Below are 72,089 nucleotides of genomic sequence, written 5' to 3' on the forward strand. Positions count from 1 at the left end.
TCCACTTTTCTGGCGGGACGGGGCCAGAGCTGGCCTGTGTCATATGAAGTACCATAATTCATGGGGTGCCCATCTGAGTTGCAAGTAAGACCTGTTATCACCAGAGCAAATCCCATAGTGTCAGGCAAGTCTCCAGAACAGCTAACTGAAATTCATACACCATGAATCTTCACTCTTAAACTGCCCTTCACTTTCAGGACAGGTTTTGCTCCTTCCTGTCTGAGTTATAGGGTAGGGAAGGATGGAATCTGTAGGACACTGGCCTATCTGCTAGAGGAAAGCAAGACAAATGGACAGGTGTGCAGGTCTTTATAAACTTCAGAAAGATCCTGGAGAGGGCATTAACCAATCTGCAGTCAGAGAGAGGGTTCCTGGTAAGGGAGGAGAGATAACAGGATAGATTTTATCTAAATTAGGCAGGATTAGAAACTAATTGCAGGGGCAGCTAGGTAGTGCAGTGGATAAAGCACTGGCCCTGGATTCAGGAGTACCTGAGTTCAAATCCGGCCTCAGACACTTGATACTTCCTAGCTGTGTGACCCTGGGCAAGTCACTTAACCCCCATAGCCCCGCCAAAAAAAAAGAAAGAAAGAAAGAAAAAAGAAAAGAAACTAATAGTAAGGGCAGACATTGTAAAATGCTTTGAGGATTGATACATTATTTCATTTGATCCTGACAACAACTGTGGGAAGTAGGTGATAGTTTTATTCCCATTCCATCGATGATGATGCCGAGAGACGGAAAATGACATCCATGGTCATACAGCAAGTAAATATCTGTGGTGGGATTTTCATACCATGTGACCAAGGACTAGCTGAGCAACTTCTTAACTAGTTCTTGGTCACGTGGTACAGATAGAGTGTATTCAAACAGCATCTAGACAGGACCTTTATATATAGGGTGGGGCTTTGAGATCTAAATAGAAATCAAAGTAAGGATAGTCTGACCCCCTAAAAGGTAGAAGAGCTTTAACCCAGTTAGGTAAGGTACCAGTAGGTGGTACAGTGAATAGAGTGACAGGTTTGGAGTCAGGAATACTCATCATCCTGAGTTCAAATGTGACCTCATACACTTACTAGCTGTGTGACTCTGGGCAAGTCACTTAACCCTGTCTGCCTCAGTTTCCTTATCTATAAAATGAGCGGAGAAGAAAATAACAAACTACTCCAGTATCTTTGCCAGGAAAACCCAAATGGAGTCATGAAGAGTCAGACACAGATGAACAGCAGCAGTAACAGATTGTATGGTGTGCTGGACTTGGAGCTAGAAAGACTTGAATTTGAATCTTACTTGTCAAGTCAACAAGTATTTATTAAGTGCTTAGGCACTGTGCTAAGTGCTTGGGATACAAATTTAATTTTTTAAAAAGTTTCTGCCCACCAAGGATCTTACATTCCAATGGGGAAGATGATACATAAAAGGTAACCCATAATCTCAAGTGTAAGAGAAGGTACCCAGTAGGAAGAAGGGAAGACAGGGGGGGTGATGGAAAAGTCCACAGGAGTACAGTCTGGTGGGAAAAGAAGGAGGACATTTGTGACTCTTTGACATATTAGTTGTGTGACTTTGAGCAAGTCATTTAACGTCTTAACCTCAGGTTCCTCATTTGTAAAATGGCATCAATAACAATATTTGTCTTATGGGGTGATGAGGCTCAAATAAGATAATATACATAAAGCATTTTTCAAACCTTTAGCACTATATACATTTTAGCTATCATCATCATCATTTGTTGACTTGACAGGTATGATTCAAACTCAAGTCTTCCTGGCTCCAAGTCCAGCACACCATATGCTATATAATCTGTTACTGCTGTTGTTCAGCTGTGTCTGACTCCATCTGGGTTTTCTTGTCCTTTTTCTTTTCTATTCCAACCCCCTCATTTTTCAAATGACAAACTTGGGACCCAGAGAGATTAAGACACTTGCTCAAAGTCACATGGGTAGTGAGTAGTTGGTCCAGCTGGGATTTAGATCTGGGTCTTCTGATTCCAAAATTAATGCTCTTTCTACTGTCCTCAGATAAGGTTCTTGAAGACAACACACACTGTCATAGAATGAATGGTCAAAGAAACGGTGCCCAAAATATAGTTGGTACTCAGTAAATGTTGAATTGAATATATAGTGAGTTGAGTTCTAATTTATTTTGAGGGTTTGCTGGGGATGTCTTAACAACTCTTTGAAACATTGGAACCTTTCTTGGGGAGCTACAAATCCAAGGTTTGGAATTAATGATGAAGGGGATGTCAGTTTCCAAAGTAATATAAACGGGAATAAGCATAGGGGTTCTGGGATGGATGGAAAAAGAGTGAGAAGATGGGTGGCAGGGCAGAACTGGAATAAATAGGCAGACACGTCCCTTCAGAAGAGACTGCAGTTTTGACACAGTACAAATCGTGACTGGACAAGAGCCCAGAGGCAGCAGCCCATGGTTGGGATAGGGGGGACAGGGTTCAGAGCTTACACCTAGGCTACTCATTTAACTGTGGTTTACAGAAATTAACACTCACTTCAGGCCAAAGATTCTAAGACTTAACAGATATCTCAGTTTAGTGAACTGGAAAGAAGTGGAGATATGGGATCTGAGGACCTACCTGTGAAACCCAACTCTATTCTGCTAGGCAAATAAAATAACCTCTCCAGGCCTGTATCTTCATTTGTAAAATGGGGGAAGGGGGAGGAGGTTAGATTAGACCAGGGCTTCTTAAATTTTTTCCACAAGCAACTGCTTTTCTTTTTTTGTTTTTTTGTTTTTGTTTTTGTTTAGCATTAAGCGATTCCTTTTCAACCGAGAAATTTTTATGAATATGAAATAGGTATACAACATACTGTTGTCAAATTTTTCAGGACCCCCACATTCAGTTTACACAACCCCACTTTGGATTGGATGACTTCTCAGGTCTCTTTCAGAGCTCAGTCTAGAACATTATGATTACCTTATTTGATCTTCACAACAACCTTGTGAGGTATCATTATCTCCATTTTACAAATGGGGAAACTGAGGTAAGTAAAGTGATTTTCATGGGATCCTTCAATCAGTACCTCCAATTTACCCTGTATGCATCTTGCATGTATATAGTTGGGCAGGGGATTAGTGGCTTACTACAACTTGACTCTAACATAGCATTTTGGTCTTCCAGAACGAAGGACAACAACCAAGTAGGCACTTAATAAATACTTGATGATTGGTTAGTGGACACCGGAGACAAGATTTTTAATCTATAACTTCCTGATGCCAGCATTCTCTCCACGACACCACATTTAATGGCCTCTCAGGGCCATTAAAGGTATTTTTGTTTGTTTTTTGTGAGGCAATTGGGGTTAAGTGACTTGCCTAGGGTCACACAGCTAGTAATTGTTAAGTGTCTGAGGCCAAATTTGAACTCAGGTCTTCCTGAATCCAGGGCCGGTGCTCTATCCACTTCGCCACCTAGCTGCCCCCATTAAAGGTATTTTTATTTATTTATTTATTTATTTATTTGTGCGGGGCAAGGAGGGTTAAGTGACTTGTCCAGGGTCACACAGCTAGTGTCAAAATGTCTGAGGTCGAATTTGAACGCAGGTCCTCTTGAATCCAGGGACAGTGCTTTATCCACTGCGCCACCTAGCTGCCCCCTAGAAATGTATTATTCTTTAAAATCCTCTTCTAATCCTCACTCCTGAAGGAGATCAGTTGGGGAAACGCAGAGGAGTCCTAGAAACTACGACTCCCATCATGCATCCCGCCATGGGCCAGCCGGCTGATTTCGTAGGTTCTGAATCACCGAAGGAAACTACAAGCCCCACAATTCATCCTTCCCACCCTCCCTCTTCCCTCCACCAGTCCAGAGTCAATGAGGCGGTCGCGAGAGGACGGAAAGGGCGGGGCCTCGCCCGCCGCGGGACCGTTGAATTTGAAACTCGAAGACTGCCTGGACTGGATGTTGGAGGCCGGGTAGTGACTGCCGCTGGTGGGTCCCTCGCGGTCGGGGAAGTGGAGGGACCAGACTCCGATTAGGAAGAGGGTCGTTGGCCTGGGGTCAAGGGAGAGGCCCTTTGAGCCGGTAACAGAATGGGAGCTGGGCTGTTTGGGGCCTGGGGGAAAGGCCCTCAAGTTTGTGGGGGTTAGGGAGTCGGGGGAGGGGTCCGTGACCGGAGGCAATGGTGGAGTCGTTGGGTTGTGTGACAGGAGGCCGAGGGAGTGGGGAAAGCAGTGTGTGTGTGTGTGTGTGTGTGTGTGTGTGTGTGTGTGTGTGTGTGTGTGTGTATGTGCGTATGTATATGTACATGTATAAACTAAGAAGGCCCTCAAAGGACTCCCTACTCTCCCCTCTCCCTCAGCTCCCTTCCTTTCTCCCACCTCCATTTCCCCACTCCTTCCTTACTACACACACACACACACACACACACACACACACACACACACACACACACACACACATATATTTCCCTCCTTTCCTCACCACAAACACACATACATTTCTCCTTCTCCCTTTCCACTCCTCCCGCAAACTTGGGCCCACCTGGTATTTTCTTAGGATTTCCTTTAAGAAAGGAGCTATAAATTCATTGTAACCAGGCCCTGGGGGTGGGGAGGGAAAAGGGAGTGGAAGCCATGCTTCTGTGTTGAAGATGCTCAGGAACCCTTGATTGAATTGTGAGAGAAGAAATAGGAAAGTTTAGAGTCATAACCTGTAGATACTGGGCAGACAGGCCACAGATAGGGAAGACTGATGTGGGATAAGAAAGTAAACATGGAAAAAAAAAAAGAAAGTAAACATGGTTAAGCCTGCATTTTGTCACAGGTAGAAGACGTATAACTGACTGAGAAATTAAGAATTAACAATTATCCAAAAGGTTTGGATTTGAGTCAAATTAACCTTGCACAATTTGGTGGCAGTCCTTTGAGATGAGTGATTTTAGATTTTTTTAAAAAGCTTAAACGTTTTAATACTTGGGTGTGTATATATAATAATAATTGACATTTATATAGTGATTTAACGTTGCAAAGCACTTTATATGCTTCATTCATTTGAATCCACAAGAACCCTGTGAAAGACTGTATGGTTGATGTAATGCAGTAGTTCTCAAACCTTTTGATCTAAGGCCCCTTTGTTTACACTCTTAAAAATTATTGAGAACCTCCCAAAGAACTTTTAAGTGGATTATATCTATTAGTTTTTACAGTATTAGCAGTTGAAATGGCTTAGTGTTATTATGAAAATAGTTTTGATCTCCAAGGTTTCCTGAAAGGGTCTCTGAGACACCAGTCCTTCAGTTTTGAAGAACGTTCTTTTTATTCTAGTTGTTTTTTAATAGTCTGTGCATAAATGGGCGCTTATTTAGTCTACAGGCCTCTTCACTGGTTTTTAAGAGCTTTGAGAGTCTGTCAGTGTAATGAATTATGGCAACAGTGCTGAAACATTTTGCACTCTGAAAAATTATTGAGGATTCCCCCATAGCTTTTGTTTATGTGGGTTATGGCTTGATATTTGCTTTATTAGAACTTAAATATCTTAGCATTATAACGAAAAGAGTTTTGACCTAGTGGATGTCCAGAAAGGGTCATTAAAGGCAACCTCTTCTGCACCAAGGGTTCCCACACCACACTTTGAGAACCACTGAATTGTGGTAATTACCTAGTCAAAAGACAAAATAACATGGGCTTCCTTAAGTGGGCTGAATGAAAATAACTTTGGTGGCCAACTCTGACTTAGCTCTGTTGTTCTGTTCGTGTGCTATGGTTAGTTTTACTTATACCTTTTTAGTGAGCAATCAAAATAATCATACCCACAGCAGTGTATTGGCATATGACAAGCAGTTAATATGTGTTAAGGGCAAATTTAGCAGAATTAACATCTCTAAGTCATCAGTGAAAAGTCAGCTATTGATTGAATACTGTTTCCTTTTACTTTTAATTTACTTATTTTTAGCATTCATTTTTTTAAAATTTTGAGTTGAAGAAAGCAATGTTATATCAATTATACATTGAAGTCATACAATATATTTCCATATTAGCAATTTTGCAGAAAAAAAAACAAAGACAAAAAAGCAAGAAAGTGAAGAGAGTGTGCTTTAATCTGCACTCAAGTTCATCAGTTTTTTGTCTCGAGTTGGATAGCATTGGGTCCTTTGGAATTGTCTTGGATCATTGCCTTGATCAGAATAGCAAAATCTTTCACATTTGATCCTTGTTACAATATTGTTGTTACTGTGTATAATGTTCTGGTTCTGCTCACTTCACTTTACTTCAGCTCACATAAGTCTTCCCAGGTTTTTCTGAAACCATCCCTCTTGTTATTTCTTATAGCACGGTAGTTAGTATTCCATCACAATCATATACCACATCTTGTTCACCATTCTCCAAATGATGGGCATCCCCTCAATTTCCAATTCTTTGACACCACAAAAGGAAATATTTTTGTACATATAGATCCATTTCCCTTTTCTTGATCTCTTTGGGGGTATAGTTCTAGTTGTGATATTGGGTCAAAGGGTATGCACAGTTTTATCACAGTTTATATTTAACTAAATGTGATACTTTTGTGATAGACATAGAAGTACCATTTTTTTTGTCTATTTATCAAAATATTAAGTCACTTGGCTTCCCTCTTCTCAACTGTGGTCTGATAGTACTAGCCAATAATAATGCCTTTTGCCCAGTCACTCCATTAGGCAACATAATAGAGGTTAACTAAAAGAGAGACTGCACCCCAGTAGAATAATGGCATCACAGTAATGCCAATCGACCTATACTTTTGTTCATCCATGCAGCAAGAATAACTGCCTGTTGTTGGATTTTTAAAAGAATCTGTAAATTCATAACAAATTCTACTGCTGTGATAAATGAAGTTCTTTTAAGGAATCAAAAACAGTTGTTAAAGAGGAATCTGATTTTGATTTTTGTTCTGTAGAGTAAAACCATGGAGGAGGGGGATGAGTGGGAGCTGAGTAAAGAAAATGTGCAGCCCTTGAGGCAAGGCCGGATCATGTCCACACTGCAGGAAGCATTGTCACAGCAGGATACTTCCAGTCACACTGCTCTCCATCAGCAAAAAAGGTGAGTGGGATTGTCAAAAATCCATCCTCCAGCTTCTTTGTAGCTTCCATTTATCCTCAGTAGTAACAGACCAACCACTTGGGTAGGAATATGCCAGAGGAGGCACAAGGAGTACTGATAAATGATTATAAAATGCTGTTTTTTGAGAACTGGTAGTGTGCTGGTATGTTCATCTCTTTATCATCTAAGGCAATGAAGATTTCTTTCTTCTGAGATTAGATTAAATGTGATATCTTGGGGGGGGGCAATGAGGGTTAAGTGACTTGCCCAGGGTCACACAGCTAGTAGGTGTCAAGTGTCTGAGGCTGGATTTGAACTCAGGTCTTCCTGAATCCAGGGAGCCAGCTTTACCCAGCTGCCCCCAAATGTGATATCTTTTAATGGGTCCTGAAGCTTAACTAACTAGTTAATTGTCCATAATGATATTTGAAGGCATCCCAGAAATGGGTCCTCCTTTCCTCTCTCAATAAAGGAAATTTTAGCATGTTCCTGTAGAAAGTATATTGTATTCAAAGTCTTGGTTCTGTCTATTAAACATCTTGAACTGGTTCCACAGATATCTTAAACTCAACATGTCCAGAACCAAACTTAGTCTAATCCCCACTGAAGCCTTTCCCTCTTTCTAATTTTCCTCTTACTGTTGAGGGTACCACCACCCTCCCAGTCAGCACAGGCTCTATACTAAGCTGTCATCCTGAAATCCTCACTTTCACCCTCCATTTCCAATTTGTTGACAAGGCCTGTCGATTTTACCTTTGTAAGATATCTTTCTTGTACTTCCCTTTTCTTTGACATTGCCACCACCCTGGTACTGGCTCTCATATCTCCTTGCACCTGGATGATTGCCGTAACCTACTGGTTGGTCTCCTTCCTCCACTCACCTGTCAAAGTGATCTTCCTAAAGATAGGACTGACCCTATACCCTTCCCCACCTCCCTACCCCACAACCTTCTCCTCAATAGTAATTCCAGTGGTTCCCTATGACCTCCAGGATGAAATATAAAATCCTCTTTTTGGCATTCATAGGCCTTTTTAAACTTCTTTTACCATCCTACCCCACAATACACACAAGATACTTTTTCTTTTTTTTTTTTTTTTGCTGGTCAGTGAGGGTTAAGTGACTTGCCCAGGGTCACACAGCTAGTAAGTGTCAAGTGTCTGAGGTCAAATTTGAACTCAGGTCCTCCTGAATCCAGGGCCCATGCTTTATGTACTGTGCCACCTAGCGGCCCCACAAGATACTTTTTTTTTTTTTTTTTTTTAGGCAATGGGGGTTAAGTGACTTGCCCATGGTCACACAGCTAGTAAGTGTCAAGTGTCTGAGGCCGGATTTGAACTCAGGTACTCCTGAATCCAGGGCCGGCGCTTTAACCACTGCGCCATCTAGCTGCCCCCAGCCAACTTTTTTTTTTTTTTTTTTTTTTGTGGGGCAATGGGGGTTAAGTGACTTGCCCAGGGTCACACAGCCAGTAAAGTGTCAAGTGTCTGAGGCCGGATTTGAACTCAGGAACTCCTGAATCCAGGGCCGGTGCTTTATTCACTGCGCCATCTAGCCGCCCCCACAAGATACTTTTTGATCCAGTGACACAGGCCTCCCTTCTCTTCCTCAAACAAGAAACTCCATCTCTAGAATCAGAAATTTTCACTGGTGGCCCCCTATGCTTGAAGCGCCCTTTCTCATCTCCACCTCCTGGCTTTAAGAGGCTTTTCCAGTTCCCCCTTAATACTAGTAACTTACCTCTATTGATTACTTCCACTCCTCATATATAGCTTTTGTCTACTTAACTGTTTGCATGCTGTCTCTTGCATTACTCTAAGAGCTCCTTGAGGGCAGGGACTGCATTTGTCTTTCATTGTATCCCCGGTACTTAGCACAGTGCCTAACATATAGTAGACACTTAATATATGTTTATTGACTGATTGCCACTTATTGCCTACCTCTATGCTATTGGACAAAGCCACTTAATCTTTCTGAGTCACAGTTGATCATATATATAAAATAAGGAAGTTGTGGTATGTAATCTGTAAGATCCTTTCTATCTCTTAATCTTCTCTACTTCTCTAACCTTCCTTCCAGAACCAAAATTAGTACTAAAAAGTTTAACAGTGAATTATACAAGACTATCTAGTTATAGAAAAGTCAGGAAATAAACCTTGAGACATTTCAAATTCCATCTATATGGGCTTTGGATCCTTATCTATCCTACCTCTTGAGCTTCCACTCCCTTTAGGTTCCTGGTAACCTCTTCCTAGCCAGGTCACTGGTTTTTCTCAGGCCTCAGTGTTTATACTGTGCAGACTTCTATTGAATTCTCTCCATGGTAATCTGTTAACCTGTGACAAGTTTTCTTTGTACTTGTTGTCTAGCATAGATCATGCACGTTTTGAAATTTAAAATCTTATGTCTAGTACTATGCACAATGAGTAATCAGTATATCCTTAATAAATGAAAATGGAGTTATGATGTTTGTTCATTTTACTGTTTTTCTGTAACGTACTAGAAGTGCTTTAATAAATTATTTCCTGTTTCTGTTGCAGAGCATTTGAATCTGAAATTCGCTTTTATACTGGAGATGATCCACTAGATGTTTGGGTGAGGTAGGTATTCTTGTCACTTTCACTTGATCCAGTAATCATCCAATGAAATGGCTTGACAGATGGAGGCTGGGAACTGACCTTGAGAAAGTATTTCTGTTCAAAATTGGGATAGCATCACTGTTCAGAATAGATCAGATAGAACAAAAATGTGTTCTTGGCTGAGGATTGTTCAATTTTTTATCTCCTAGATACATTAACTGGACTGAGCAGAACTTCCCTCAGGGTGGAAAGGAAAGTAATATGTCAACATTATTAGAAAGAGCTGTAGAAGCCCTTCAGGAGGAGAAACGATATTACAATGATCCTCGATTCCTCAGTCTTTGGCTTAAATTGGTGAGTAATTGTCAAGAACCACTACTTTTAAATACTATTTTACTCTTTAGAGATATCTAATACATTATGAAAATGGCAAAAATGTGATTCAGGATTCTATTTACCATGGCAATAGTTAACTTGACATGTCATAGTAGATGCTCAATAAATACTTGATGAATGACACTGTTAGAGTAATTTTTGAAGTCTTTGAAGATTGATAGGATGACTTGTAATATTACAAGGAACTTAAAAATCTATCAAAGACTTTGACTATAGGGGTCTTATCTCCCCATGGGCTCATGATTTCAGTTCTGTTCAACAAGTATTTGAGCCCCTATCATGTTCTAGGAACTGGGCTGGAGGTGCAAAGACAAAAATGACAGTCCTTTGCCTCAAGGAGCTTGGAGGTTTGGGGGGATGCGGGGATAATGTTGGGAGGGACATTATCCAAGGCACACATGACTATGGACAAAGTAAATACTGTCATTTTTCAGGAGTGTGCCAGAGAACATTAACAACTAAGTGGACTGTGTAAAGCCTCTTCTAGGAAGTGGTGTTAAGGAAGACAGGAATTCCCATAAGGTGGAGGTGAGGAGGGTAAAACATTCCAGGCACAGGGGATTGACAGTCAGTGGAAAGGCAGGAGGGCAGGCACTAGAATGATGGTTGTTTATGGGGAACAGCAAGGAGGCCAGTTAGTTTGGAGTGAGAGTACATGAGTAGTAATAATGTGTGATCTCATCGAAGCTATGGTAATAGGAGACAGTGGGGTTGCTTAAAATACATAGATAATTAATACTAGAAGGACTGAATTTAAGAATACTTCTAAGGACCAAGCTACATCTATTGACACAGTGCATTTTTTTTATCCCTAAGGCAAAGAAAATAGAGATAGTAGGATGAAATTTTTTATTTCAAAGTAAAATTATTTTTGTGTCATTTGATGTACCTGATCCTTCTAGTATTAATTATAGCTACCTTCTCTTCCCCCCAATTTTTAACTTGAAATCTTTTCTCCATTTCTCTTCCCAGTCTATTGGAGTTATTTATGTATAGAGAAATGGTAAAAAGCCAATAAAAATAAAAATAAGAAGAAATATAGGTCCTGGATGTACAAAACTGAATTATCAGCCTAGGAATAAACTGTATTTTTATTGAGATCTACTTCTTGTTTATTTTTTATCTGAAAGGGGATATGGTAGGGAATGGGCATGACATAGTGGGTAGCATTCTCATCCCCTCACACCTGTGGCCCCATCACTTTGCCAAAAAGGTTCCTAATAAGGACTTAACTAATGTTATAGCAACCGGAGTTTTGTATTTGTTTTTCACATTAAAGTTTCCATTCATTTTGAGGAAGAGAAATTTGTTGCCAAAATCAAACAGTGCCTTCAGTCAAGGAAAGCTATAAGCTTTCCTTTTACATCCTTTACACAGGGGATACTTCTACTATTCCTAGAGTCCTAAAAGACCAATATTTATAAATTTTTGTGTTTGCTTAACTTTGAAAACTGTCACTGTTTCACTTTCCATTCCCTTTAGGCATTCTGGGCACAGTTAATGATTAGTGCAAACGATCTATTCCCAGAGTAGTTACATTAGAAGTTATAATTACATGTGGTCATTGATTTCAGCCCAATGAAAATATGTAATGAAATTTTATAAGTCAGGATTTAACTGTTTACTAAAGTAATTGTAACAGCAAAGGCTAAGAAAAATGTATTTCAGATCAAATTTATTACAAAGTAATAAAGCAAAATTTTAAAGATTAAAAAATTACTGAATATTGTATCTAAAGATAAGCCTATACTGACTATATGACAATGTTATTTTCTTTTAAAATATTTTAGACAGAAATGTCTTCTCTTTAAATCTTCCTACAAACTCTCATAGGTACAGATTTCAGTGTAGCCACATCTCAGTGGATGTGCATACTCACATTCTCACACAATGTATCCAGTGTAGTTGGATGACTTGTGGCATTATCTAAAATCAGTAATGCTTCAAATATTTTTGTCCTTGCAATATTTTTCAATAGCTGGGAATTAAAAAAAAACCTTGAAAATCCAATCTTCAAAATCAGTTTTAGCCACTGAAGCTTTCCTATTTGACTGCTAAAGAATTGGAAGGAATTAATCGTTGTAGCCTTTCAGACCCTAAGAATTTTGAGACCAAGTATTGATCTTAGTTTAAAATCCCAGGTTGAGTTTTTTCCTTTCTAAGTTCTGGAAGGCATCTCATCAATATAAAAAATGTGTTGATCAGTAGATAAACCATTAATTAATTTCTTCAGATCATTGGGATATTTAGCTGCATCCTCATTTGCTCCAACCACCTTTGGGATATCTTATAACTTTAGAGTAAATTGAATTTTGTATAATTCAGACTCACATTAATTGTGACCTAGCTGTATTTCTCTTAAAGTGATCTAGGTAAGAACTCTGGAATGCCATATTCTTGTTGGGTAACCTATGCTGTAGGAACTCTCAGAAGCCTGTGGGTATAGTGAATTCAAAGAGGAGGTTTTATTTTTTGTTTTCAAAATTCATTTGATGGTGTCCATGACTAGAGCTAATGCTGACAGTCCATAGAGGGCAGCACCTTTTCCCAAAAAAATAGGAGTATGCACCAAATTTCACTAATTTGGATAAATGATGCAGAAGACCCAGCCTGAGTAATAGATCATGGTGGGTTTTTGTTTTTGTTTTTGCAGTTGTTGGAAATATTTTCCATTGCATTGCTTTCTAGCTCATAGAATAACTAGTTCTGCCTGTTTTCTTGTGGTACTTAAGAAACTTGCTTTAATTGATTTGTCATTAGGATGTTGGTTGTATGTAAATGCAGGCTTGCTTTTAAAGGTATATTGAGGGGGCAGCTAGGGTGGAGCAGTGGATAAAGCACCGGTCCTGGATTCAGGAGGACCTGAGTTCAAATCTGGCCTCAGACACTTGACACTTACTAGCTGTGTGACCCTGGGCAAGTCACTTAACCCTCATTGCTCCGACCCCCCAAAAAATAAAAAAGCTATATTGAAAATCTTTTGGGTTAAGTTGTATATTGGTGTGAACAAAATTGCCAGGGGAGTTTTTAATTTGGAAAAATAAACTTCAAATAATCCCTTTCAGAATTATAATAGACTGTGGATGATCTCATTTTGGAGACCATCAGCCTATGCCAACATAGACAAGCCTTGTAGACAAGGCTGCTATTTTCCCAGTTTATATTCTACTGGGCATTCTGCTGGTTGTATCCTTTGTTGCCAGGAGACATTTTCTGTGTCAACTCTGAGCCCCGTTCTGTTGCTCTCACTCTATTCTCCTATCTCTGTATGTATTGTCGTCTTCAATCACTATGCTACTCTTTTGATATTTTCTGCTCTTCTCATTCAAATGAGTTATAATCAGTCAGCAAGTATATGCCCAGCATCTGCTATGAGCCAGAATCTGCCTTCTGATAAATATTCTTGGTAAGCAAAATAGAAACTTCAAGTTTTAGCCCAGGCAAGGCTAGGTTTTTATGATTTCTATGACAAATGGCATCTTTGTGTAGTTCCTGTTAATATCTAGATCTAATGCTATAAAGAATGGAACTGAAATTGATTTTATTTTTTTTAAGTTTCCTAAAAATCATTATTGGTATAAAAGCATGCTTTCCTGGAGATAGCAATGTTTGTAGATTGAACAGTTATCTCTTCAGGAAATAGTTTTAGAGAAGGGAAAACTTATCTACTTGTGTTCTGGAAAAACTTTCCAATTTAGAATCAATGGATCAGTGGCATTCAACTATTAATAAAGGAAGCTTTAGACCTATCTCTCCCATGAGCTTTAAGGGTAAAATATAAAGCCAAGTATAAGAATGATTATGGCTGATGAATTTAAAAATTTCATTAGGGAGAGCACTATTTTCAGTAATGGGCCATAACGCAGAAACCTCTCCACATAGAAATACACTGCTGGTTATTTGTTCAAAGTATTTTGGTTTTGTTTGTTTGTTGTTTTTTTTCCACTGAGGAAAAGAGGGGGAGAGAAAAATCTTGATAATAAAAAAAAATACATGGCTGAAATTAGACAAAATGGAGAATGGATTTTTACAGAGGAACATAGTGGAGAATGATAGCATACTATCAAGATGACAGTAGCATAGGCTTTATACGTGATTAAGGTGTGAAGCATAAGAATATCCATGAGCCTCAGGTTCTGTGGCTAAGTGGGCCAAGTGTGTAATGGTTGGTTGAAGAGGAGGAGTTTTGTTTCGAGCCAACTAATGAGATAGGGTTGCCATAGTGCGATAGTGGAAAGAACACTACTCAGATATCAAAAGACTTCAGTTTGGGGGCAGCTGGGTGGCACAGTGAATAAAGCACCAGCCCTGGATTCAGGAGGACCTGAGTTCAAATCTGGCGTCAGACACTTGACACTTACTAGCTGTGTGACCCTGGGCAAGTCACTTAACCCTCATTGACCTGCAAAAAAAAAAAAAGACTTCAGTTTGAGTCTCACTTCTGCCATTTAGTAGTGTTCAAGTTGCCTCACTTTGTGCAATTATCCTAAGAAAGAATAATACTTTTACTACCTGCCTACTGAGGAAAGTACTTAAATCTTCCTTCCCTCCCTCTTAGACCATTTAAAACAAATAAAAATTACCTTAGGTTACTTCTCCCCTCCCCTGTGCCTTTTAAAGGTTACTTACTTAAGCCAGATAAACCACCCGTTACCCTGTCCAGTCCAGCTGGTCGTTTTGTTATGAGGGGAAAAGCTGGTAATGGCAGGATACTAAATTAAAGGCTTTCTACTTTACTGTTCCCCCTTTTTTTGTGGTGGGGCGGAGGCTGGGCAATGGGGGTTAAGTGACTTGCCCAGGGTCACACAGGTAGTAAGTGTCAAGTCTCTTTGAGGCCGGACTTGAACTCAGGTCCTCCTGAATCCAGGGCTAGTACTTTATCCACTGAGCCATTTCACTGCCCTTACTGTTAATCCAAGATTTGTATGGGCCTAACTCAGATTCTCAGGTTAGCCTAATTAATTGCCTACTGTCTGATGTCTTACTAAGTATTTTTTCTGGGTAAATTTTTAGCTTGTGTATCTTTGACTTCATGCATTATTAAAACTTACTTTTTAAAAACCAACTTAAAATGTTGCAATTATTGCAGGGACGTTTATGCAATGAACCTTTGGATATGTACAGTTACTTGCATAGCCAAGGGATTGGCATTTCTCTAGCCCAGTTCTACATTTCATGGGCTGAAGAATATGAAACCAGAGAAAACTATAAGAAAGCAGATTTAATATTCCAAGAAGGATTTCAATGCAAAGCTGAGCCACTGGACAAACTGCAGTCGCATCATCGGTAAGCTACCTTCTTTGATAAAATGGAGATGACAAGTGTAAACTGCATAAAATACTGGTGGGGAACCCGTGTTTTTTGCTTCGGAATACAAGTCAATTCCTGATAGAGAGCATCTTTGACAAATGTCCAATGCTCATACTTTGGGGGACCATTCTTGTGATTTCTGCTGTGGTTGTAACAACATAATCCAATGAGACAAGTATTTAGCACCTGCTATATGCAAAGCACTGTGTTGGAGGCCAGGGATCCAAAAACAAAATGAAAAATAGCCTTGCTCTCAAGGAGCTTACTTTCTACTGGGAGGTAGAACATGTGAAGAGAAGCATGTATACATATACATGAGAATTAGAGGAGAAAGGAGAAAACACTAACAACTACAGGAATTAGGAAAAGCTTCTTCTAGGTGAGGGTAGCTAGGTGGCACCGTGGATAGAGTCCCAGGCCTGGATTCAGGAAGACGCATCCTGCTGAGTTCAGATCTGGCCTCAGACACTTACTAGTTGTATGACCCTGGGCAAGTCACTTAACCCTTTGCCTCAGTTTCCTCATCTGTTAAATGAGCTGGAGAAGGAAATGGCAAGCCACTCCAGTATCTTTGCCAAGAAAACCCCAAATGGGGTCACAAAGAGTAGAACACTACTGAATAAAAAATTCCTCTAGGTAAACCCTGAAGAAACCTAGGAATTCTGAGGCAGAGATGAGGCAAGAATGCATCTAGTCATGGGGGAGCCAGTGAAAAGGCACAAAAATGGGAGGTAGAGTATCAAAGGTTAGGGAGCCCAGAATCTGGGTTCAGATTCTATCTCTACCACTTACTGCCCTTTTAACTGGAGCACATCAGTGCCTGTGAGCCTGTGGACTTCAGTTTTCTTACCTGTAAATGAGGGGCTTAAATGAGATCTTGTCCTTATTCTGGAAGCTGGGCCAGAAATCTAAAGGTCATGATTTAGAGCTGGAGAGGGCCTTAGGCCTTAGTCAATCTAATTTCCCAGTTTGAAGACGAGGAAATTAAGATCGAAAGAGGGAGAGTGACTCAGCCAGGGTCACACACACACATACACCTGTGGCAGAGCTGACATTCAGATTTATGTTGGCCACCTCCAGAGCCTGCACTTTTCCTATAACACCCGTTGTCCATTCTCTTCAGGCAGTTCCAGTTTCGTGTATCTCGGCAAACTCTGTTGGCACTTGAAAAAGAGGAGGACGAAGATGTACCTGAGGCTTCTGGACCTCAGCGAAGCACCTTGGCTGATCTGAAAAGCAAAGGGAAAAAAATAGCAAAAGCCCCCATTAACCGTGTAGGAGGTGCTCTGAAGTGTGAGTTCAGCACAAGGGCATTGCCCAGTCTTGTGAATAATACTTAGCATGAATAAGGAGAAATGGGTAAGGGTGAGCTGACTTAGGAAGAGATGATGGCTGCAGAAATACAAGATTGGGACTTCGTGGTCATGTTAGGACTGTGCAGCATTTGGGGACAAAGGGGGAGGGCTTAGTGGCCTGTAATAATACTAAGGTCAGGAATTTAGTGTCATTGCAAACAAACTCATCGAAATGATACATTAATGTGTCCATTCTTGGCATTGGCAAAGACAACAGACCCTTTTTAGAGCAGTTGTAGTCATTAATTTCTGAGATTTCTAACTTGAGGGGCATGAAGAGCTCCTAAGGAATTCAGGAGAAAATCATGAGAATCAGTGAAAGGCCTGGAAAATTAGTACACGAAGACAGGTTAAAAGAACTGAGGAATTTTTTAATCCAGAGAAGAAAAAAAGGTAAAAGCTGATTTAGGGTCTTGAACAGATGAAAAATAACTAGACAAGACGGCTTTGTCTTCATTGACAGGAAAATGGCTTAGATTGCAACCCTGGGCCTGAGGTGAGCATAAAAGAGGAGCTGGCAGGAGGCCTGGAGGGGAGTGTGTAATCTCTTTATAGAAGCTGATAAGATTGGATAGGACTGCTAAAAAAGAGTGATGAACTAATTAGCAGTTGGTGGAAAAGCCTTTCCATATTTGATTCTATGCTAATAGACAAAACTACTCACAGACATAATGTGGAGTACCTTTAATTTGGAGAATAGCTATTTTAGCTGATTTATAAAAGCAAATAATCATTTTTATTCAAAAGGATTTTTTCTGCCAAGTAACCTTGCCAGAATTAGAATAACAATGCACATAATACCTATGACTATTCAAAAGACCGGATAACAGAACTTTGTAAGTACACTGACTGAAGAGATCAGCATAGAACAAAAAGTAAGTCATTGTTACTTTGTTAAAATTATATGCAGATATAGTTAGAATGAAAATGTTGTGCTTTGAGGTAAAAATTCCTATTTGCTGTTTACTTGTAGTTGTTATTAAGTTTCTAGTGATTGAAAATGTTACTTTTTTCCCCCCAGCTGCAAACCAGGGCCGCGGGCTTCCAAATCCAGTTAATCAGCAGATATTAAATGGCTCCAAATTTGCTGTTTTTGATGAAAATGCTGATGGAGCCTCTAGAACAGAGCTACCTATGGTTACAGCCGAACCCTGGAAAGCACCACCTGTTCGCAGGGCCAAAGAGAACGAGCTGCAGGCAGGACCTTGGACCAAAAACAGAGTAAGGACACACAGAGAATGGCCACATTTGCCTGTAGACTAGTACAGGGCTGGCATTAGGGAAAGGAATGGAAATACCTTAGCATTTATATTTTCTGGCATCTTCTCAATAGGGTGTGCAGAAATGTTTCGAAATATCTTTGATGAAATATACTGCCAATATATCTGTTCATTTTAAACCCATTCCCACTTTACCTTTCAACAGCTGCGTAGTAATCCAACTTCTGTGACCCCTGTGCCAACTACGCTACCAAATTTTATCCCTTATGTGGAAGAGTCTGCACAACAACAAATCATGTGAGTTTGATTTTCAGCTGCTCTTAAGGAGAAATTAGTAAGTAAAGGGAACTGTTCATATTCTAGGGGTGAGGTTCATCAGTCCTCTTTATAATTGTACTTACTGTAGAAACACTAGCCAATATCCTCAGTGGGAAAGAATCATAATTAAAGGAATTAAGCTCTCTTTACACAGGATGGCCAAGGATAATCATTTGGGGTTTTTTGGTTTTGTTTTTTGGTGGGGCAATGAGGGTTAAGTGACTTGCCCAGCGTCACATAGTAAGTGTCAAGTGTCTGAGGTCGGATTTGAACTCAGGTCCTCCTGAATCCAGGGCCGGTGCTCTATCCACTGCACCACTAGCTGCCCCTCCCCTCCTCCAATCATTTTGTTTTAAGATAAACATTTTGATTTCATTAGAGTTATTAGTGGCTATCAAAATTCACTTGTTTTTAATTTTTCAGGTACAAGTCTGGTTTTTCACTGTGGGAAAATATTGATTTAGTTCATACTGGCTATGCTAATTAAGGCATATAATAAGTTAACATGGTAGTCAGGTTTTTACAATATTTCATTGTAACTGTCTTGAGTACCTGTTTCATTTTAGTTCCTTTTTTTTTTTTACTTAACGGCCTTTTGTTTGTTTGTTTGTTTTGGTCTTAAGGAATGAGTAGGTTCTAAAAAGATTAAAAACTTTAGTTATTTTGTATTAATGCCTTTTGCTTTTGTCACATTCGTTTGCAAATATGCCCTCCCTTCCTTTGAAACTAACAAAATCTACCCTTGTGACAAATATTTTAAAAGATGATAAGAAAAAAATAGTTCACCAATTCCAACCAGTACATTGACTTCATCTGACCATCTGTGAAGTATTCCATAACAAAAGTCCCTTTTCTATGAAGTGAAGGAAGGGGGGGTGTATTTTTTCAATTCTTTTTCAGAGCTAGATTCGGTCGTTATAATTACATATATGGCATTTAGTTTGCTTCTTTAGTTTTTTAGCATTGTGGTAGTCATTATGTTTTTCCTACTTCTATTTACTTCACTATGCATCAATTCACATAAGTCCATGATTTTCTGAATACTTCATTTGTCCTTTCTTAAAGCATAGTAATAATACATTTATGTAACATTTTGTTTAGTCGTTTTCCAGTCAGTGCATTCCTAAATCATTTTCAGTTCTCATCACAAAAAATAATATACTGGGGTTTTTTTTACCTGTTATGAATATTTTAGTGTATATAATACCTTTCTTTTTATCTTGCATCTCCTTGGAGTATAGTCCTAGAAGTAGGATTTCTGGATCAAAGAGTGTACATTTTAGTCACCTTTTTTTTTTTTAATATAATTTCAAACTGCTTTCTGGAATGGCTAGATTGATTCACAGCTCCACCAACATTGTATTAGTTTACTTGTCTTCCAACAGTTTCTTCAACATGGTCTATTTCCATCTTTTGCCATCTTTGCTAATTCTCTACATGCAAAGTGAAACCTCAGAGTTTTCATTTTCATGTTTCCTATTAGTGATTTGGAGTAATCTTATGTTTTATCATCTTTGCAATTCTTTTGAGAACTGTGCATCTTTTGACTACTACTTTGGGTACAGAGATATTTGATGCAAAACAATTTTTTTGAAACAATAACTTCCTTTCTTAAAAAAGAATTTTCTCTTTCTTTGCTGAAAGCTTTGAAACATAGAGATGGGCTGTTATCTATTCTTTAAAACTACGGCTTACTAATGCCTCTGATCCCATTAGTCCTCCCTCAGTCTGGTAATTCTGAAATCACCATGTGATCTCTACCCCTTTTACTTTACAGAGAGACACTGATAAATTTGTACTTCCATGGAAGGAGTTCCATTTTTGACATTTCATTTTAGCTCTGTGAAAAACTCTAGGTTTATTAGATTATTCCTTGGGACATTGATTACTTGAGATTCATTTTAATTTTTTATGTTTTTCTTCTGCAACAGATCTTTTTTGTGCTTTCTTCAGGCTTCTGTGTGTAGAATATAAAACTTGACTTGTATCTAATATGTGATAGTGAGGCAGAAGTATGTTTTTCTCAGAGAATACAGAGAACTTAGCACAATATGGGATTTAAAAAATTTTTTAAAACATTTGTCATTCAGGTGGGTTGAAGTGGTATCTAAGTATGATTATTTCTCTGATTATTAGCGAATTTGTGCATCATAGAAGCTGGAAGGGACCTTAGAGGTCATAAAATCTATCCCTTTCGCTTTATTTCTAAATTGTGTTTTATTGACTGATTTTTTTAATTTAAAAAAAAAATCTGTCACTTTTTAGTATCTCCATCTCCTGCCCCTACTAGCAATAAATCTTTCCTTCCCAGCAAAGACCTGTAGCTAAACAAATATTGCCTTAGTTGGACTAAGCAAAAGAAATGCACATTGTTTATATTTGATAATAAATGCCTGATTCAACACCTTCCTTGAGAGGAGAGAGGCATGGCCCACCAGCAGGTAACCAAGACAATGTGGAGGAGTGACCACCAGACTTTACATTGATCAGTGTTCTAGTGTCTTTTAGACTTGTTTTGTTATGATAATTGTATAATTTGTCCTGCTTCTGTGTACTTCACTCTGTATCATTTTATATAAGTCCTACCAAATTTCCTTAAATTTTTCATATCTGTCCTTTCTTACAGCACAGTAGCATTTTGTTCATTTAGGTACCAGTTTGTTTAGCTAGTCTCTAATCAATGGGCACTTTTTATTTTAAGTCTCTCCGCTTTGTAATCTATTTTTCACATAACTTCCAAAGTGAAATTCCAGATGTATGGGCCTGACCATGTCACTTCATCCTTCCAAAAGCTCTAATATTTCCTTATAGCATCTAAAATAAAATGCAAACTGTATTCAACATTTAAAACCCTTTAAAATCTGTCATGGGTCTATCTTTTCAAGCTTATTACACATTACTGTCTTTCCTTTCATGTACTCTAGATTACAGCCAAACTGCTTGCTGGTCTTCATACATGCATTCCACCTCTTATCTCTGTGCTTTTGCACAGACTGTCCACCAGGCTTGCACTATACTCCTTCCTCACCTACTTCATGAAATCTCTAGTTCCCTTCAAAATTCAGGTTACGTGATAAATTCCTATTTGTGAGTCAACATTTATTTAGCTCTGATTATGTGTTAGGCACTGGTAAGGGCTAGGGATATAAAGAAAGTTAAAAAAAAAATCCTTGCCCTCAAGGAGCATACATTTTTAATTTATTTTGTTAAATATTTCCTGATTACTTTCAAAAAATTTTTTTCAACATTTAAAAAAATTTCATGTTCCAAATTTTCTCCTTCTACCACTCCTTGAGAAGGCAATCATTATGGTATTGATTATACATGTGAAGTCATGCAAAACATATTTCAACATTAGCCATGTTGCAAAAGACAATGTACACACTAAAGAAAGTGAAAAAAGTATGCTTCAATCTGCACTCGGTGTTTATCAATTCTCTCTCTGGAGGTGGATAGCATTTTTCATCACAGGAAGGAGCATACATTCTAATGAGAGAAAAACAACATGTAAATAACCAGCTACACGTAAAATATATTTAGAGTAAGTGGTAGATGATCAGAAAGGGGAGGAATTAGTAGTATATATACATTTTAGTGATGTTTCTAATAATGTGTAATTACTTTCCCAAATAGTTGAACTAATTTACAGCTTCACCAATAGTGCGTCAATATGCTTTTCTTGTAGACCATCCAATATTTAACCATTTTCATCTTCTGTCAGGGAAATTTATCCGGATTATATAGCAGAACAAAGGGCAGTGGGGGTGGGGGGAAGCATGGAGAATTAATTGTCTTAGGAACAAATCTTTTACTATTTATATAGGCGAGAGCAAAAAATATGATTCTTCACTTAAAAGCTGTTTTAGTCATGAAAAAACTTTCTCACTAATAATTAGACAAATGCAAATTAAAACAACTCTGAGGCTCTACTCAGGTTGGTTAAAATGACAGAAAATGAAAATGACATGCTGGAGGGGATGTGGGAAAATATGTACACTGATGCATTGTTGTTGGTAAAGCTGTGAACTAGTCCAAACATTCTGGAAAGCAATTTGGAACTATATCCAAAAAGCTATTAAACAATTCATAGCCTTTGACCGAGCAATACTACTACAGATCTATACCCCCCAAAAAATTAAAATAAAAGGACCTATATGTACAAAAATATTACAACTCTTTTAGTAGTAGAAAAGAATTGGAAACCAAGAGGATACCCATCAACTGGGAAATGGCTAAACAAGTTGTTTATAAAATGTTATTGGGGGGCAGCTAGGTGGCGCAGTGGATAGAGCACCGGCCCTGGAGTCAGGAGTACCTGAGTTCAAATCCGGCCTCAGACACATAACACTTACTAGCTGTGTGACCCTGGGCAAGTCACTTAACCCCAATTGCCTCACTAAAAAAAAAAAAAATGTTATTGGGGTGGGGGGGGCAGCTAGATGGCGCAGTGGTAAAGCACCGGCCCTGGATTCAGGAGTACCTGAGTTCAAATCCAGCCTCAGACACTTGACACTTACTAGCTGTGTGACCCTGGGCAAGTCACTTAACCCTCATTGCCCTGCAAAACCCAAAACAAAACAAAACAAAACATGTTATGGAATACTATTGTGCTATAAAATATATTGAAGGGGATGGTTTTAGAAAGACTTTATAAACTGATGCAAAGTGAAGTGAGCAGAACGAGGAAAACAATTTATACTGTAACAGCAACATTGTAAAGATAATCAACCGTGAAAGACTTTCTAACTGAACAACACAGTGACACTACAGTTCCAAAGAATTCATGATGTAAAATACTTTCGACCTCCTGATAGAGAGAACTGATGAATGGAGTATAGATTGAAGTATCTTTCTCTTTCTCTCTCTCTCTCTCTCTCTCTCTCTTTATTAGGAAATGGCTCTTTTTCTTAAACATTTGTGTACCAATTCCCTATGTATTTTGGATATCTAACTTTTATTATAGATATTTGCTACACAGATTTCTGCCCGCCCCCCCCGCCCCCAACTTTCCCAGAAAGGCTTTTTTTTTTTTCATTTTAGATGCATTGATTTTGGTAATGAAAAACTTTGTGACTTTATGTATTTGAAATTGCCTGTTTTATCCTTTATGCTCATCACTATCCCTTGTTAGGTTAAACATTCTCCCCCCTGCTCCCTCATGTTTGTCCAAGATATGTCCTTCCATTCTTCTCTAATTTTTTATGGCTTATATTTAGGTCACATCCATTATCCATTTGAAGACTATTGTGGGATATATAGTATATGCAATATGTTGGTCTAAACCTAATGCCACTTTGCTTTTCAGTTTTTCCAGTAGTTCTTGTGAAATAGGGAGGTCTTACTGAAGTAGTTTGTATTTGGGAATTTGTTGAGCCCATGATATCTAAATATCATTTTACAGATGTGAAAACTGAGGACCAGAGAAGTTAATTAACTTACCCTAGGTCACATAGGTAGTGACAAATGTGGGGTTATTAATGATTTGCATTTCTTACTTTGTAAACTTTGTGTTTATGTCCTTTGACCATTGCTTCACTACCAGGTGTGCAGTTTTAGTCTTATATAGCTATGGGTCATTTACTCATATTCTTTTTGGGGGGGGGGCAATGAGTGTTAAGTGACTTTCCCAGGGTCACACAGCTAGTAAGTGTCAAGTGTCTGAGGCTGGATTTAAACTCAGGTCCTCCTGAATCAAGGGCCAGTGCTTTATCTACTGTGCCACCTAGTTGCCCCCATAGTCATTATTTTTTAAAGCCTGTTTATTTTTGAAAAACTATAATGTATTACCTTCATAAATTTGACTGTAGAAATATTTAATGCACATACTTATAGGATTGATATACTCTCATTTTGTTTTTGTTTTTGTTTTTTTGCTGGGCAATGAGGGTTAAGTGACTTGCCCAGGGTCCCACAGCTAGTGTCGTGTCTGAGGCCAGATTTGAACTCAGGTCCTCCTGAATCCAGGGCTGGTGCTCTATCCACTGTGCCACCTAGCTGCCCCCTACTCTCATTTTGTATAGAAACTTTCAGCTTAATATGTCTTTTGTTTCCTAATACTTTTTGGTTGGAATTTATTTGTCCAAAGAGATTATTGCCCAAGACCCTTCAATGCCCCTCTACTAACCTGTCTAATATAAACTGCCTGGTTTTCACACTTCTCCAACAAATCACTTCACACCAATCTCACTCTGTTAGACTCTGAAGTCAATCCTCTAGTTTTAGGATTTTTTTTCTTGTAAATTGATTTTAAAGTTACCTTTTGAATCTTTATATGTCATATTTTTTATAAATAAATTGTTTAATTTTTTGTGTAAAGTGAAATTTGTATACATTGGGTTAGGTTAAAGTAAAGAACATCTGGGCCTCTATGTTGTGCATCATCTACCTTAGAAAACTCCTTTAGAAAAAAATGAAACTCCTTCAGGGAAGGACATGCTCCCCATCTTCCCTCTCCATTGAAGAAGCTAGTACAGATCTCAGTGGTGGTTGTTGAAAATGTTTTAATTTTTTCACTGCAATCTTGGTTATATGGCTAGATATTTTTATTTTGTTGATGATAATGATTGGGGATATTAAGGATATTATTTGTGGTGATGTGTACAGTAATAATAACATGGTGTTCTATAATTAACCTGTGAGCCATGTCATGATCTTTTTCAAACTGTGATTACTACTAACTGTTTTGCCTCTTTTTAGGACTCCTTGTAAAATTGAACCCAGCATAAATCATATCCTCAGTACTAGAAAACCTGGAAAGGAAGAAGAAGATCCCCTGCAACGTGTACAAAGTCATCAACAAGAGTCTCAGGAGAAGAAAGAAAAGATGATGTGTTGTAAGGAGAAGATTTATGCTGGAGTTGGGGAGTTCTCCTTTGAGGAAATCCGGGCTGAAGTTTTCTGGAAGAAATTGAAGGAGAAAAGGGAAGGTGTGTATCAGTCTCATTATTATTTCATGTTTGCTTTTTATTACTAGGAATCGAAACAGCCCTCTCCAATTACAACTTCTAATAGAATATCTTACTATTGCCTGAAGTTGTTCTAAAATTCAATCATTTAAGAGAGTAACCTGAGTTAACTAGCATCTTCTTTTAAAAATGCAAATATGTCTAGGATATTACATTAATATGAGTTTAATCAGATTGTTTTAACATACAGCCAATAATTGATTCATCAAAGGGATGGGGGTACTGACTTGAGGGAATCGATAGGTGAGTTTTGGCATGTAGAATAGGACAATATGAAGGTAAAAAGAATGTTGTAAAGTTGGGAAGAGATAGAAAAATTTTCTTAACACTGGTCCTATATTAGGAAAGCAAGGGGAAATCCTTCTGTTTCCCTCCTCTTATGCCACATGGCACCCTGTTCCTAGGACTGAAAATAATAATTCTTTAGTTAAGCCACATTATGGATTAAAGAGGCTTTTGTGGGATGGCCTAGGAACCTAACTACCGCTGATAATATTGTTACTTTGGAAAAATGCATATCAAGTTCCCTACCAGATTATGTTCTCAAAGTTCATTTGTACTTATTTTTATTGCTGTCTTTTTGTTTTTATATATTTCCAAATATATTAATCAAGCCACCTCTTATAAAAAAGAAGGGGGAAAGCAATTTAGCAAAAACAATTAACGTCATCTCTATTTTGTAGTATATGCAGTATTTCATACCCATATTCCCATTCTCTGCATTAGGGGAGAAAGGTACAGTTTTAAAATTTTTCTCCAAGGCCGAAGTTAGTTGTTATATTTACACAGCTTTTAGGTTTTTTTCTTTCTTTTTTGGTCCACTTATAGCATTGTAGTCTTTTACATATTAACTTTTCTGCTTCTGCTTATCTCACTCTGCACCAGTTCATATGTCTTCCCATCTTTCTCTGAATTCATTATTTCTTATAGTATGGTAGTATCCTATTATACCCAAGTGCCACAATTTGTTTACCCAATCCCCAGTTGATGGACTACCTGGTTTGGGGGGGGGTTGTTTGTTTTTTGTTTTTTTACTTTTGTTTTAAAATTTTTTTTCCTTTAGTATGGACTTAATAGTCATTAGTACACAGAACAAATAAGAGGGGATTGGATAAACTTGTGTTAGTTTCTTTTTTAAATTATATTAGTATAAAAATATTTATCTCAGCTCTTTTCCTTGTATCCAAAAATTGGAGACTAATAAGGTATCTATCCTATTGAGAATGGCAATTCATTTGAATTGTGTTATATAAATGTTACATAATATTCTTGTACCATAAGAAATGATGAAACGGACAATTTCAGAGGAAACTGGGAAGACATCTATGAACAAATGCTGATCAAAGTGACCAGAAATGGGAGAACAATTTATATACAATAACAAAATTATAGGGAAAACGGGGCAGCTAGGTGGCGCAGTGGATAGAGCACTGGCCCTGGAGTCAGGTGGACCTGAGTTCAAATCCGACCTCAGACACTTAACACTTACTAGCTGTGTGACCCTAAGCAAGTCACTTAACCCCAATTGCCTCACCCCCAAAAAAAAATTATAGGGAAAACAATTTCAAGAACTCTAATCAATATGATGATAAACAAACCACAAGTCCAAAGGATTGAAGATGAAACATGTCACTCACTTCCTGACAGAGGTGATGAACTTAAAATACAAAAAGATTTTCAGACATGGCTAAAGTTGCAATTTATACATGTATAATATTTACATTTATACATTATAAATCAGATGTGATTAAAATTGCAGTATCAGTCTATGCAACTATATGTTGAGAGCTTTTTATTTTTCAGATTTGTTGTTTTATTTCTTCAATAGGATGTGGGGAGGGATAAATACTAAGGGAGGGAGGAATGTTTTTTAATACATGTTAATTGAAAAAAATTAATTTTCAAAGGATATATATTACACTTAACAAGATGGTAACAAAATTGATACGGGGTTTTGTGTTTTGTTTTACATCTATATATATCTTCTTATTATTTTTTTTTTATTTTTTTAGTGAGGCAATTGGGGTTAAGTGACTTGCCCAGGGTCACACAGCTAGTAAGTGTTAAGTGTCTGAGGCCGGATTTGAACTCAGGTACTCCTGAATCCAGGGCCGGTGCTCTATTCACTGCGCCATCTAGCTGCCCCCTATATGTATCTTCTTACTAACTCACACCCTCAATAGAAGCCTTCCCTTGTAATAAATAAGTATAGTCAAACAAAACAAATTAAGATATTAGCCATGTCTGAAAATGTATGCCTTATTCTTCACCTGTACTTCATCATCTCTGTCCATAGGTAGGAACCATGCTTCATCATCGGTCTTCTGATGTTATGATTAGTCAAAGTTGTTTTACTTGTCTTTATTTTGTGGTTATTGTGTAACTTGTATTTGTTAGGAATTAACTAGCAGTAGGTACCACCGCTAATCAAGAGAAATAAGACTTCAAGCTCTAGCTTGAAGTAAAGCAGAGCTCAGCCATCTAGCTAGTAGGCAGAAAACACGAAAAAAATGAGTTAGAGTGAGTCTTGTGAGAAGCTAGGGTTGGAAACAGGCCCACCATAGAAGTGTAGGGTTTTTCAAGGGAGATAGATTAGCTTGTAGGTATCAGGTAACATACCAGTTTAGGTATATACCGTACAGAATGTGGAGAGTTTTTTGCCAGCTATGAAAAGAGCTATGACAGCCTTAAAGAAAGAGAAATAAGAATAATAACAATTCCTAATTTTTTCATTTTTCACATAAATTGGTGAGTACTGCATAAATGCCACCTGGTTTTAAAATGTTTGTCTGTGGTTTTTCACTGCAACTGTTTAGTGTATTGTAAAAATGTCTAAACTAATTATGGAACAATGTGTCCCCAGATTCTACTTTCTGTGATGGCATCTTGTACAGTGTAATACACACAGTAGATGTTTATTTGTTGACTGTCAAATTATTGGATTAATTCTTTGACTGTGGAAATTTATCACAGTCCTTTTACTTTTACTTAAGCAAGTTCTGTACCTTTCTGCCTCAATACCTTTGCTCCTTGAGCCTGGAATCTCCTGTGCTTTCCCTTGCTACTCTTTGAATTTTTATTTTTCTGTATCTCCATGAATCTGCCAGTTCCTCTTCTGCTTCTCACCTCCCTCAAATCAATAACTGCTTCTAGCCCCCACTTCACAAAGCATTTTGTATTGTGCTTCTTCAATGGGCTTATCACATATTATTCTGTTAATTATTTATATCTGTACATTCTATCCCCAGCTTTGTATTTTTACATAGCATGCCTTAGCTAAATTTTGTGTTTTTTCCTAGAGCCCAGCATAATATTTGACATACAGTGAACACCTAACAGCATGTTTTTTATGAATTTGAAATGATAAATTGCCATTTCTTTAGTGGCTAAGAGATGTTTAGGAAGAGTCCAAACTGCACCATGGTTATAGAAGCAGTGTAGAATTTGAATTTTGATCTTCTCAGCTAGGAAGAGAGTGACTTGGGTTGGGGGTTGGGGAGTGGCTTGAATTTGTTATCCAACTGAAAGATACAGACTTATATCCTACCTTAGACTTTGTATGTAATCTTTATACTTCTTCATTGCCTACTGAATTTAGTTTCTTTTCTTTGGGGGGCGGGGGCGGGGGGGCAATGAAGGTTAAGTGACTTGTCCAGGGTCACACAGCTAGTAAGTGTCAAGTGTCTGAGGTCAGAATTGAACTCAGGTCCCCCTGAATCCAGGGCCAGTGTTTTATCCATTGTGCCACCCAGCTGCCCCCCTGTATTTAGTTTCTATCCTTATAAATCCTTTGGTAAAGTAATTTTTTTTTAGTTAGTGACAATTATTCAACTCTATTGTTGGTCCTTGTTTATTATATTTTTAATATAAAAATACATCAGTCAAGAAACATTTATTAAGCATTTACTTTGTATCTGGCACTGTGCTAAGCAATGGTTACACAAAGAAAAAGAAAAAAATCCCTTCCCTCAAGGAGTTTACATTCTAATGAGGATACAACACATGCATAAAAGATAAGTATAAGGGAGATGGAAGGTAACCTTATGGAGAAGACACTAGAAGCAGAGGATTGGAAAAAACCTCCCAGAGGAGGTTGTGTTTGAGCGGAGTCTTAAAGGAAGTCAAGGATTTTAAAAGGTGGAGGTTAGGAGAGTATTCCAGGTGTGGTGGACAGCCAGTGCAGAAGCACAAAAAAGGTGGAGCATTGTGAGGTATAGTAAATGGTATGGGTGGACACGTGAGTACATGCAAGGGAGTTCTGTGTTAAAAAAGCTGGAAGGATGTGAAAGCAGAAGGTTGTGAAGATCTTTAAATTCCAAATAAAGATTGAGCCACTGAGCTTCACTGAATAGAGGAGAGTGACACTGTCAGACCTATGCTTTGGGAAAAACACTTTGGCAGTTAAGTGGAAGAAGGATTGGAACAGGAAGAGAGCACCTTGAAACAGGAAGTCTAATTAGAAAGCAATTGAAAAAGCCTCAAAAAAGAGACATGAAAAGCTATATCCCTCAGTTTACCACCACCATCTCTTTGGATAGGTGGGGGTTCCATGAGTGTAGAACATTGAATTTGTTATCAGATTATTTTTTTGGATGTATTGATTTTGCTGTTTTTTTCTTTTTCTCTATAACAATTTTGTTATGGGATGATTCTTTGGGAGAGGTAAGAGGAAGGGAGGTAGCAAGAAATGTAGTTGATGTAAAAACAAAAGATATTAACTTAAAAAAAAGACTACTGCAAAGAATGAATGATAAAGGCCTAAATGTGGTTGATAGCTGTATGAATAGAGTAAGAATATATGTGTGAGAGAGATAATAGGGCAAGAAATGACAAGATTTGGGAATTGATTGGATGTGTGGGGGAAAAGAGGAATCTAGGATGACAGAGAGATTACAAATCTGGATGAGGGGAAGGATGATAGTACCCTTGACAATAATGGTAATGTTTGGGAATGGGAAAAGTAAAGACAATGAGTTCTGTTTGAACATTTTCAGTTTAAGATGCCTATGGGATATGTGAAATTCAATATCCAATAGGCACTTGGTGATTAAGGGCCAGAAATAGGAAGAATGTGTGAAATAAAGAGAGGTTTTGAGACTAGGGCCACAAAAAGGAACAAGTGCCAGTCCCTTATATAATAACAGAAAAGGCAGCATTTCTTATTACATGTTGCTCCTTCTCATGTACTTTAACCTTCTAAGCAAACTGGACTTCTTGATGTTCCTCACACATGACACTCCATTTCCCTCCTCCATTCAGAATGTACTTCCTTCTCACCTCCACTTCTTAGACTCTCTAGTTTTCAAGATTCAATTCAAGTACCAGTACCTTCTATATGAAGCCTTTCCTAGTATCTCCAGCTCTAGTGTCTTTTCCTGCAAATTACCTTGTATTTATTTTGTACTTGTATGGTGTGCATGCACCATTTCCCCTCAAAAGAAGATAAACAACTTGAGGGCAAGGATTGTTTCATCTTTGTCTTTATAGCCCCACCCAGTTGCCTACCACAGTGCCTAGAACATAGGAGGTCCTTGACGAATGCATGTGATTGATTGATATCAGTATTAAATTAGAATGGTGGGTTAAAAAAGACAGTTTAAGAATAGAAGAAAATGGGGGTTGTTAAGGAGTATAATGTCTTACTAGATTTCCTTCTCACCAGTTGAGTTGCTGACTGGGGCACAGAAAAGAGCAGAGATGCGGAAGCAGATCGAGGAGATGGAGAAGATGCTAAAGGAAATCCAGACAACCCAGCAAGAAAGGCCATGTGATCAGGTAAATTTCTTAACCATTAGTAACAGCAAATTGGTTCAAAAGTTGAGCTGAAAGTTGTGTTGGAGTTTTTCCTTTGGGGATTATTATTTTTCACATAGTTAAAAATATATTACTGAAGAGGAAAAGCTAAGGGGCATTGAGTAAATAGTATGAATTGAGATTCCAGGTAAACTCAAAGCCTATATTTTAGTGTTTGATTTTGGCTTAGTCTCTCATTGATAAATGAAAATTTCTGAAAAAGTTCAGCATATACTATATGGTATCATTAGGCTAAATCTAGATTTGTAAATAGTTATAGTTGTTTATGTTGGAAATGTAAATTGTCATGGAACTCTTTTTTTTCCCCCATGATTCCCACTAAAGTAGGGGTTCCTTTTTTTTTCTTAATTTTTTTTTTTTTGGTGGGGCAATGTGGGTTAAGTGACTTGCCCAGGGTCACACAGCTAGTAAGTGTCAAGTGTCTGAGGCTGGATTTGAACTCAGGTCCTCCTGAATCCAAGGCCAGTGCTTTATCCACTTCCCCACTTAGTTGCCCCTAAAGTAGGGGTTCTTAACCTAGGGATCCATGGATCTTGGATTTGAATGGGGAAAATCATTAATGTCGAATTAAACTTTTATTTCCTTTGATTAGGAATATAAGCAACAAATCACAGTAGTATTACTATAATTTGTGACTATCACCAATAGAAATCATAGATATTTTCATATCACATTACTACAATTATTGCAGATTTCAATAAGTATTTATTAAATGGCATTTATTAAACATATTTACTGTGGTCTTACCTATATTAAATATATAGTCACCCAATAAAAAAAGAAAGGGAGAAACAGTTTCCTCCCTCAAGGAAGGAACTCACATTTTTTAATGGAAGACAAAATGCAGACAGCTAGGCACATGCAAGATATACACATGGCAACTCAGTGGTAATCTCAGAGGGAAGGCACTAGCGTCAAGGGGGACCAGGAAAGGCTTCCTGAAGATGATAGGATTTGAGCCAAAACTTGAAGGAAGTCAGAGAAATCATGAGGCAGAAATAATGGGAAGCAGGTGGTAAAAAGGAACTGCATGGGGAAATGGGGTATTATGTTTAGGGAACAGCAAGGACAGCAGGGCTTCTGGATTGTAGAGGAGTACTCAGGATGCATCAAGTGTAAGAAGGCTGGGAGGGTGGGAGGAAAACAAGCTGTGAAGGGTGACCAGCATTGCTGCTTATCACTACTTTGAAATTGCTAGTTAGCCCTGCCACCATCCATCACAGCCTTCCTGTCAACTTGTGTTTTAATACCATTGGTTTCCTTTGCTGTTAACCTATGTGTTTTATTTTGTGTATTTTAAAACATTTTTCTGAGGAGTCCATAGGTTTCACCTGACTAACAAGAGGGGTCCATGACACCAAAAAAGGGGAAGGAGGGCAGGTAGGTGAAGTTTGGTTCAATAAAATCAAATGGAAGGACAGCTAGGTGGCACAGTGGTTAAAGCACCATCCCTGGACTCACGAGGACCTGAACTCAAATCCAGCCTCACACACTTAATACTTACTAGCTGTGTGACCTTGGGGAAGTCACTTAGCCATCATTACCCTGTCTAAAAAATAAACAAATAAATAAAGTGAGGGGAAAAACCCCTGTCGTATAGCATGTACCTTGATATGAGAAGGTGCATGTACATCTACAAAAAAGAGGCAGTAAGGTGATGCTAACATGAGAGTGGGTTTCATTTCAGCAAGGTAACAGCAGAGAACTCAGGATTTCTAATTCTTGTCAAGACTGCTTTTTAACAAAACACGAATTTCTGAAAGTACTTAGTGTGTTTTTCTGGAGTGTGGTGACTCATTGATTTTGTTTGTTTAATGTTGACAGCCTGGAGAAAGTATGCCAACAGGAGAGATAGCTGATGGGGAATGTGCTTCCAGCCTTCAGGACATGCCAGGAGAGAAGGTTCTTTTCAGGTCTCTGTTCACTGAGCTATTATTTCAAGTAGGACCATGCTTCATTAATGGAAAGCGGGGGACAGAAGAGCATTTTGAAATATAAGTGGCTCTATACTAATGACTTATGGTCTTGCATTTTTTCCTAGTACAGTTTCGTGGCAGTATTTTGAATGTAGACTAGAGCCAAGGAGAGGGTCGGGTACTTGGTGGTCACAGATTTAGAATGGTTTCATTGCCTTGGAAATTAGATAGACTAAGGAGGAATTCATATAGCTGGATTTAAGCTTAATAAAAGCACAGTTCGGTTTTAAAGTATTAGTATGGCTTTTTAAAAAATGTAACCCTCTTAACAGGGAGACTTCACTTGTAGAAAACACTTGGAAGGAACTATCTTCTAAAGGTAAGTAATATTCAGAAATTTCTAAAAGGAATTTTGCTGCTATGGGGGGAACATGTGCATAGTAATTAATAGTTAACATAAAGTTTCCTGATTATGATAAAAGGAATGGAAAAGTCCATTTCTTATAGTGTTTTGATTCCACATGAAGCCTCTAAAATCTTGTTGTTTAAAGGGACTATATTAATGGTTTAATCTTTTCATGGATTTTATATGAGGTCAACAGTCTTCCTACATTTGTTGCCCTCAGATCACAGAATGAAAACCTTTCTGGTCTTGAGGAAAAAGTAGTTGATACTATGGTAAAGAAGTTAGAATAATAGTTAGCTGGGGGGGAGGGGAGGCAAACTAACTATTGTTTTACCAAGGACTCTGCTCCTGTAGTCATCAAGGATCTCTCTTGTTTGCCTTGTGTGTTCTAATCATCTAAGGCTCATTGACTTTGATAACCAAGGCTGTTCTGCAGGAATTCCTATATTTCTTCTAACCTGACTGTCAACATTTGTAACTGATTGTGGGGGGAAGGGAGCTTTTGAATATAGTACCAGATGCAGCAGAGCAGAGTGACATGCTACCTTGCAGGATTTGGAACCACAGATTTGGCATGTTATAGGTGCACCCAAACATTTTAATTAACATGTAATTAGAATATCTTTTGTATAAAATAGAGTAAACCTGGACTAATGGCCAAAAAGCATCTTCCAGGATGCTAGATAATTGAGCTAGAGTATTGGTATTCAGCAGTTCAGGCCATAGGGTGAAATTTGGAGTACTTTACCAAAAAACAGGGAAAAGCTAAGGATGTGATTTGGCTTGGTGCTTTTGCTTATTACTGATTTAAAAACTATATTTCCTTTCCAAATTGTGTTAAAGGAGTATTAAAGAAATTCTTAATGAACCAAATTCTTGGTGGGAAGCTGACTTAAAAGAATTATATTTATGTTAAAAATTAGTTTGTTACTCAATCTGTCTTGTTCTATAGGTCCTGTCATGTCATTCTCCATTTTTGATGAATCTGTTCCTACAGAAAACCAGAAAATCAGGTTTGATTTGCTTCAAAAATATTCATACTTATTTGAGGCTCAATTAGGGGGTGACTGTGCCAACTCAGAAAGAAATGTACTGAGCAGAGGGTGTTTCTCTTAAGTCTTCCTGCAGAGCCTCTACAGGCATCAGGCCAACGAAGAGCCCTTGCTGTTCTAAAATCTTCAGAAGACATGACCCCAAAGGAAGATCTTCCTTTAGAAGTATGTATATGTAGCAATATTCTTACATAAACTTGAGCAAAAACCTCTTGCATTAGTGCTGACTAAATTTGAAAATGTATGAGGTAGGATTTGCATCACTATATAACCCCCAGGTCAATGGGGCACGAACTGTAAAGTGTGTGTGTGTGTGTGTGTGTGTGTGTGTGTGTGTGTGTGTGTGTGTGTGTGTGTGTGAGAGAGAGAGAGTTGGTGACATAATAATACCTTCAAATTTTTGAACTTCTGTCATCTGGAAAAAATGACTATATTCTTTGGTCCTCCTGAGGGCAGAACTGGAGCAATGATTGCCATGGGTAGGGATCAAATGAAGAAGAATCACAGATCAATAGGATTTGAGAGCTGGAAGGCACCTCAGCATCTCCCTCGTCCAACACAGAAAGACTCCTCCCTGTACAAGTGGTCATTTACTGTCTGTGTGAAGATCAACTATGGATGCCCTAATTGTTAGGAAGCTTTTCATGACATCAAACTTAAATTCTCTTCTTGCCTTTGCATCCATTGTACCTGATTTGGCTCTCTGGGGCCAAATGGAACAAGTCTCATTCCTCCATCACGTGACAGCCCTTCAAGTACTTGAATACAACTCTCCTATCCTCTCTGAATCTTTTCTCCAAGTTAACTATCCCTTACTTACATAGTATGAACTGAAGGCCCCTTTGCCAACTGTGTCACCCACAACTGAACAAACACTCCATGTGAGGTCTGCCAAGGACAAAGTACAATGGGCCTATCATCTTCCTATTCCTAGAAACTGTGCTTCTATTAATGTAGCTCAAAATTGCATTAATTTTTTTTGGCTGCTACATTATACTACTTTTTCTTATTTTTTTATTGAGCTTGTAGTCCACTATAATCCTCAGGTCTTTATCAGAACACTTGCTATTTAATCATTTTTTCATTCTGTGTCTGTGAAGTGGATCTTTTTGTTGTTGTTGTTGTTGTTATCCAAGTTATAAGACTTTACCTTTGTCCGGAGTATAGAGAACTCTTGAGTACAAAGAACTTTCTAATGAAGAGCCATCCAACAGTGAGGCTGCAATGGATCAATTCATCTGCTCAAGCAAAAGGCTAAGCAACTATCTGTGGAGAGGGTATCATAGAAAGCTTCCTGCAATTGATTAGGAGATGAAAACTAGATGATCTCTAAAGTTAACTTAACAGTATCTTTTCTTTCCCATTCCTATGGGCTTGGCTCTTCTATGAAAGTCTTTTTCTGTCTGACAAGTCCCTAAAATGTCTTCAGTGAAAACTTAGAAATGCACATTAAGAGCTTTCTCAAATGGATAAAGAAGAAGGTAATTGGAATAAAAATGAATAAGGGTGTGACCCTGGGCAAGTCATTTAACCCCAGTTGCCTCACTTAAAGAACAAAAAAACAAAACAAAAAAAAATGAATAAGGGACTAGAAAAAGATTAACTATTTTCTTCTAGATAGCTTTGCTAGAGCCATATGGTATTTTCAAAAAGACTTCTCTCAAGTTAATTGGAGTGGGTAAAACATTGAGGGGATTCTTTTTTTAATATCTTATTTCATAACTTCTATTTAATATCCATTTACATTTTTCCCACAGAACACATTTAAGCTTATAAAGTGGTTGCATAAAATGTATACAGATCTACAGACTGTAGATCTTTTCTTTGGTGTTTTTAAAATTCTAGCTTCAGTGATGCTTAATGTCACTACTAGACTTTTCTGTCTTGCCTCTGATGTTCCTTTTACATTTAATTTTTTTTGGGGTGGGGGTGGGGCAATGAGGGTTAAGTGACTTGCCTAGGGTCACACAGCTAGTAAGTATCAAATGTCTAAGAACAGATTTAAACTCAGGTCCTCCTGAGTCCAGGGCTGGTACTTCATCCACTGTGCCACCTAGCTGTCCTTCCATTTGATTTTATTGAACCAAACTTCCTATGCCAAAAGTTCATTGCGTAGGAAGAGGAAGACTTATAGAACCATGGGGAATGATTAAGTTTACTAGAAATCTTTTCTAGGTGAGTAGTAATAATAATACTTCAAGATTCTGTGATTTCATTGGTGTAGGTAGAAAGGTACTTCTCCACTGATGCTGATCATTACCTATACATGCATTGGTAAAGGGTTTTTGTGAATTATGACTAAAACATTTGGTCACTTGATGATGTCTGACTGGATTTAGCTGAGCTAAGACGTGTTTTCATTTCATTGCTGGATTTATTTTTGAAGCCTTTTTAGTTAGGTAGAGCCTGTCAAAGGTTGTGTTCTCTACTAGGTTAGCCTTTAAAAACCCAGAGATACTTGCATTTCACAATGAGATTCCTGACTTGGCATTTCAGGTACAAAATAATAACTCACATTTATGTAGTGTTTCAAGATCTACAATGATGGCCAAAGCCTACAGTCTGGAGGGTGCTAATAATAGGTACTCTTCTTAGATTATGCATATAAGATAAGCACAATTTAATGACACAAATTCTTCAAGGAATTTATTGTTAATGTCCAAGGCCTTTTCTAGCTTAAAAAAATTCATGGACTGATTAAAATATTTCTCATAAAAATCTTTTCTCTTAAATATTTCAGGATGAGTTCATTGGAATTGAGCCCCTGAGTGAAGATGCCATTATCACAGGTTTTAGAAATATGCCTATATGCCCCAACCCAGAAGACACTTGTGACTTTGTTAGGGCAGCTCGCTTTGTATCAACTCCTTTTCATGGAATAATCACACAGAAGCACCCACTGTCTGCCAGTTCTGAGAGAATTCTCCAGGAAGAAGATCTACAGTTGAAGAGAAATTCTATAAGCCATCGAACTGTTTGTGAGGTTACTTACAACCAAGCTCTTGGCATTAAGAAGTTGAGGTAATTGTGGCTTATAATATACATGAATCTGCATATTTATGCCTTTCCTTCCTCTCTGTGTATACTTGTCAATTTCCCAAGAATATGGCTTATCTTAAGAATACCAGGTATATTTCATTCTAACTTTTTTGTGGTTCTAAATCACATTCAGAATTTGGCTTTGAATTTTTTTTGAAACATAAGAGATTCACTCTCATTTTCCCAAGTAATGTTAAACAGCCACTATTTTACTATGTTTTTAACCTTCAAATGAACTAGCATTACCCAAATATTATTAACAACATAATTTCCCTAGAGTTATACTTATTTTGTTAGATTTCAAATGCCTGTGGTTTAAAATAGTGGAGTCCAATGGAAAGGACAGTGGACAGAGATGGTTATTGATTATCTAGTGTGTATAAGTTTTCCCTAGCTGTAGCACATGTGGATCACCTGTTTTGATTGATGATATTGACTGTTGACCTTAGACAAATCATTCCTTGGACCTCTCAGTTTTCTCCCCTTTCAAGTGAAGGGGGTATGCTAGATGGCCCTGAAGTCCCTTCCAGCTCTCTGTCTGTGATCAGCTCATTGTGGATGCTCCATCCAATAGTGTGCAGATCCACATTTTTTTATCCTATCTGAGTCTTGTCTGTGCCCTCCTGCATTCTCCTGGGGGTGTATTAGACCCCATGCTAGGGATCTTTCTCTTGATCTCATCATTTCATGGATACCATTAGAATGCCCAAGCACCATGCTCCATCACCCTCACTACATGGCTCGCCTCACATCTCTCTCCTGGACTCTCCTTTGGGCTACTTCTTCTGAGAGAGTTTCTCTTATGTTTTATGATCACGCCTATCCTGTGCCTCTCCATTGACCTTTGAATGAACTGCAACTTTAATTCTTTGGAAACTAGCATTCTGTGACTCGTAGAATACTAAGGTTAAAAAGGTAGGTCTTTATTTCAGGGAGAAGTTTGGGATCATTAAAAATACTGTGCAGTTTCTTAAATGCAGTCCAATCCCCGTTTTCATCTTATTCAATTCCAGGCCTAGTTGCTTATCCTTCCACAATGACTGTCCAAGATACACATATATAGAGATGTATGTTTTCTGACTCCAAGACCAGCTCACTATACCAGGCTGCCCCTCCTCCATAAGATTTTGTTTTGTTTTGCAGGGCAATGGGGGTCAAGTGACTTGCCCAGGGTCACACAGCTAGTAAGTGTCAAGTGTCTGAGGCCGGATTTGAACTCAGGTACTCCTGAATCCAGGGCCGGTGCTCCTCCATAAGATTTTATGAGCAAATTTATTTTTTAAACTGATGCTGCTCTTTAGCTGTAGAATCTTTTAATTTGAGGAGGTCAAATATTTATTGGCTAAGATACCTACTAGATTCTTTTATTCTTTTATACTTCTCAGAAGAAGTAGCCCGAATGAGAGTCCAGGAGAGAGATATGAGGTGAGCCATACAGTGAGGGCAATGGAGCATGGTGCTTGGGCATTCTAATGGTATCCATGAAATGATGAGATTTTCTCTCCACTTAGGAAACAGTGGCAGGCATGTTGGTGTAATTCCTCATTTTGAGGGCATTAAAAACTTGTTTAAGCCAGGTCGGCATTACCTTAATTACAGGTCATATCTTCTTTTTTTTTTTTTTCTTATAATTTGATAATGATTTTGATCTGTGCTCTAAGAAGTCTGTGGAACTGAGTCCTGTATTGGTATATGATTGTTTCTTCTCCGAATATAATTAGTTTCATCCTTTGTGATGGTGTTTAGTGTTCACTATGTTTAGCATTTCCCAAATCTCTTCTCTTCATTCTCTGCTGTTATGATCTTGTGTAGTCATCCATCATTTGGTCCCCTCTCATTTCTCAGGGATGATGTCAACAAATGAAACTAAGTACTTTGGAGCTTTGACTCTTAAAGGAAAAGTTGCATAATCACTATTTTATTCTTTCATTTATTCAGTAAACATTGATTAGCCACGAAGCGGGAAAAACAAAAAAGGGGAGCCCTGGAAAACAGCTTCTCTTGTCAGCTGTCTTCATTAGCATCATCCTTCTTTTCTTCTAGCATTTCCTACCTCTGGATGCACACGTACTTTATATCTCACCCAACTCTTTCACTGTTCTGAAGGTCACTAGCCCTACTCTTGCCCCCCCCATACTTGGAAAATTCAGCATATATTTGAATGATCCACTGGGCCTCTTGAATCCCTTGTTCACCAATGTCAACTCCGACCTACATTTTCACTCTATTACAGATATGCAAAGGAGTGGTTGTATCTTAGATCGCACTGTCACCCATAATTGTGATCTCTGTGATCTCAAATTCTGAATTCCCTTCTCTCCTGCCCTTTGATTTCTCACTCTCTCTAAATCTGTTTTTCATACTCACTAGGGCCTTTAATCTCTCCATTTTTCTCTATTTGCTCATATCTTTGCTGCACTTACCTAATTTCACAGTTTTAGGTGGGGGAAAGCATGTGTTAGGAATATCTGAACAAATACTTTTTTTTTTATTAAAAAAAGGATACTGAAGGACAGTGGTATAGTTTGAGCAACATTGAAGACTAAGGAAGGCCTACCTTCCACCTTCAGCTTATCCACTGAGTTGGGGGGTAGGTAGTATTACATGGGACATAAAGAAATTTTAATTTTAAAAACCTTTATTTGTATATTTCCAATGTGTACATTGGTCTAGCCATTTCCTGTGTACCCTTTTAAATGACTGTACATTTTTTTTAAGTGAGGCAATTAGGGTAAGTGACTTGCCCAGGGTCACACAGCTAGTAAGTGTTATGTGTCTGAAGGCCAGATTTGAACTCAGGTACTCCTGACTCCAGGGCCGGTGCTCTATCCACTGTGCCACCTAGCTGTCCCATGACTGTACATTCTAATGACTAGAGTAATTGGTAGGAATTAAGTGCTAATGAGTAATCCTCAAGTGACTAGGAGAGACTGAATGGCACATTAGTAGTCCTTAATACTTGGGTATTGGGGTAAGACTGAATTCACTTAATTTAATGAAACATTTCTGTGGTAGCCAGAGATCAGCTTATTTGTACCTATTCTGTAGGGATTTAGAAAAATTAGGAAACTCAGTCTGGAAAAACCTAAGAGGCAGGAAGAGGAAATAGAGGAGTAGGCACTATATTTTCTTGGTCATGGGAGCTTAGGGGAAAGTTAATTTTTCAGTTCAACAGTTAGACTGGTTATATAAATAGAGTAGAAGGAGATTCTGTTCAATATGGTGGAATGAGTGAAACTAGAACAGCCCAGTTCTTCCATGAGTACTCCAATAAGGAGTTTAAAAAATACCAAGGAAATTATAAAGAAATCCGAGGAAAAAGTAAGTGCATTTTGCCAGTAGCTGAGTACTAAGGTGGGTGTTCAGAGAGAAAAGGCCAGCTAGTAGAGCAGGGAGCATGGTAGTCTTCCAGCTTGGGAACTAGGGGCAAATTAGGGAAGCCTGAAGCTGTGGTCAGACACAGGCAGACAAGAGCCTTCAGCAGGGTCTAGTCAGAGACAGTTAGAAGGGGCTTGTAACTGTGTCACCAAGAGAGAATGACCTATGCCCTGACATCTCATCTCCCACCTGGGCCCAGAGTCTACCCAGCATACACTGCCTCAGTGCAGTACATTATGAGATAGACAAACACTCATCACCACCAATCAAAGATAATACAGCTGGGGGTTGATCAATGTTTATTGATGGAATAATCTGCATTAGAAGGTGTTTCCTCATCGCATTTTCCCTATACCAGTAGCAGGTCTGGGAGGAAAGGCCGTACTTTGTCATTGGAACAGGAGTTCCTTCAGGTGCTAGGGAAGGAAATGTTACCAAGGTAGAAGTCAGGAAGGGAAAATGGGAATCAAAGCCTCCAGCGAGGGGAGCTGAATAGGTTTGAGGCTTTGGGAAATCAGGCATTATTCATTCAACAAACATTTATTAAGTTCATAATTGAAGGCCCACTGGGGAACAACAAACAGATGGTGAGAGTGCCCGCTGTCTGACTGGCTGGCTGGGATCTGAAGCTGATGTGTGTAGATGGTTGTCCAGGGCCAGCAAGGAGATTAAGTGGGCTCAGTGTATCAAAGTCAGTAGTAAAAGCTGTAGACACAGAGAACAGCAGAGGCATAGAGAAGAGGGTGACAGGACATAGTCTTAGAGAAAGGATAATTCAGTTGGACTGGAACATAGAGTGGGCAGAGGAGGAATGTCACTGCAAAGGGAAGAGCAGAACCAGATGGTGCAGGACTTGGCATGTCAGGCCCGAGTTCACACTTTGCTTTAAAGTATGGAAACATTCTACCTGCCTGCCTTTCTGTGGGGTTTTTTTCTTGATCTTCCTTCTGTCCTGTTCATTTTCAAAAACACTTCAATGACATTTCTTTTTCTTTTTGACTTTTTTTATATCACTATTACTATATTATTATTATTCCTACATACCCCCAAGTCTCATCTCCACCACCACCACCCTAGCCCTTCCTTTAGTATAAAAAATAGAATCAGACAACACTGATCCACACATTAGCCCTGTCTGAAAATGTCTCATTCTGTACTTTTAGTCCATCCATCATTTTTCAGGAAACAAGTAGTATGCTTCATCATAGGTCCCTGGAGATATGGCTGGCCCTGACATTTATCAGATGGCTATTTTTGTCTTTCAGAGTTGTTTCTTTTAACAGTATTTGAGCCATTGCTTATATGTTCTTCTGGTTCTGCTTACTTCACTTTTCATCTTTTTATGTAAGTTCTTCCAGGTTTATCTGAATCTTTCCCTTTCATCATTTAGTATGGTGTGATAATATTCTATTATATCCATATGATATTTTTTATTTGACCATTTTCCTGTTGATGGGCATACCCCTTACTTACCAGTTCTTTGCTATAACAAAAAGTGCTGCCATATTGTCCTGTCTCTCTTTTTTCCCCTTGTCTCTTATTTATCTCCTTAGTGGTATGGGTATGGCTGGATTTGCAGTTTAGTGACTCCTGGGGTAGACTTCCAAATTGCTTTCAAAAATGACTGGATCATTTCAAAGCTCCAATAGTGCATTTCTGTGTCTGTCCTCCAATCTCCAGTGCTTTTTCTAGTGAGCCGAGGGGTGAGGCGAGTATGTCTGTGTTTAGTCTGATGATGGTATATAAATATACGGCTATTGAACCAGTTTAGGCAGATGGTAATGATGAACGGTACTAGGATGTTAGCAGTGGAAATAAAGGGGAGAGAGTAGATTTGAGAGATGCTGCGTAAGTAAAATGGACAGGTTGTAAGTAAAATGGTTACCAGTTGGATATGAGAAGTGAGAAACAGTGAAGAATCAAAACAGTAAGGCTCCAAAAGCAAGAGACTGAGTGAATGCTAATGTTACTAATATTGGATATTGTTACTAATGTTACTAGTATTCGATATTGAAAATTGAAGTCAGAAAAGTACAATTTTGAGTTAGAGGTAACCAGTGGACATCAGGGTGATTGTTCTATAGAACAGTTGGAGATATAATCCAGATCTCAGAAGAAAGGTTAGAACTGGGTGCAGAAGCAATAGTTGAAACCATTTGGAGTGACTGAAATTGCCTAGGCATAGAATAAAGAAGAAAGCCAAGGACAGATTGATGGGAATTATTTCTCTTAAAACAGAGGATAAAGTATACAGTTTAAGTAGTTTGTCAGCATGTCAGAATCCAAGGCAAAGTCAGAATAAAACAGAAAAAAGCTCATTGTATGTGGCAAAATTCTTGTAATTCTAGAAGTGTGTGTGTGTGTGTGTGTGTGTGTGTGCTTATTTTACCTCGCAAATCTCAAAACCTTTACAATACAGGCAATGAGGTAACTTTAGAAAGAGCAGTTTTGTGGAAGTAATAGAGCTGAAAGTCAGATTACAAGAAGTTTTTCAGAGAGTGGGAAATAAAGGAAATGTTATCCTCACTTTTGTTCCTTATTTTCAATCTCTCCCTGTCTACTAGTTTCTTACCTTCTGCCTCCAACATGCCTGTGATTGTCCCCATCTCAAAAAACCCTTACTTGATCCTTCTATCCCACCAACTATTGTCCTATATCTCTTCTGCCCTTGTAGCTAACTTCCTTGAGAAGGCTGTCTACAATAAGTACCTCTACTTTCTCGACTGTCACTTTCTTCTTAATCCCTTATCTGGCTTCTGACCTCATCATTTCACAAAAACTGCCCTCTCCAAAGTTACCAGTGATCTCTTAATTGCCAAATCCAATGACCTTTTCTCAGTCTTCATCCTTGACCTCTCTGCAGCCTTTGTCACTGTTGATTACTCTCTCTTCCTGTAAAAATGAACTGGAGAAAGGAAATGGCAAGCCTCTCCAGTATCTTTACCAAGAAAATCCCAAATGGGGTTGCAGAGAGAGTCAGACATCCAATAGGATGTGGGTCTTCAGTTGAGCTTATAAGCAGAAGTGAGGTACAAGGGGTAGTTGGTACACAGGCATGGAGGGAGAGGAGGTTTGGGATCAACAAGCATTTTAGATAGGCTAGAATATAGAATATATGAAAAGAGTAATGGGAAATAAAGATGGATAACTACCAAGCTGAGGAATCCATAATTTTTCCTTCAGCTAGTAGAGAGTTACTGAATATTCTTAATAATAGTAATAAGTGTCATTAAGCAGCAGTAATAATAATTGATGATTAAATGTGATGTAAGATTTTAAAAGCACTTCATATACATTATCTCACTTTACCTTTACAGCAACAGTATGAGGTGGTTCCTTCAGTTATTATTTCTGTTTTGTAGATGACCACACCAAAGCTTACAAAAGTTAAGTGACTTGCCATTCACACAGCTAGTAAGTGTCAGAGACAGGCCTTTTAAGATAAATCTTGAATTTTTAAAAAAGCATTTCTATTGTTTCCTAATGACATTCACCACCATCCTTCTATGCCCCAAAATAGAATTCTCCCCTGTAACAGAGGAAGTATAGTTAAGCAAAACCAACATTTGTTATCCCCCTTTGACCACGTATGCTTCATTTTGTACCAGAGATGTATGAAAGAGGGGGGAGATGATTACTGGAGCAAAATGGGCAGGGAATAGGATGAAGGCATATTTAGAAGATTTTAGGAGTTAGGATACTTCGTGATCAGGAGAAAGGAAAAAAGAGAGGTGTAATGACTCCCAAAGAAGTTTTGGAGAAGGGAGGTGGGGGGCCTGGGGGAGGCCATGATGTATTTCTTAATCTTCTTGGTAAAGTAGGAAGCTGTCATCTGCTATAAATGTTAAGGAAAGGGAAGTGTTGAGAACAAAAAGGAGATTTGAAACAGTTTTGGGAGAAAATGAAATAGCCAATCACAAGGACCTAGCTGAGGCTATAGACCATAAATTTGTAGTAAATGAGGTCATGTTGATTTCATGGCTTTATTCAGTGATATTTGGCAGACTGGGGACAATAGTAGAGAAATAAAATGGTAGGTGTTACCTAGGTATGAGGAGTTGAAACACTGAAGGTCTAGAGGGCATGAAGTTCTATGATAGTAGTTTGTTGTGGTGGTTCAGTTGTTTCAGTTGTGTCCAACTCTTTGTGACTGCATTTGGGGTTTGCTTGGCAAAGATACTGGAGTGGTTTACCATTTCCTCCTGAGGCAGACAGGGTTAGGTTAGGTGACTTGACCAGGGTCACACAGCTAGTAAGTATCTGAGAGCCCCTGGATTCTGTTTGTCCTCAGTCTGAGACATACCTTAGCACACGTGCAGTTCAATCAAGAGACCACAGTTTTGCCAGAACCACAGTATAACCTTATATCCTGAACTTTGGGAATTTACATGGTTGTTATGTTCAGGAGTAGACAAAGGGCACTGACACCAATCAATCAATAAATATTTATTAAGTGCCCACTGTATGCCAGGTCCTGGGCTGAGCACTAACAACATTTATAAGAATATGCATATTGGGCAATGGTTCTCAAACTTTTGGGTCTCAGGACCCCTTTACTCTCTTAAAAATTATAGAGGATCTGGATAAAGTACCGGCCCTGGATTCAGGAGGACCTGAGTTCAAATCTAGCCTCAGATACTTGACACTTACTAGCTGTGTGACCCTGGGCAAGTCATTTAACCCTCATTGCCCTACAAAAAAAAAGGGAGGGGGGGTCTTTTCCAGCATTTTTTTTTTAATCACAAAAAGTATAATTTGGCTTGCACAGTAGTTATAAGAGACTATAGCTTTTGATCAGAATGGTGTTTGGGGATGGAAATTTGTTTATAATTTATCCTCATCATTGAAAATATCTTTTCCCTTTAAGATCTTATAGTTATTTTTGTTTGTTCTTCAGTTTAAATTATTTTAAGATTTTCCAAATTTCTTAAATAATGCTGTGATTTTCATTAAGGATGGAAATAAAAGTCATCTTGCTCATAAAAAAAAAATTATAGAGGATCCCAAAAGGCTTTTGTTTTTGTGGAGTACATCAATGTTTACTGTATTAAAATTAAAGAGATAATTTTTGGAAAACATTCATCAGTTCATTTAAAATAATAAACATGTTAACATGAATAACATTTGTATGCAAAATAACTATTTTGCAAAACAAAAAAGTTAATGAGGATAGCATTTTTACATATTTTTGCAAGTCTCTTTAATATCTGGCCTAATAGAAAACAGTTGGATTCTCAAATCTGCTTCTGCTTTCAATATGTTATGATATGTTGTTTTAGTTGGAAGTATGTGAAAAAATTCTGGCTTCACAGATATGTAGTTGGAAAAAGGAAGAGTATTTTCAAAGGTAAACAGCATCTTAGTATTATTATGAAAATAGCTTTGACTTTGTTGACCCCCTAACCCTAACATAGGGTCTGCAGACCATAACTTGAGAACCATTAATAGAGAGTAAGAAAACCCAGTAGCCTTTAAATATTCTCATCAGGAGTAAGCCAGAGTGTGAGAAATCCTTTGCTGCTTATTGGGTTCATCAAGAATTTAAACTATTTCTGCCGATATCTATCTCCTTCCCCATTGCCCTTTATGGGGAAAGAAGCAAAGTTCAAACAGACTCTCCCAAATTCAGGTCCCTGAGGATGATGGCAGGAAATGAATCAGGGGGAAAATGAGGTACAAAAATCACAGAGCAATTTTAGAAAGTAACCTCGAAGCTGAGAGACTAGTAGAAGAGTAGTATGAAAGCAGGGAAACAATAAATGCTACCCTTTCTCTCTCAGTCTTGTGAACTGGGACAATTAGAAAAGGAATGACTTCCAGTGAAGAGTTTTGTAAGAGATAAGGTGTTCTTTGGGGAGAGAATAAGGGTCATGGAATGAGTGGTATTTGGGAAGTTCAAGGCTGTTTGTTGAGTATAGAGTAGGATTCCAAACGGATCAGTGGAGCTGAGTGATTCAGGTTGTGTAGGCCTTTGAAAAGGAATAGGCCTGATTAGAATACAGATAAAGGTTTAGGAGGAGATAGTTTAAGCCTGGGCTCATACTGCAGTAGTAGGAGAATCTGTGGAGAAATAGGAATAATGCAGCAAAGTGGGAATTCATGACCATCAATCAGCCTCGAGGAGACTACCAATCCAAGATGGGCAGAGAAGAGGAACATGGGAAGGAAGAAATTTGTTTCTTGAGGGATGCACTAAACTCAGTGGGAAGCCCAGTGGATTTAGCCACAGAAATAATAATCTGAAGATTATCCAAAAATCCTAATTATTTTCATGTATGCTAATAGGGAGCCAAATTGTTTTTATTTTAACATTCTTTTTTTCAAACTTTGAGTTCCAGATCCCCTCTCTTCCTCTAGTCCCACCCACCCACCCATTGAGAAGGCAAGCAAAAATATGATACCCATTACACATATGAAGTCATGCAAAACCTATTTCTATATTAGCCATGTTGCCAAAAAAAAAAGAAAGAAAGAAAACCAGTGAAAAACAATATGCTTCAATCTGTTCATTAGTTCTCTCTGTGGGTGTGGATAGCATTTTTCATCATGGATCCTTTGGAATTATCCTGGAACATTGTGTTAATAACATTAAATAATTTGAGTTTCACTTCCCGTACCTGCCCTAGTTTACTAAAAGTGAAAAATCAAATGAGAAGAAAGGGCAAAATGAAAAATGGACTCTGTACAATTATAAAAAATATAAATAGCTATATAGTTCAGTGTAATATTTAATGTCAACAAGGTCCATAAATATAATTGAATAACTCAGAAACCCAAAGTTTGCTTGTTATGTTAAAATGGCTAAGTATTTCTGTTCAGTCAGAATTCAATTGGATTGGGCCTTAAGAAATTAAGATTGTGAGGCATTACCTTTCAGATTAGCTAATATGACAAAAAAGGAAAATAATAAATGCTGGAGAAGCTGTGGAAAAATTGGAACACTAATGCATTATTGGTGGAGCTGTGAACTGATCCAGCCATCCTGGAGAGCAATTTGGAATTATGCCCAAAGGGCTATAAAGCTGTGCATACCCTTTGACCCAGCAATAACACTATTGGGTCTTTTTCCCAAAGAGATCATAAAAAAGGGAAAAGGACCCACATGTACAAAAATATTTATCGCTGCTCTTTTTGTGGTGGCAAGGAATTGGAAATTGAGGGGTTGCCCATCAATTGGGGAATGGCTGAACAAGTTGTGGTATATGAATGTAATGGAATACTATTGTGCTGTAAGAAACGATGAGCAGGAAGAGTTCAGAGAAACCTGGAAGGGCTTGCATGAACTGATGATGAGTGAGATGAGCAGAACCAGGAGAACATTGTACACAGTATCATCAACATTATGTATTGATCAACTGTGATAGACTTGATTCTTCTCAGCAATACAATGGTACAAGATAGTTCCAAAGGACTTATCATGGAAAATGCTCTCCAAATCCAGGAAAAAAAAGAACTGTGGAATATGGATGCAGATTGAACCATACTATTTCTTTTGTTTTTGGTGCTGTTGTTTTTCTTTTTTAAGGTTTTTCCTTTTTGCTCTGATTCTTCTTTCACAGCAAGACTAATGCAGAAATATGTTTAATGTGATTGTACATATATAACCTATATCAGATTACTTGCTGTCTTGGGAGGGGAGAGGAAGGAGGGAGAAAAATTTGAAACTAGAAATCTTATAAAAACAAATGTTGAAAACTCTCTACATGTAACTAGAAAATAATACTTTTATAATTAAAAAAAATTTTTTTTAAAGATTGTGAGGCATTAAGAGAAAAGTGGTAAGATTTCACTAAATGGATACAGTTAACAGAATTGGGAAAACAGCATACACAACAGCCACAATAATGTAAAAAGAAATTCCTGTTAAAGTTGGAGGGTGTGTATGTGTAATTCTAAAATGGATGATGTGTAAACTTAGTCTGAGATAAGGAATAAGAAACCCGTTTTCTTCCCGTATAGAGGTGAGGGACTAAGGGTATGGTTGCTTGTTCAGGTGATTTCATTTAACTGTTTATCTTTGTTATAAGGGAATTTTCTCTGTAGGAAGGTATAGAGAATGTATAACTGGAAATTATTTATGTTTTTAAAAAACAGTAATAACTTGGGATATTGTTGAAAAATAGCAACTTTTTTAAAAGGCAGTTGAAATTTAGAGTTTAATTCTTACCTCTATTTTAGTTAATGACTTTCAGTTAGATGAGAGCAAATTAGCATTCATTGCTTCTGCTGGGAGTTGACTCACCTGTGGTTCTTTCAGCCCAATTGTGGAAAACAGTCAAGAAAATACCTGCTCCTCTGGGTTCTCAGGCTCTTCTGCCTCCTCAATTACAAGTATTTCCTCAACTAAATACCTTCAGATTCCTGAGAAATTGGAACTTACTAATGATGAAAGCATCATTCATCCTTTGGGTAAGTGATTCTGTGCCTAGTAAATACTAGCTCACTGAGTTCTGGGATGTTTTAGAGAAATGGCCTTGGAAGTGACTCTAGTAAGTAAATATTGGTCATGTACTCCATGTTCTTTCTCCACTTGAAATTTCTTTTTTAAGTTCAGATTTATTGGGTAACACTTTCACTTCTGCCCCTGCAGATAATTCTTCTCTCTCACCCTGGTGCTTACAGCAACGTAGGCAACTGCTAGACTCACTGCCAGAGTTAAGGGCCTCTCCAGAATTCTATTTAGAAGAGAGATCCATGCCTGAGTTAGAAGTGGAAAAAGAGATTGAGTTAGGTAAGTGTCATTAAAAGCATACGTCCCTTTTTAACACTTGCAGTTGGTTAGGTACCTACATACTTGGGTGCTGTTGCAAATTCTTTAGAAATTTCTGGGCAGGAAAAATACCGTTAATAGAAATAAAAAGTATTGGTGAACCAGGGCTTAGTCAACAGCAATAAGTCATTTATCCAATGACCCTTCTTTAATTAAAACAAATTATTTTGAAAGTTATTCTAAATGCCAGTTGATATGAATATGGTAATATTTCTTGCTCTTAAGCCAGACATTAAGGCCAAAGTGTAGCAATTCTTGTATAATTCATAAAAATAAAAACATTCTTAACAGGTAATAAGGATTACTGCATCAAACAGGAAAACCTAATTGGTGAAGATTACAGGATATTTTGGGGAGTTTGGGTCAACTCTGAAAACTTAACTGTAATAAAGGTAGGAAAAAATTGTTTGTATTCCCAACTTCATCCTTAAATAGTTTGTGTGGATAGATTTATCTAGCATCAGTAACCATGTGGGTACTTGATACTTTTAGGTTCTCCAGAAATCTACAAAATTCCCTTTCCTGAAAGTCCATAGACCAATCTCTAATTTAAGCTAGGGTCAAATAACATCAATCAGAGATTCATGGGCATGTAACAGGTACTAGACAAAAAGCAGAATCCATCAGACCTAATGTAGGCCTTTTTGCTTTAAGTCACCAGATTTGGGAACTGACAATGGCAAAGACTCTTGTCAGCTAAAAAAAAAATCCCTTTAACTAGAGCAGGAAGTAGAAAATAAGTCAGAAATCCCATCTTTACCTCATCTGGAGAAGAAAATGTGGAAGGATTTAGCTCAGATCAGTATTTCAGGTGTGCTGAAGGAGGAGATGTTATTTAGTAATCCAACCATTGGCTAAATTGGATAAAAGACCAATTTATAAGGAAATAAAATTACTCTTTTCATACCAAGGAAGAGGAAAACTCTAGGAGTATTTCCTCTACCCTTCCATTCATCCCCCAGCACCTCTAGAAGTACTTAGGGTTATTGGCTAAGAGATGAAGATACCTGTAGGATGCTACTACTCTGCCCTGTACCCTTTGGTCACTGAGTTTTGATGGCCATGACGAATCATAATTCATTTATACAAATATATGGCTCTGTTGTTCGTTGTTTTCAGTCATGTCTGACTCATTGTGATTCATTTTTGGGGTTTTCTTGGCAAAGATACTGGAATAGTTTGCCATTTCCTTCTCCAGCTCATTTTATAGATGAGGAAACAGGCAAGCATGGTGAAGTGACTTGCTCAGGGTCACACAGCTAGTGAGTGTCTGAGGCCAGATTTGAATTCAGCTCTTCCTGACTCCAGGCTTGGCACTGTGTCCACATCACCACTGAACTGCCTTTATGTAGCCTTATAGACATAGAGCAGTTCCAATAATACATTTTTGTACTTGGACAGTACTCATGTGATTAAAATGCCAAGCTTTTATAATTAGCATTAGAATTTTAAAAGATTTCACTTGACCAGCTTTTTGTCTGCAACATTTAGTCCATTTTAGAAGTGGAACTGCCATAGAAGTGATTTAGCCAAGGCTACCTCTTTGTCGCAGCTGTTTGTAGAGCTTGAGATTTCTGGGTCACAACCCTGTTGTCATTGAATCCATTAAGACAGACTGATTTATTTATATTTCAAATAAATGTGGCTTCATATCTTTTGTTTTTATAGCTCTTCACCCTCCCAAAAGTAGTAGCTTCCAAAGAGCAGTCCCTTATAATAGAATAATAGGGGGGGGGGAAGCAGTTTATCAAAACTAACCAATATTGAGGAAAGTTTGACATTATCTGCAGTGTTCCCCACCCTGACTTAACCACCTCTGTAGAGAATGGGAAAGAAAGGAAGGGTTAAGGACTATTAATTTAACTTAATTGATAAAATTAGTGTTTTTATTTTTAAATAATCATTTTCAGGTGTATTCTCAGCCTGTTCCATGGGATTATTATATGATCCTCAAGTTAAAAGAGCGTCTGAATGAAGACTTTGATCACAATTTCAGTGATGACTGCAGCTGTTATCTGTACCAAGATGGCTGTATTATTTTGCACCAGAATATAAATTGTTTCACGCTTTGGGTTTGTTGGAATACTTTTTTTCTTTTTGGAATACTTTCTTTAAAGGTGTTAACATGGCTTTATTTCTCAAGTAGTAAAATGTGACCTGCAGAGGTTTTGATAATGGTTCCTGTATGCCTAGTATTGGGTCAGCTTCTTATCTATTTGGCATAAACATTCATCAGAAAAGCATGAGTTTGAGTGAAGTGACTGGAATGAAGATTTTGTTCAATGCACCTAATACCTTTTTTGTACCTAGTATGTATATAACTACTGGACTAGGTGCTGCAGAGGCTTTAGGGATGAATATAATATTCCTCTGGAGTTTACAGTCTAGTATGAAGGGATAACTTCTTGTGTCAGGTAGGAATTATGGGAACCTTAAGAAAGATACGGTTGAGAGAGTGACTTGTGGAGGATGGGGGATCAAGGAGAGTTGATAAAGAATGTGGTATTAATCTGACCACTATAGGTCAGTGTCACAAGAATCGAGTGAGGAAAGTATTTCAAGAAAAGTTAGGTTCAAATGTTTCAGAAGGGTTGAGAAGAAATACCAAGAAAACACCATTGGATTTGGTCATTAGGAAATCCTGACTCCTCAAGAAATTAGTTTCATAGAGTTGTTGGGATTGAAGTTAGATTGCAAGGGGTTAAAAGAGGAACTTGCTGCTGAGTGAGAAAAGGTTTTTTTGAGTGGGAAAACTTTAGTGTTTGTAGATAAGGGAAGGAGCTGAGGAAAAATGAAGGGGAGAGAGGATGATTGATGGATGTTCTGGAAACTGAAGTTTTGTTCAAATTCTGAACTTATTAGAAAAATTGATATGGTGTACTCTTAAGTTCTGCATGATGTTAGCTATCTGAAACAAGGGTGCTTTATGGCAGGTTTCCATTAGTTTTCTGTTTGTCTTCTGTTTCCAGGATCTCCTCCAGCACAGTGAAGCCATTGACCCTGAAGTAACAATTTTGCTTATTCACAGTCTCTTGGCATTAGTGGAAAAGCTACACCGAGCAGAAATAATCCATGGAGATTTGGGTCCTAGAAGTCTGATACTTGGAAACAGGTTGGGCATTGTTCTTCATTGTGTTTCACTTCCATTCTGCCTTCAGACTTGGAATTCTTGCTACTTTCTCATGTCTTTTGATGAATTTGAATGCATTTAAAAATATAATTTCTAGTTTCCAAGAATCTAAGAAAAAGAAATTTAGAGTGGAATCTCTTATTTGGGACCACCTATAGGCTTTTTGTTTTATTTTGGTCTGGGGTTAATATTTTGAGTTTCCCATGAAGAAAAGAAACAACAAAGAAATCTGGCCTTATCCTCAGATGATAAATAAGGCATGTCACTACATAGCAAACAGTAGAACCCTATCTGTGGGAAAGATGCTGATTTTGGTGGTTTTGAACATTTAAATGGAGGTTAGACTCTGCATGATCATTGCCACAGAGGGGAAGAGGGCTAGAAGAACCTCCAGTAATGTAGCTAGAGCCATAAGCAGAATATCTAGAGAGCCTCTGACATCTTGCTATAGATAGTAAAACCCTAGAATGAAGAAGCCAGTGTCTGATCATCCTATCTGGCCCCACAATCAGCCAGGACTGCAGTGGAAAGCTGAGGTTTTCCACGCCAGTGGCAGTTGCAGCTTTCTACAACTCTCTTTCTGTATGACATTTGAATTTGGCCAAGTAGAGGAAATTCTTCCCCAAGCCACCAGGGGGCATCAGTAAAATATACAAAGATACAGGACCATAAGGAAACTCAATTAACATCATAAAACCTTTTCCCTACCCCTTTTTCATTTCCAAGTGTTTAGGGATTTCACTCTAACAATTAAAAGAAAAAAGCCACCAAAAACTTGAGGTACTGAAAAACATCTGCAAATATCACCTTTAAAGTGAGAGAGCCTGTCCTGCTTTAAGTGAAATGAAATATGCAATTGGATCAGCTACAAACACAAATTATTTGAAAGTACAATATGTCCTAGCTGTGTAAAGAGAAGAGAGCAAATTAGAGATGAAACATGGGTGGAATTCGTTTGTTTCTGTCATGGTTAATAGCTACTTTTGAGTTTTCATGAAAGCTTCTCTATTTGGAAAATAGCTTTATACCTTAAGATAGATAAGTCCCAAAGACATAATTATTAATTAGTTGAGTGCTAGGAAGTGATTATAATAAATCTTTATTTCTAGTAAAATGTATTAGGATGCTTCACTTGAGGAAAAAGTGTGTGTGGTGGGGAGGGGATGTCAAATTAATAGAAAATCCAGGAAGTCTCACAATGCGAGCACCTGAAATTTGTATTTCATATACCTAATGTTAAGAAAAACAGCTTTCAGGGCAGCTAGGTGGCACAGTGGATAGAGCTCTGTCCCTGGATTCAGGAGTACCTGAGTTCAAATCCGACCTCAGACACTTGATACTTACTAGCTGTGTGACCCTGGGCAAGTCACTTAACCCCAATTGCCTCACCAAAAAGAAAGAAAGAAAGAAAAAGAAAAACAGCTTTCTATTGTTTCTGGATAATTTCAAGAAGGAAGAATGTGAACAATTCTTAGAAAACAGGATCTGATTGCTGTGAACACAACTATGACTTACCTTGTATGTGCATTTTCACTTCCTCCTTTATCACAACTTTTAATCAGTATGTGATATTTGTTGTCATGCATGTTAAAGTCCAGTGGAGAGCTAAGGTTCACACACTGCCCCCATTGCCTGGTGCACTGTAACAGCTCAGTAAAAAAAAAAAAAAGTTTCCAAATAATGAAATGGTCTAAATGTACCTTGAAATGGTTTCTCTAATGTCCTCTTCATCCAAGTAACATTTTGCTCTTCATCAGATTACTCTTGCAGATGTGTTTTCTGAACTAATCCTTGGAGGGGGCCATAGGCATGGCTAAGTAACCGCAACATAGGTTTTGTTTTGTTCTAGTCTGTGTTTTTTCCATAAGACAACTTGGGGATGCTATAACTTAGCAGTTTTTCTTCCTTTTGAAATCTGTATTCAGGATTAGTGATGCCTGTGTCTGTACTGAAAATGACCAGGCTTTGAAGATAGTGGACTTCTCCTACAGTGTAGACCTGAAGGCACAGCCAGACGTTCCTACCCTACATGGCTTTCGGACTGTACAGATCCTAGAAGGACAGAAAATTATTGCGAACTGTGTCTCTCCTTACGAAGTAAGTGTATAAAACAATCATAGGCAAAGATAGTGACAGCTTCCTCTTCTCAGCATGCCATAAAAGCTAGATAATCTAGTGTAGTCTTTATCTCTGCCCTTGTAGCCCACTTTTTTGTAAATCTTGTAAAGTAAAATATTCCATGGCTGTGTCATTTCACCAAGGGATACAACTATATAGACTCCTTCCCACACTCCCAGCCCTCTCACCACCAACACACACAAGTAGGAGTGAGTTTCTCAGATGCCAATTAATAGTCATGTGACCATGGTCAAGTCATGGCTTCTGAACCTTCATTTCCTTTCCTATAAAATGAAAGTAATCTTCGTTCTTACCTCAAAGGATTGTTGTGAGGACCTAGTAAGTATGTGAAAGTATATTGGAAATAGGATAATGAGAACAAAGTGATAGAGAAATTAAGTCATTGTTACCATTATACTAAAATTTCTTCTAGCTTTGCCCTGGGTGTCCATAATTAATGAACTAACTTGTACCTCAGGAATGGTGTGTATTGCTTCTAGAAGACAGCTGGCATACATATCAGTTATTTGAAATATGAAACTCTAGGTTTGGCAGTTCAAGCATTTGTTCTTGTTTGTACAGCCAGTTCCTACAGTAGTTTCTGCTGGTCAGTTCTGTGGAGAGATCAATCAAGTATTTCTTGAGTACCTACTATGTGCCAGGCACTGTGCAAAGCACTTGTAATACAAAGAATAATATGAGCTTTACTTGAAAGGAACTTATGTTCTAATGAGAGAGACAAATACCTATTTTTAAAACAGTTTAAATATAAAGTCAAAGTAATTAAATATAAGGTCATTTGGGTAGTAGGCCACTAGCTTTAGACTATTGAAGTAGTGGTCATAAAATGGATTCAAGCACTCTAATATTAATATTAATATCAATCTTCAAACCTTTCATTTAATTAGTTACCGTGGTGATTAATGGGGAATTACTTTAATTGATCTTTTTGGTAATTTCAGGTCGACCTGATTGGTATTGCCGACTTGGCACATTTACTGTTGTTTAAGGAGCACTTACAAGTTGCCTGGGATGGTTCCCACTGGAAACTCCTCCAGAGCCTTTCTAAGTAAGTATTACCAAATAAACTTGTCTCTCTCTGAACCAGCTCTTTCACGCCCTTGGATATATGACCTCAGGCAAGTTACCTAACCTCTTTAAGCCCAGTCTCCTCTTTTAAAACAAACAATACTCCACTACCTAGCTCATAGGGTTGTTATCAGGATTATATGAGATAATGTATGAAAATATAACAAATATGAGCATTTCATCACAGAGAGTACAGGAAGGACAGTCAATAAACACTTATTTATTAAGTACCTACTGTGGGCTAGGCATGGTGACCTGAGAAAATGCCCATAGTAGAGAGATGGAGTGTCTTGTTCATGGAACAACATGGAGGCCATTGTTACTGGATCAAAGAGTATGTGATAGGTAGTCAGGTGTAAGAAGATTGGAAAGGTAGGGGAGACTGGGTTATGAAGAGCTTTGAATGCCAAACAGAGCATTTTGTATTTGATCCTGGAGGTAATAGAGAGTCACTGGAGTTCATATTGAGTAGTGACATGGTCAGACCTGCACTTTAGGAAAATTACATTAGTGGCTGAATGGACAGTGGATTGAAGTGGGGAGAGACTTGAGGCAGGCAGACTCATCAGCAAGCTAGTGCAGTCATCCAGGTATGAGGTGATAAGGGCCTTTACTGGGGTGATGACAGTGTCAGAGGAGAGAAGAGGGGCATATTTCTCTGAGAGAGAGATTGCAAAGATGAAATTGACAGGTGTTGGCAACTGTGGCTATATGGGGTGAGAGATAGGGTGGAGTCAAATATAATAGCTAGGTTGCCAGCTCTATGCAAAGACTCCTAAGTCTATATATCCAGGTCTTATTTCTCTCCTGAGTTCCAATCTTACATTACTAATTGCCTCCTGGAAATTTTCATGTGGCTCTCTCACAGTCATCTCAATCTCAACATGTCCAAATTAGAACTGATTATCTTCCTCTTTAACCTAGCCTTCTTTCCCTCTTTCCCCTGAGGCTGTCACCATGCTCCCAGTCACCTAGACTTGCATCCTCATCTTTGACTCTTCCCTCCCCTTCACTGTGCACAACCAGTCAGTTGCTGATTCTTGTTTTCCCTTCACAGCATCTCAAATGTCCCTTCTCCTTTTCTCCACTTACCCAGTCCATCATCACCTCACCTCTCACCTGAACTATTCTAATGGCCTCCTATCTGCTCTCCTCACTTCTATTTTCTCCCCTCTCCAAATCATCAAAGCTCACAAAATCACACAGCTCACAAAACTGTCTTCTTAAGGCACACAACTGACCATGTTACTCCCCTGCCCAGGATTCTTCTGTCATCTCCCATTGCCTTGTTTGGCTCTAGCCTGTATTTCCAGGCTGGTTTCATATTTTTCCCCTTCATGTACTCTTTCCAGTCAAACATGCCTAACTGCTGTTTTCTCCAACTCAGCATTCTGTCTCCTGCCTTAACACCTTGGCAAAAGGTACCTCCTATAGATTGAATGGACTCCTTTCTTACCTGCTAGAAGCTTCTGGCTTCCTTCATTGTACATTTTGGGTGCCACTTTGTAGGGAAGTTTTTTCCTGATCTCTCTAATTGTATCTATTATTCGTTTACTTGTTGCACGGTCCAGTAGAATGTAAGCTCTTAGAGGGCAAGAACTGTTTCACTTTTGTCTTTGTATTTAGTAGACAATAAATGCATGTTGAATTTAAATTTCTAAAGATTTAAATGAAAGCATTTAATAAAAATAATTAGTCATAATTGGCCAGTGTTAATTCTTTCATAATTGGCTGGAATTGCATTCTCAAACCTTTTTGCTTTAAGGTTTGACCAGTCATGATTCCTTTTCTTTTAGGATATAGGCAAAAATACTTAAGATATATAGGGTTGGGCAGCTAGGTAGCACAGTGGATAGAGCACCAGCCCTGGAGTCAGGAGGACCTGAATTCAAATCCAGCCTCAGACACTTGACACTTACTAGCTGTGTGACCTTGAGCAAGTCACTTAACCCCAATTGCCTCACCCCACCCCCAAAAAAAATTATATATAGGGTTGGTCTCAACTATGAATTTTAGTCCTGTCTTTGCTAACTAGTTATGTGTGATTTTGAACAAATCTCTTAACCTCAGTTTCCTCATCTGTAATATGATTAGATGAGCTCAAAAGGCCTTTTCTGTCTTTGAGATCCCTGTGATTCTCGAGTTGATTGTTGACACTCCTAACACAACCAGAGACAACTAGGACCAGCCTGTGTCTGCTGACAGCCCAATTTTATACAGCACCAGAATGGATTTCCTTTGGTGATAGGTCATGGTGTTATCCCTGTTTCTGCTAAAGTTATGGCTAAGTTCGCTTTCTTACATTTGGCTCATTATGATGTATCCAAGTTATGACATGGATCCCATCTTAGAGATCAGAAAAGGGGATTATTGACTCAGATGGAAGGATTTCTTTCCTTTGATGTATGTTATGGCTCATTTTTCCTGTGATCTCATCAAGTGTATGTATTTCTGTGGAACTTTGGGCTTTCGATGGGCTATTTTAATTATTGTCTGTGCATGGACCTGTTGTAGTAAAAAACAGTAGCTTGACAAACCTATATATCATTTCCTTTTTTCTTCTTTTCATTTTTGGCATCCAACCCTGTTAATGTATATATTCTCTTTACATTTAGTGCAAAAAAGTTCTGTTGGCTAAATACACAAAGAATCTTGACTGAATTCTGTCACATATCTGACTACTGAAAATGGCTTTTGTATGTTTTTAGGCTAAGAGATGGCGACTTATGGAGCAAGTTCTTTGGGCGGATTCTAAATGTCAGTGGTGAGTCCACCATTTCTGTTCTGAGAGAGCTTAAAGAAGAAACAAGTAAGGTGTTTGATGACTCTTTTCAAAGTCACCTGGACAAAGCTTTATGGAAAGTGCAAAAATTGATCAGCTCGGGGGCTTTGCTCTCCCAACTTGGCAGGCAGTCACTATGTCTCTCCCATTCTTCTCCCTAGAGATCAAGGTTGACTTTGCTGTGGAAAATATGAACTGTACTATGATTTACTCTAGGGCATATTCTGCTGCACTGGTCACACTTCTGGCCTTTCTTTGGTAGAAGAGTACTCCTAGCTCTCTGGTATTTTTTGGATACAATAATGTCACCAGTATTGACCATTTTTAGAACTTGTAAAAAGAGCTTCTTTGTTCTAAAACTGCATAGGGATACCTTTTACCTCACCCGCACCTGAGATTTGCCTGTCTCTTTTACTAATGATCATTGTGTTACCAAAAAAATAAAATTTCATTTGGTACTTCTATGCCTCAGAAGTTTTAATTTATTTTACTGGGTAAGGAAATCTATGCCATAGCTGTGAAGGTAATTGGTACTTTGATCATTACAAATTATACATCAAATACTGACTAGCTGTGTAACCTTGGACAAGTTGCTTAATCTATGTCTGCCTCAGTTTCCTCAACTGCAAAATAGGAGTAATAGTACTTACCTCTCAGGGTTGTAAGGATCAAATGAAATAATTGTAAAAGCACTTAGCAAAATGTCTGCCCCATAGTAGATATTTAATAAACACTTATTTGCTTCCTTCTTAACTGCCTCACCACTTCACCTCCCACCCCTGCTTGTTTACCCTGTCGAGGCTGATGTGTTTCAACACCAACTGTGTGTAGCCCCCTTTGTCCATTTCAGATAAGAGGTTCTTCTGATGCCCATTCCTCTCACTCCTTCCTCCATATTTGTATGTCTTTCTCACACTCAACATTTACAAGAAATAACAAGTTCTCCCTTCCTTCTTTCTGTGCTACCATATTCCTCCTTTTTACTGTCCTCTTTTCCCTCCTTAGACTTTCAGAATAGAACCAATACCCTAGGACCTGTTTTTCTTAATTCCCCCATTATACTTTCAAGACATTCAGATTCTGAAGAGTTTCTTTTCCCTCTATTAAAATGTTAGCACTACATCATCATACAACTCCTGATTGCTCAAATAAATTTACCCTGTTAGGTTTCTCTTGACTGTTGCATTTGTATTTCAAAGTGGGGGGTTTTTTTTGGGGGGGGTTGTTTTGTTTTTCATCTCTTGCTTCATCCCAGTTATTCATGTGGTCCTTGTGGAAAATCCGTTCTTTTTTCTTTAGGTCTCTGCTTGCAGTCATTATGGAGTTATTTTCCCCTTGTTTTTTGAAAGTCAACATGGAAAACATTGGTCTTAAAAATCAACAGACCTTGATTGAGTGCTGGCTCTGACATGCAAGGCACTTATTCTTTCTAACTCTCAGTTCTCCTACCTATAAATGGGAGTAATAATGCCAACACTACCTACTTCACAGGGTTATTGTGAGAAAGAGCTTTTGTTTTGTTGTTGTTTTTGTTGTTTTTTTAGTGAGGCAATTGGGGTTAAGTGACTTGCCCAGGGTCACACAGCTAGTAAGTGTTAAGTGTCTGAGGCCAGATTTGAACTCAGGTACTCCTGACTCCAGGGCCGGTGCTCTATCCACTGTGCCACCTAGCTGCCCTTGTTTTCGTTTTTGAGAGAGCTTTTGTAAAAGTTAAAACTGTCATAAAAGTAGACTATCATTCTGTCCCAGGCTCTGAAAGTTTTCTGACATGATCTCATTGAGAACCTGTTACTGCTTTAGGCATTAGGAAATGTCTGCACTGCCATACTGAAGTATAGATAGCAAATACTTTGCTTAAAGCTCAGCTTCTTAAATTTTACCAAGAATTCAAGGTAAAATCCTCTTAATTTATCCCTTTGGCCATCTCAATATTGATTTCCATTTTCACTGGTGTAAAATCTAGGAGTGTTGCTGCTTTGAGGCCTATGGTTTAGGGATGTGGTATAAATAGTTGATTTAAAGCAAAAATCAGCAACATTGTAAAAATGTCTCATTTTTCTGTGGGTGGGTGAGTGAGTGGGTGGCCTTGAAATGGAAATTTTTACTGGGAGAGAGAGGAGGATAATTTTAGCTCATGGACCATTTTGTAGGTAGAACAGGTATAGGTGAGGCCCATTGGGCTTTTCCTCTTCCACTGGGATAGGTATTTCATACTTGTTTAATTGAAGATTCACCACCCCCTTTGCCTCCCCTGCCTAGGCTACCCACAACCCAACTAGGCTGCTTGACAGCTCACACAGCTTGGATGAGATGGGAATCATTTAACTGTATTCTTTCCAGTCAGATGCAGGACCATCAGACCCCACCATCTGGCCTGCCTCTACACCCTACAGTTTCTTCCCTCACCCCCCACTGCCATCTGACCCAACATCGTTACCCAAGAAAACCCCCAGGATTTCTTATCTACCACTGCACCTTTGGACTTATTGGCCTTGACACCCAACCTGCAGTTGAACTTTGTTTTAATGTGTTGCCTCCCCAATTAAGAGTGTGAGCCCATGAAAAAAGGAACTGGCTTGCTTTTTCTATATGTATTCCCAGTATTTATCACAGTGCTTGGAATATAATAAGTGCTTGTTTAATACTTTTTCATTCATTGTATTGGGATGCTAGCTTTTAGCCAGCCAAAAGGCAGCAAAGAGGCATAATCCATCAGAGTCAAAGAAGCGGGACAGGGTTCACAGCTTTCGCCAGTGCCCTAACAAAATCTTATATGCCACTATTGTTGATATTTGGAACAATAACTGACGATTCTATTATATAGATATAATTACTAGAAAGGTTAGAACTTTCGTATCTATCTGAACTAGAAATAATTCAAGAATGTGTATACATACAGATATGTTTATAGAGCTAGATTAAGTAGTAAAAAAAGTGGCTTGACCTTGAAGGACTTATTAAAGAAAATTCAAGATCTAGTCTTAATGCAAATGTTTTCTTACATTTGTTTTCTCTTTACTGATAAAATTTATGTTGGCATACAGCTATTTCAGTATTCTTTATCTAACGAAGCCCTTTTTTTTCCCCTTCCTCATACCTTGATCAAGGAAAGAACACTGGATTTGCAAACAGAAGACCCGGGTTTAAAGTCCCAGCTCTGCCACTTAGTACTTGTGTATGGATGGCCTTTAACCTCTGAACCTCTCTGGGCCTCAGTTTCCTCATCTGTAAATTGAAGGGTTCAAATTAGGTGATTTCTGAGGCATCTCCCAGCTCTAAATCCTATGAACTGCTTTGACATGTAAAATTATTGCTCTACTCTTGTAAAAAGCAAATATAGATTACCTCCTTGGATAAGTTTAGCTGCCATCTGGTGAATTTTTTAAAAATAATTTTTTATTCTGAACTTAAGTACCAAAAAAGAGCATTTCTGTATACACAGCAGAACACAAAAAGAAGAATCTATATGAAACAGTGAATCTCTGTAGTGCTTGCTTTTTTTTTTTAAAGCATATAATAAATTCTACACATTACTTTAAAAATTGTCCTACTTAGATGCATGAGAATGAGATTTTTGGACATGGCCAATATGGGAATTTGTTTTGCTTGACTATGCATATTTATTAGAAGAGTTTTGTTTAGTTTTTTCATTAGGGAAAAGGAAAGTAGGAAACAAAGAAAATAAATATTAGTTTAAAAATATATATCTAGCTAAAAAGACCACTCCTGTTTGTAACTTCTTTCTTGAACATCTGTTCTCTTTCTTGAAGTTTAAAAAAAATTTTTTCAATGGCACTCTCTCTCTCTCTCTTTTTTTCTCCCTTTTCTCTCTCTCTGTGTCCCCCTCTTTCTCTTTGGCATCACTATTGCTACTCCTCAACCCAATTAAAAGCCAAGGGAAAGGGAAAAACAGCCTTTGTAACAAGGACAGTTGAGCAAAATGAATCCATGTAGTAGACATGTCCAAAAATGTATTGTTGGTCACTGTACCTTATGTCCACCCCCGTTCTGTTCATCATACATAGGTCCTCTGAAGACATGGTAAGTCATGGCATTGAAAAGCATTCTCAAATATTTGAAAAGTTTCCTTTCTCTACAGTGTAAATTATTCTCCTGGTTCTACTCACTGCACTCTGCATCAATTTATCACTACCCACAAATTCATGAAATTGTCTCTTGTCATTGCTTATGACATAATAACAGTCATGCATATACCGGGAGACAGCTAGGGGCACAGTGGATAGAGCACTGCACTGGGACTCTGGGAAGATGAGTTTAAATCCAGCCTCAGACATTACCTGTGTGACCCTGGGCAATTCACCCTCTGCCTTAGTTTCTTCCACTGTAAAATGGCAATAATAATAGCACCTACTTCACAAAGGTTATCAGTCATGAGGATCAAATGAAATAATATTTATGAAGTGCTTATATAGTGCCTGATACATAGTTGGTATTTAATGAATGTTTGTTTCCTTCCCACTAGAATTTGTTCAGTCATTCCCTGAATATCTTAAAATATGATTTAAGGCAACTCCCTCCCCCCTGCTTGAATTATAATTGCTCTTCTTTTTCCTCTCTTAATCTTCAGAATCATGAAACTTGTTTTGTTTGTAGCTACATCCTTTCTCTTAATCTTCCCTCTTAGAGGCAACTAAGGGGTGCAGTGAATAAAGCACTGGACCTGGAGTCAAGAAGACGAGTTCAAATCTAACCTCAGATACTTACTAGTATGTGACCTTGGGCAAGTCACTGAATATCCGTCTGCCTCACTTTCCTCAACTACACCAACCTCGCAGGGTTATGAGGATCAAATGAGATCTTTGTCAAAGCACCTTATAGCACAATGTCTGCCCCATAATAAATATTTAATAAATGCTTATTTGCTTCCTTCTTAACTGCCTCACCACTTCACCTCCCACCCCTGCTTGTTTCCCTGTTGAGGCTGGTGCATTTCAACACCAACTGTGTGTAGCCCCTTTTGTCCATTTCAGATAAGAGGTTCATCTGATGCCCATTCCTCTCACTCCTTCCTCCATATTTGTATGCCCTTCTCACACCCAACATTTACAAGAAATAACAAGTTCCCCCTTCTTTCTATGCTACCACATTCCTCCTTTTTACTGTCCTCTTTTCCCTCCTTAGACTCTCAGAATAGAACCAATACCCCAGGACCTCTGTTTTCAATTCCCCCATTATACTTTCAAGACATTCAGATTCTGGTTTTGGGGTTTTTTTAGCAAGGCAATTGGGGTTAAGTGACTTGCCCAGGGTCACACAGCTAGTAAGTGTTATGTGTCTGAGGCTGGATTTGAACTCAGGTACTCCTGACTCCAGGGTCGGTGCTCTATCCACTGCGCCACCTAGCTGCCCCCAAGACATTCAGATTCTGAAGAGTTTCTTTTCCATCTATCAAAATGTTAGCACTACATCATCATACAACTCCTGATTGTTCAAATAAATTTACCTTGCTAGGTTTCTCTTGACTATTGCATTTGTATTTCAAAGTGGGGTTTTTTTTGGGGGGGGTGGGGGGGTTGTTTTGTTTTTTATCTATTGCTTCATTCCAGGTATTCATGTGGTCCTTGTGGAAAATCTGTTCTTTTTCCTTTAGGTCTCTGCTTGCAGTTGTTATAGAGTTATCCCCGCCCCCCCACCCCCCACCTTTTTTTTTTTGGTGGTGGGGGTGGAGGATCTCTTTATCTACAGTAATTTTTTTTTTTTTTTTTATGCTGGTCTATGTCTTCCTTGGTTTATTCATCTCTTTAGCTTTAATTCCTGATCTTAGGCTTTGTCCCGAGGCCAGACTTCACTTTTGGGTTGAATTGTTAGTCTTTTTTTTTGGCAGGTCAATGAGGGTTAAGTGACTTGCCCAAGGTCACACAGCAGACACTTGAGGCTGGATTTGAACTGAGATCCTCCTGAATCCAGGGCCGGTGCTTTACTCACTGCGCCACCTAGCTGCCCCTGAATTGTTAGTCTTAACTTGTTCTCATTCTGGGTCACCCGGATTCTTGTGCTGACTTCAACCTCATGGTGTTAGGCCTCCCTGGATCTTTGAGATTTAGAGCACTACATCTTCTGGGCCCTCTAAAACGCCTTAGGACAGAATGACAGGGACCTTGGGACCCTCAGTGTAGGGCCTGGGGACTTAGTCTGAGCCCCTCTGTGCCGTGATGGTGGCCGGCTGTCTGTCCCTACCACTTCCAAGGCCCTTAGCTACTTATGTCTTCCGCCCTGTCTCTGGTTGCCTGTGCTTGTGGCTTTATTTGCGGCCCCCTTTTCCCAGCTGGTAAATTGTTCAGCACTTATTCTTGGCCAAGATGCTGCTAAATCAAATCTACTCTTCCCATGGGGGAATTTAACTCATGAAACAACGTTGGGGGAAAATGTCTGAACAAATGCCTTGATTTGCTGTCTTTGACTTTGGCTCCCCATCCTTCTCTTAGCGGGAGAATAATAGCCCTTGACCTGTGCATGATGTCTTAGTAAGGAGTAGTCTCATTGGTTAAGCTTGAATACCAGATGGAAGTGTGGCCATTTTGCTAATGTTACATCGCTTAAGCCTTATTTTCCAGTGTAAACTTTAGTTGATTCTTTGGCTGTCTTATTGAGTGGGTGATGTAAGGGTGGGTCTCCTCAGAAAAGCTAAAAAGACATAGGATCATAGATTTAGTCCTTGAAGGCATCTAATCCAACTGTCTCGTTTTACAGATGAGGGAGGTGAAACTGGGAAGTTAAGACTTGCCAGTGGTCATTTTACAAAAGTTGTCTTGACTAAAACGAGTACTTAACTATGTAAGAATTATTCATTTCTTTCCCACAATCCTTTTTTTTGGGGGGGGGGTGTGGATGCATCATTGGTATAGACAACTAATTTGCTTTACCATAGCAAATCTGCATCAGTTCTGCAACCTGTAGTCTTAGAGTTGCCTGGGTACCAAGAGGTTGAATGTTCATGGTCACATAGCCAGTTTGTGTCAAAGTGAGACTCGGACCCAGAACATTTACTGGAATCCAAATCTGGTTCTCTATCCACTATGTCATACTGCCTCTCACTACAAACATTTTTCAAAGTCTTCGCTAGAGATGGTTGGGAAAATACAGATACAGTATCAAGGTCCAATCACTACAAACCTACATGCTGTTAGATCCCTCTATACAAAACACTTCTGTCCATATAACTAAAATGCATAGCTCCCTTGGGACGAATGTGACTCTGAAAAGTGAAGATGTTTATCTCTTAATTAAGACTGCTTTGGACTGTTGCTAGGTTCCTACCTGAAGGAGGTAGAAAAGCTTAACATAAGGCTTTCAAATGGTTCCAGATGAAATGGTCTTTAAGCTGTCACCTGGATTTAGCAAAGCTAGGAAGAAAGCAATTCTTTCTTTTCCTGTTGTACTTAAAAAGGAAGAATTCCAGCTTGATTGTAGTAATTCTTATGTAATTAGAGCTTACTTGAGACCCTAATGTAGTAAGGAAGTTGTACAAGAAAGACACTTCATTTTAGAAAATTAATGACTAACCAATCTGTTTGTTTTTTTTTTTTAACCACAAGGTCATCTTGCCAAAAGAAGTATTCCTAGAATTCAGTACTTGATTGTCCCATATCTTTAAAACCTTAGTTTTCCCAATCGACAAATGAGCAAAGGATATCGACAGGTAGTTTTTATAGGAAGAAATCCAAGTTTCTAGTATCCATATAAAAAAAATGCTCTGAGTCACTAATTAAAGAAATGCAAACTAAAGGAACCCTGAGGGTTCTACCTTAGGACAAAATTAACAAAAAAGGAAAATAATAAGTGTTGGAGGGGCTGTAGGAAAACAGGCACCCTAATGCTTTGTCAATAGAGCTATAAATTGGTATAACCATTCTAGAAAGTAAAGTAATATGGAACCATGGACAAAAATTTACTTGAATTGTGGATACCCTTTGACTTACCACTTCTAGATACATACCCCAAAGAGATCAAAGAAAGAGGGAAAAGGATCCATATTGAATGGTTGGTTTCTGCAATGTGGCTAAAATTCTAGCTATACTGTCTAAAAATCTAATGAGTGGTCACCAATAAATTAGAAGCGTTAGCAAGAATTTAGACTTTTAAGCATTTATTAAGGAGCATAAGAATTTGGTGAAGATAGAGAAAGAGGCCTAGATGCCTACATCTTTCTATCTCAGGGAGCCAACATTTCTAGCTTCACTCCCCACGAGGTCCTGAAGTTTTTCTTCAGGGGAGAGAGCGAGCCTCACCCTTTCTTCATCCCACAAGCCTCCTGTGAAACCGGGAACATCCCATCTACACAGAGCTGTGTGCTCCAAGCTAATTGGCTGGTAGCTTTGATCCACAGTACCCATGAGCAAATATCACTTCATGATGCCAAAGAACTGACCTTTCAAGCCACATGACTTGCCCTCAGATGCCTTCTCCTCATGGCAAAGCTTTCCTACAGTAACTCTCCAGCAGGTGGCATCACTCCAATTGTCACATTATGTACATATTTATAGCAACTCTTTTTGTGGTGCCAAAAAACTGGAGACTAAGGGGATGCCCATTATTTGGGCAATGGCTGAACAGGCTAAGACATACGTAATAGAATAATATTCTGCCATTTAAAAAATGACAAAGGGGAGTTTTAGAGAAACCTGGGAAGATTTGTAGGAACCGATGCAGAGTGAAATGATCACAGCTGGCTTGAACAATTATTAGAGCAGTAGACCTGGAGTCAGGAAGACCTGAGTTCTAGTCCTGCCTCGGATACTTACTAGCTGTTTGACCCTGAGCAAGTCACAAGCTCTCTGTATTTCAGTTTCCTCATCTGTAAAGTGAGGATAATAATAGCATCTACCTCACAGGGTTATTGTGAGGATCAAATATGATAAATATAAAGCACTTTGCAAATTTTTTTTAACCAATTTAAATTCCTACCATGTACCAGGCACAGAGACAAAAATGAAATAGCTTTGCCCTCAAGGAGCTTACATTCAATGGGTCAAGGAGGATAAAATCAAGATTTAAGCATCTATACAAAATAGATGCTAGGCAATTTTGAGGTTAAGGCACTAACAATCAGGAAAAACCTCACATAGTAGTAGGTGTTTGAGCTATAATATTCCTGAGAGTTTTCATTTGTGGATCTCTTTCAGGAGGCAATCAGTGGGTTCATTCAATATTTATTTTACCCTCTGGACTCTGGATCTAAGGCATTAGGGCAGTTTTCCTTTATAATTTCTTGAACTATGATATCTAGGCTCTTTTTTTTATCATGACTTTCAATAATTCTCAAATTATCTCTCCTCAATCTATTTTCCAGGTCAGTTTTTCCAGTGAGATATTTCACATTTTCTTCTATTTTTTTCTTCTTTTGACTTTGTTGTAATTGTTTCTTGAAGTCTCATGAAGTCATTGGTTTCCACTTGCCCAATTCTAATTTTTAAGGAATTTTTCTTCAGTGATCTTTTGTACTTCTTTTTTTCCATTTGGCCAATTCTGCTTTTAAAGGAGTTCTTTTCTGTAGTGAATTTTTGTGCCTCTTTTACCACTAGACCATTTGTGGTTTTTAAAGTGTTGTTTTCTTCAGTATTTTGTGTACCTCTTTTCACCAAGCTGTTAATTCTCTTTTCATGGTTTTCTTGCATCATTCTTATTTCTTTTTCAAATTTTTCCTCTACCATTTTTATCTATTTCTTTAACTCTTCCAGGAATTATTGGGCCCAATTAACATTTTTTCTTTTGAGGCTTTGCTTCATAGCTGTTTTCCCATTGTTGTCTTTTTTTAAACTTTATGTCTTGGTCTTCTCTGCCACTGTAGCATCTCTTTATGATCAAATTCTTTTTTCTTTTTTTTTTTTTTTGATGTTGTTTGCTCATTTTCCCAGCCTATTTCTTGACTTTTAATTTCTCTGCTCACCAGGGATGGGGAGGCAGTGTCCTAAGTTTCAGGCTTTTTCATGAGGCTATTTTTAGAGATAGTTCAGGTACTCTGCAAGTTTTCAATGTTTCTAAAGTGGGGTGATTCTGGGAGAGATGTGGTCATGGCTTTCCTGTTTGGCGCTCTGGCCTTTACCCAGGAAGGATCCCTATTTCTCTACTGCCACAAGTGCTAGGGATCCTCTCTGCCCTGGAACTGTGATCCAGAACTGCTTATGGGCAAGAGAGTTGCCAACCCGCACCAGTTGCACCGAGTACCAGCAAAGGATCCCCTGTAATCTCTCACTTTACAAATCTTAAAGTGCTATATAAATGCTATTATATTATCATATCACTATAATAACATTATCAAGACAACTTTAAAAGTCTAAAGAACTCTGATCAACCACTATTCCAAGAAGTCCATGGATGAAGCATGTTGCCTCCTGACAGAGGTAAAGAACTCGATGAAGAAAAACATGCATTTTTAACATGGCTGTTAGGAAAATTTGTTTTGCTTAACTGCATATTTATCACAAAGATTTTTATTTATTTTTCAATGGGGGAAAATGAGGAATGAGGGAATAGGAAGGTGGGAAGAAGAAAAAATAAATGTTTTTTAGTTGAAAAAACCTTGTGTGTGTGTGTGTGTGTGTGTGTGTGTGTGTGTGTGTGTGTGTGTGTGTGTGTGAGGCAATTGGGGTTAAGTGACTTGCCCAGGGTCACACAGCTAGTAAGTGTTAAGTGTCTGAGGCCGGATTTGAACTCAGGTCCTCCTGACTCCAGGGCCGGTGCTCTATCCACTGCGCCACCTAGCTACCCCGAAAAAAACTTTTTTTAAGAAAAAAAATTTTAATTACTGTGGCAAATTAAAAAAATAAAACAAAACCTTAAAAAATGAGAGTAACTGCTTCCTTATCAATTCAATCCTCAACCCAGCCTTCAAAGCCCTCTGTAATCTGGCTCTCTCCTCCTCTTTTATATATATTCCATTCCAATAAAATTAGTTTATGAGCTATCCCTTTGTATATAAACAACAGTATAACTGACCTGTTTCCCTTTGCACAAGGAGTCTCCCACATCTTGAATACTCTCCCATCACACCTCTTCCTTGTAGATTCTGAATTTACCTTAAAGCACAATGCAGAGACTACCTCCTGTATGAAGATCTCCTTGATTTCTCACCCCCCCACCCCCAAACCCCAACTTCCATTTATCAGCACTCCTTCTATAAAATTACTCTACGTATACTTCTGTATGTGCTTTATCCCCCTATAAGGTAAGGATTCTTTTATCTATTCCTATTGCCTAACACAGTGCCTTGAATAAAGTAGGCACTTAATAAATGCTTCTTATATTGGACGAGGGAATCCTGATATAAACTTCATTTCACTGTTTCAACATTCAGGAGCACCTAGTTAAGTAGGATGTATATATTCATGCGGTATTATGTTTGGCTCATCTATCTGTTTTGCTGCTGTCTTCTTTCTCTCTGATATGATAGAAAGAGTTGCCTCCACACCCTCTAATGGCATGGTCGGTTTGTTACCTATGGTTTTGTAGTTGGGGCCGTGGGCCTTGATAACAAAGGGAGAAATGAAGAGTCAGAGAAAAAAAGGATAAATAGTCTATAATATAAAATAATTTGAAGAGCCCAATGGAATTTGAGTGGGGAGGAGATTGATTTTTCAATCTGCCTAAATTAAACACAAACAAGGATTTTGAGTTAAGTTTTAAAGAACACCAGTTAACCAGAACACCCAGAGTATTGAAATAGATTCCAGCAACAGAGAGGCCTGCAACAGCCTCAGGCAGATTTTACTTAGTGTAACTGAATTCCGAGCAGGCATGCAGCTTTTAAAGAAGAATGCAGGCTTTGACTGTTACTATGCATTTATCTCTATAATTAAGTAGTTTGAAGAAAGAACATTAAAACTTATTTTGGCTTTTGCATGAAAAAAAATGCAGTGAAGAAAAGAAGGGAAACAGTCTACTTACTGGGAAAAGAAAATCTTTGCATCAAATGTGTCTGATAAGGGTCTAATAGCCAAGAATTATGGGAACACAAATATTTAAGTCCAAGATCCACTCTCCAGTTGATATAAAAGATGTGAACAAATGGCTCTCAAAAAAACTGCTATTAATGGTTACATGAAAGATATCTCTTCATAACGTTATCCTTGTTTCTGTCAAGGATAATACCATTCTTCCATGTTCAAAACCTCAGATCCCCAACTCTTCCCTCAACCTCCACCTCTACATCCAGTTAATTGTCAAGTCTTGTTGATTCTATCTATAACTTCTCATAATTCTAGCCTCTTTCTCCACTCATTCAATAGCTACCCCCCCTTATTACTTCTCACCTAGATTATTTCAGTCACTTCCTTGTTGGTCTCCCTGCCTTCACTATTCTCCACTCTAATCTATTCTTCACATAAGCCACCCAAAATGGCATCCCTTAAAGTACAGATCTGACCATGTCTTTCACCTGCTCAAAAAACTCCAGCTCCCTTTTGCCTCAAGGATCCAATTTCTGTTTGACTTTTAAAGCTCCTTACTCTCTGACTTCCAGCCTACCTTTCCAGCTTTGAGGTGAGATATTGATGTAGGAGGTGAAAAAAGGGTTAATAGAAAAACCTCAGATCCAAGCTCTAATTCAGATATTAGCTCTAAATGGGAGTGTCAGACCCCAGTTAATGGATAACTTACAAGTCAAAATGCTAGGTTCTGGACCAAAAGGTCAAAATAACAATAAAGGAAAAGACAAGGCTATAGAAATTCTAAAAAATGGAGATATTTTGAAACTAGTCATGGGAACCAGAGAGACATACACAGAAAAGGCCAAATTTGTCCCCAGATTGACCTTATGATGTGTAAACCCCAAAAACATACCTCCACTGAAAAAGGTACTGCTTCGGGGGTTGGCTTAGGATCCCAGGAACTCCAAATTAGGATAAGCCCTCCCCTGAAACACCCCAAGGTGGAGAATATTATAATGAGTAGGACAGGTCCTCCCTTGTACCTCCCCAAGGTGGAGATTGTTATAATGAGGCTGATAATCAATTTATCTATACTATAAATATAACTGTCTTTTCTTTCACTATTTGACGGATACCTTTCCAATATTCTGGTTCTCTCCCTGTGATCACTCACAGTATTGCAATAAAACTTGGGAAACTGAGTCACTGAGTCTTGTAATTCTTTTGGGACAATCAATTTGACCCTAAATTCTAGCCCACATCAATATGAACTCAGGTCCTAACAACTTTAAGGCCAGTGCTAGATCTACTGTAGCACCTAGCTGCCCCCTTGGTAGTTGTGGGCAAGTCACTTATCCCCAATTGCCTCAAACATTGGGACCAGTCGCCTGATGTATATCTTGCCACTGGACCTAGATAGCTCTGGAGGACAGAGTGAGGTTGGTGACCTTGCACAGTCCTCCCTCACTTAAATCCAATTCACAAATTGTGAATGACTTAACTATTCTCAACAATACAATGATCCAAGACA

The 72,089-nt window shown here is 38.4% G+C and overlaps 1 protein-coding gene across 2 annotated transcripts; it reads left to right on the forward strand.

The window, feature by feature from the left end:
• The first annotated feature begins 3,880 nt into the window (after window positions 1-3,880).
• Window positions 3,881-59,137, forward strand: BUB1B (BUB1 mitotic checkpoint serine/threonine kinase B). Of its 2 annotated transcripts, none has more exons than XM_043985735.1 (23): window positions 3,881-3,949; window positions 6,893-7,038; window positions 9,577-9,636; window positions 9,825-9,969; window positions 15,101-15,297; window positions 16,445-16,614; window positions 17,698-17,897; window positions 18,102-18,193; window positions 24,911-25,140; window positions 30,842-30,954; window positions 32,818-32,906; window positions 33,242-33,288; window positions 34,268-34,328; window positions 34,433-34,532; window positions 37,108-37,388; window positions 49,042-49,193; window positions 49,375-49,515; window positions 49,846-49,946; window positions 51,465-51,626; window positions 52,524-52,666; window positions 54,610-54,781; window positions 55,765-55,871; window positions 58,600-59,137. In XM_043985735.1, the coding sequence occupies exons 2-23, from the start codon at window positions 6,902-6,904 to the stop codon at window positions 58,832-58,834; spliced, it is 3,135 nt and encodes a 1,044-aa protein (XP_043841670.1). In that variant the 5' UTR covers window positions 3,881-3,949; window positions 6,893-6,901; the 3' UTR covers window positions 58,835-59,137. The 2 variants fall into 2 exon arrangements, with proteins under 2 accessions (XP_043841670.1, XP_043841669.1); XM_043985734.1 differs by having other exon boundaries at window positions 3,910-4,042.
• Window positions 59,138-72,089: the final 12,952 nt, after the last annotated feature.

The sequence above is a fragment of the Dromiciops gliroides genome, chromosome 2, assembly GCF_019393635.1.
Source record: "Dromiciops gliroides isolate mDroGli1 chromosome 2, mDroGli1.pri, whole genome shotgun sequence".
Classification (NCBI taxonomy): Eukaryota; Metazoa; Chordata; class Mammalia; order Microbiotheria; family Microbiotheriidae; genus Dromiciops; species Dromiciops gliroides.

Bases quoted from the DNA above. Each gene is read 5' to 3' on its own strand.
- BUB1B (XM_043985735.1), top strand. From the start codon at position 6,902: ATGGAGGAGGGGGATGAGTGGGAGCTGAGTAAAGAAAATGTGCAGCCC. The intron at 34,329-34,432 runs GTTTGATTTGCT...GTTTCTCTTAAG, and splicing joins ACAGAAAACCAGAAAATCAG to TCTTCCTGCAGAGCCTCTAC. The intron at 49,194-49,374 runs GTAAGTGATTCT...CTGCCCCTGCAG, and splicing joins AAGCATCATTCATCCTTTGG to ATAATTCTTCTCTCTCACCC.